The following is a 72089-nucleotide window of genomic DNA, read 5'->3' as shown; positions in this document are numbered from 1 at the left end:
GTGTTTCCTGCGTTCACAGTGTAGCGTACCGTGTTACCTGCCATTCGAGTGTAACGTATCGTGTTTCCTGCGTTCATAGTGTCACGGTCCGCGTTTCCAGCATTCACATTGTAACGAACTGTATTTCCTGTGTTCGCAGTGTAACGAACCGTGTTTCCTTCGTTCACAGTGTAACGAACCGTGTTTCCTACGTTCACAGCATAACGGATCGTCTTCCCTGCGTTTATAGCCTAACACACCATGTTTCCTGTGTTTACAGTTTAACGAACCACGTACCAACGTTCAAAGTGGAACGTACCGTGTTTCCTGACTTCAGAGTGGAACGTAAAGTGTTACCCGACTTCAGAGTGGAACATACCTTTTTTGCTGTGTTCAAAGTGGAACATGTCATGTTTCCTGAGTTCAAATAAACATATCATGTTTCCTGCGTTCAGAGTGGAACGTATCGCGTATCCTGAGTTCAGAGTGGAACCTATTGTGTTTCCTGAATTCTCAGTGTAATGAACCGTGGTTCCAGCGTTCAGAGTGGAACTATTGTGTTTACTGAGTTCAGAGTAGAACGAACCGTGTTTTCTGAGTTCAGAGGAACCTATCGTGCTTCCCGAGTTCAGAGTGGAACGTACCGTGTTTTCTGAGTTCAGACAGGAACCTATCGGGTTTCCTGAGTTCAGAGTGGAACATACCATGTTTTCTGATTTCAGAGTGGAACGTACCGTGTTTCCCGAGTTCAGAGTGGAACCTATCGTGTTTCCTGAGTTCAGAGTGGAACGTTTCGTGTTTTCTGAGTTCAGAGTGAAACATACCGTGTTTTCTGAGTTCAGAGTGGAACGTACCGTGTTTCCTGAGTTCAAAGTAGAACGTACCGTGTTTCCTGAGTTCAGAGTGGAACGTATCGTTTTTTCTGCATGTGATACGAATTTTTGTATTATCCCTCATTAGGAATATTCATAAATAAAAGAGAGGCGAAAGATACCAAAGGGACACTCAAATTCATAAGTCGAAAATAAACTGACTACGCCATGGCTAAAAAAGAAAAGACAAACAAAAGTACACAAAACACAACATAGAAAACTAAAGACTGAGCAACACGAACCCCACCAAAAACTGGGGGTGATCTCAGGTGCTCCGGAAGGGTAAGCAGATCCTGCTCCACATGTGGCAAACGTCGTCTTGCTCATGTTAGTACAAACAAGATAATAAATCTTATTCGGTAGGTCACATTCGGGAAAAGAGGACGGGATTGTAGTTACGACATTAGGAACATATCTGCTATCATCTGTGAAACGGATATTCCGTTACGGTAAACCAACTCGTGATGGCGTCCGTAAATTTTACGAAGGGATGATTTCAATTCACCACTTGGAACTCTTCGTTTGATAGCTTCCTTGTGAGCAGCAACCCTCTATCAAGGAAATCAAGATAGGAAATACAAGCCCTGGAGTATCGTATCAACTGGGAGATATATACTCCGTATGCAGGTTTGCTGGAATGTTGCTACATAAAAATGGAAAGTTCACAATTGGGAAGCTGAAATCATCTCTTTGGTCATAAAGTTTTGTTTTCAACCGACCCTCATTGTCAATATCTAGATGTAAGTCAAGATATGAGGCAGACTTAACTGTATCAGCTGAATCTTTTATCTCAAGTTCGATGGGATAGATGCGTTCAATATAGTCACCAAATTTTGAATTATTTAGTGAGAGAACATCATCTATGTAGCGGAAAGTAAAGTTAACGGATACTGCTAACTTCTTTTCTTTCTTCCTAAGAAGTTCCTGTATGATGTCAGCCTCATATGAATAAAGGAACAAGTCGGCAAGAAAAGTAATAGTTGGGAACATAGGGAACAAACATATGTAAATTAAACGTGTTGCTTAGGGAGTTGCACTCTTAATGATTATTTTTTTTTAATTTATCAGCCCAAAATTTACCTAATAAATACCTACTAAAGAACATAGTTCTAATATTTGATTATGAAAATCAAAGATAGTTAATTTTTAAAATGTTTGATTTAAGGGCCTGAAATCTCACCTTTTTGCGAATACGCTACAAAAACACCGAACTCTCATACGATATTTGAAATTTTGTTTTTAACGGGACATTTTTACATTTAAAGTATTGAACTTTAACTTTTAAAACCAGTGAGAAATTTGTCTCATTGATATCAAACAGATATCTTTTCGTACATATTTAAAACTGACCTTTTATGTGTAAACCCGTGCAGCAAGTGACTGTCAACCACAGCCGAAAAATAACCTTCATTGTTAGAAACATCTTAGTATTAAATCAGTGCATTTGATAATATTGAAAAGCCTCACTTTTATTCTTAAAATTTAGAACAATTGTCTGATATGTTTATCTTGTAAGCCGTCACATGAAGTTGTTAAAATTGACATCTACGGATGTATGTACCTGTAGAAATCACACCTTAGGTTTTAGGTTACATTACATGCTAAAAATCTTGGGATTGGACGTAGTACTTGAGTGTCCGATTATATCAGTTATTTATATAAATAAGAGGAGACATCAGGAACATGTTAATGGAACAGCAACCCAACGATACTAATAACTTTTTTAAGGTATAATTATTTTGGTTGATGGCGGAGCCTTTTATAGCTGACTATCATGCCTGTGCGGTATGAGTTTTACTCGTTGCTGAAGGCCGTTCTGTAACCCATAGTTGCTATAAATCAGCTTCAGTCTCTTTATTTTAATATTAACGCAGAAACAATTGAGGATTAAACAGAAAAAAATGTGCCTAAAATATTACTGTTACTTGTGTCCAATCTTTTAAATTAAAATCTAAAAAAAAAAAACACAAAACAAAGCAAAGAATAAACATTTTTTTTAAAGTATAAGAACAATTTTGAATTTTAAAGAAAATAAGTTTTCTTTATACATTTTCCGAAAAAAAATTATTTATAAATGTCTTTCCATCAATTGAGATATATCGAGTTATTATTACCAGTTCTATGTATGAGAAACACCGTGACGTGCACACTCCTTATTTCCATCAGTATCTCTATGATATAAACTAAGCAAAATATTACAATTTTGTAGTCCTAGATCCTCCACTCTGCTTCCTATGTTTACTATGCAAATTGTTAATAGTTTTAAATTCAACATACAACGCTTACATCAGTACCTTAAACATAAACTGGGTGGGCTAACAGAAAAGAGAATAATGGACAAAAGAAAATAAAGAATAGAGAAAATGAGGTGCTTAAAAAAAATATAGAAAATAATGGACAAACACATAAAGAAAAGAGAAAAATGGCCGAAAAATACAGAAAAATAGACCACTCACTTTACTACTAGCTATCCAGAATTTCATTAAGTTTTTTCCTGGTTGACTGTATTCAACGGAGACTGGTTCGCGATTGACACTTCTGAGATTGTACCCACAAGGTAAATACTAAGCCTTGAATACAACTGTTACAGTTTTAGGCATTTACCCGCAAAAAGTAACAATGAGAAATAATTATTGTTACTTCCGAGACTAATTGACGAAATGTATTTCCGGACAGGGACCCTATTTCATACAGAAATTGCAGGTTACAATAATATCTTTTATTGTTACCTGCAAAATTTTACATTTGCAAATTATGTCCTTTTTGTATGTAGCATCGGGATAATTTTTACTGTCTTCGTGTCATTGTCCCGTGAAGTTATGTTGTTTTAAATATTTGAACAAATTTATACGACAAAAAAAAAAATTTATTGAACATAGCAATGATTATACATATGTATGTGTTGTGTTGACAAAGCGAAATATTGATTATTATCAATGGTGGAATACGGTAATTTTAACAAGAAATTTTATAGAACTGCACAAAATTTGTTTCTTGGAACCATTGAAGTATATCATTAAAATCTTGAAAGGATATAAGGATATAAACTTTTCACCGTCCACACATTAGACATCTTGCTCATTTTGTACATCATAGATTTATTTCATATTGTTCGCAATACTAGGACACTATAAATAGCCACGACACCTAGCAAACTTACAACACATAATTGCTCAAGACGACTTATGGTCGGGTTTAATCTAGCAGTTATACAGGACCTTCGAAACTTCATTCCTGTCACAGGTAGTTTCAGACAGGAAGACGATGTATTGGTGTTTAACGTCCAGTTGCCAATATTACAGGACGAGAACATGTTTAAGATATATTAAGGCATGCCATATTTTAATAATATGAACTGTGCTTAATTTGTACAAATCTGACACGATAAACCAGATTTTTATAATGCTAGTTCATAAGGTAACAATCCAAAGGAAGACATGTCACCATAATAGGACAAACTATTTTAGCTCTTGGTCCAACCAGTCTTTGCTTTTTCTCCTAAATGCTGCGCTATTGGCAAGGAAACAGCAAACAACTATTGTCAAATCTTTGGTTTAATCTGGACGGGTATCTTACCTACGATGCACGCTACCACGATCGAGACTATCGAGGTTGTTCAGACAACAAGATGCAAATGTGGTTATCCTAATATAAAGTTGGCACTGGCTACGGTTACATTGAAATGTAACAATAATAAAAAGTTATTGTTACATTTGAGACTAATAGCCGGAATGCAGGGTTGGGTAAGGAACTGATAAATTACGAATGAAACAATAATATTCGTGTCTAGTCCGGCAGATTGGTGAACAAATTATTGGTTTGATGATAAAAGCAGCAAGTTTGGCATGGTAGTAGTTCTGGGTGTTTCAGACAATATTAACTATAGACCCACCTTGAAATTTCAATACGGCGGCTTTTTTCAAGATGGCCGCCATAAAATATCAACATCAACATATATCACTTTTATAAGGTCAAAATCAATGCCAAATTTGGCATGATAGTAGTGCTCGGTGTTTTGAAAAATATAAGCTATGGACCCACCTTGAAATTTCAATATGGCGGCTTTTATTCAAGATGACCGTCTCAAAATTTCAAAATCAACAAATATCACTTAATAATAATATACAAGTTCAAATTTGGAATGTTAGACGTTTTGGATGCTTCCAATAATAATTCCTATGGACCCCAGTTGAAATTTCAAAATGGCAGCTTTTTACAAGATGGCCGCAATAAGATTTCAAAATCAACAAATATCCCTTATATAAGGTTACAAAGTGTTTTGTTTTGACGTATCTTAAGTAGAACCAAGTGACTTTGATACCAAGTGTATGCCACATTTTTAAACTAAAGCCAAACATCAAAATATTTGTGAAAAAAGTATAGAAAATCGTAACTATAGTACTATTCTTGCAGAAATGTAGTCTACAACGATGGATTACGTATGAATACTGGCGCTATTCCAATATTTAAGCTAGACTTAACAAGAAGGAAAACAGTTTTCTTTATGATCAGGTGGAACAGAACATAGTAATGATCTAAACAAAATTGCAGTAATCTTAAGCTTGACATGTCATTAACAAGGCAGTTGCTGACTTATTCTGATTATAATTATGATCATAATGATTATGTTGGTGTTGCAATTAAACAGGCAACCGCAACAATCTGCTTGTACGACAACGATACGTGATCAAGCTGCACATACAGGTAGTTCAAAAGGACAAGATGTAGGCAAAACTCTTTTCCACAGTCATAAAAAACATTAGTTGATTATCGTTTTTGGCAAATATTCAGATGTAGTCGTATTATTCCATTGAGGCAAATACGACGCTATCCATTTCGAAGTTACTTCTGTTTTGTTTTTCTTTAATGGTACTTTCAACTCAACTAGAACCATTTATTAATGCATATAGACCGTCTACTGGATGCTAGGACCAGTTAAGGAGGTACTTAATGACAAAATGTACAGTTTATATTGGTCGTTTATGTATGATCCAATTATCCATTTATCTATAGTACTAGAAGATTCCATCTATGAAACATTCAGTATTGAATATGTGGACCCTTCCACGAATCCTGGTGCTTTTACAACTGCAGCCGTGGACAATATTGACAACAACAGGAGTTCAACTACGGCTAAAGAATCGTCATATTGCACGAACATTTCCATATTTCTGCATTTTTTAGTATAACTTGGCTTTTTCTTCATAACCTAATGCTTTGAAATATATGCATTTCTCTCATTTTCTCTGATACTATTATGAATATTATTCCAATATATTACACGCCAGCATAACTGTTCGTATTATTGCTATAACTTAGTAACTAATAATATTAGTATAGAAGAAGATATATCCTAGCACTAATCAAATTTAACCATGCTTTTCATACTAACATCTAGTAATAACCGTATTGTGGACATGCACTCTGTCAATTGTCTAACTAAAAATACATGTATGCCAATCTAGTATAATTAGTCAATTGTGCAACTCTATCCTTACATAGTATACACAAATTAACAAAATGATAACTCAGATGGCTTGAAGGGAATGACAATGAAAACATTACGTATATCTGGACATCATTCCACGCATGTAGAGCCAAGACAAATGGTCATCCACCTTTATATATCAGTCCGCATTGAACAATGTTTCATTTTGATCTCAAATATGTCACTACGATTCGACATTCCATGAATACAATTCAGCAATGTGTTAACTGTTTTCCGAGACATGTATCAATTATCACCTGTGATCACTCGATTTTCTTTTTTCTGTTGGCAAATCGGATCAGTTAAAATAGGCAAACATATTTTTGCACAACATTGAGTATTTTTGCTTTAGGTATTCATATAGCAATGTCATCATTGAGACACCTTATAGTGATTGGTTAGAAAATAGTAATTGAACAAGTGTTCAATCAAGGAAACATAGTACTTCATGAACAGCAGATTCTTTAGGGGATCTCATGCATCATGAACATGACATTTCCATGAGGTTACAGTAGGTGTACTTCTGATTCTTAAACAAATATACTAACATATTTTTTACTGAGAACGAGACCCTAGTGAGAACTATATAACATTCAAAGAATGGAGTAATGAGGGAAAATTGAGTCCACTTAACTGGTCTGTAATATTAAAGATTGAACTTAACATTTTGGTGTGAGATCATTAAGAGGATGTTCATTTTGGTGTGTATACAGGTGTCATTATACTGCTTATTCAGTTGTTGTTTGCATTTTTCCACCCTAATTATGGCTCCTAGTACCCATGTGCGGCGATATTATGCGATTAAACTATACAGTTGAAGTGTTGCAAACGTAATTTGAAACTGGTAAATGTAGATCAAACTATGAGTAGAATTGCACACTTGTAAAAGGAAAAGGTTGGGCAATCGGATTGACCGTTATTATGGCACAAATACAGCACATTAATATGGGGTCTTGTCGAGAAATGGTTACAGTAATTAACAATCAACCTTATAAGCATATGAAAGCTTTAGGTTGGGAAAAGTTTCGACCTTCTACCCGGAGTGCTACTTCAAGTGAATGCGGATGGCATAAACCATACTGGACATTTATCACAAAGGTAGCATCATTTTGGAATGAGCTAATAAAATGTGGTTGAAAGATATTAAGATGGTAGATAAAAATGCGAGGACAATGATGTTATGTAGTGCTGTTTAAAATGTGGTGAGAAGTTGTGCACAGACTACAATGGCTGTTCTTAATATACATTTTGAAAACTGCCGTGAAAATATGTTGTTGTTTAGATGATACAAAAAGATTAAGAAGAACTTAGGCACTCAAAAACTTAAGAAAAACAAAACCAGATAATAGCATGGATAAAAAAAGCAAAAGACTAGCATCAGTCAAGACATCTCTTTACAAAAATATAAACATTGAGCAACACAATCCCCTCATAAAACAAGGGAAGATCGCAGGTGCTCAAGAAGGGCAAGCTGCCTATGTGCTATTGTTAGAACAGCTTGATGACTCATATCCAGTATCACCAAATTTTAAACATGTTGGTATATGTAAAGTATCTAACGTTTGACCAAATATGAAAGTTTGAAATGAAATAAGGTTTTCCATGCCTGTACGGTGGATAAACACGACTTTCACTGGTTGACAACACAGACATTGAAAAATAAAGAACAAATAACATAAAAATTACAGTATAAACAACACAAGTCCTTTTTCATCAAAACTAGGGGTCAACCTTACCTTACCTTACCTTACCTCTGTATCTTTACCCCCTTCAAAGGAAAACCACACAGGTTCTGTGTGTTGAACAGGTGCTTTGGGTGGCGGTGCTCATTATTTACAATGGTGCTGTGAATGTGGATCCCATCACCACAATTTATTCATGAATTTTTGGATCATCCTTCCACCATTATGTACATTATTTACATATATGAGTATCGTTAAAGATAGTATTTGCAATCCGCAACGACACCTCCCGACATTTAAAAAAGTTATATATGTTATAATTAAAAGTTAAAACAAGTCTTTCCACACGGGATTTTGCGTTAATATATAAAAGCGACGCCTTATTAATCGTTTAAAATCTAAAATCCCCTCACTTTCACATACAGAATATATACAGAGCGGCTTTGCCTGGTTAAAACGTATCATAGTTAAAGTTCAATGTTCTAAAAATGTTTGCTCTTTAAAATCTAAAAGTTCAGTGTTCACACGGGATTACTATATCGTGATAAAAGTATATGTACGGTAAAGTCTAAAAGTATGTTCACTAGGAATCTGTAGGCAAGCCGATGCTTTATGACCCAGAGTCAATGGTCTCCCTACCCCTCCCCCTCTCCATGCTAGTTTATCTTCTACGCTGTGCCTCTAATTCCTTTCGTCCAACAGTACATTTCTCTTTATATGCAGCTTGAAGAAAAGGTTTCTGGAATGGTTTTCCAAACGGGCTGCGCTGGCTGAGTTATATTTATTTAGGTTGATGAGTTTTGCCCTGTCAAGGAGCAATTGCATTTGTGTTGTGATGTTCAAGTCATGGAATCTTTTGGTGTTATTCATTTCATTTTGCCATATGTCATTCACCTCTTTAAGTATCACTGGTCTAACGGACTGCAGCTTCTCGCATTGCATTACAAAATGTCAACGCAGTTTTACAGAAAGGTGTGTAGTTTCTTGCTAACTGGTAGTACGAGTGGTGCTTCTCATTGCAAGTAGAAAATCGGTGATGAATCGTATTTATTGAACATCTTGATCAACAGTCGAAGAAAAAGAAACGATTGTGGCAAGGAGAAGTGGAACATATAAATTATCATTTGTGTCTCAGATGGTACATAGTCAAACAAATCCTGAAGGCGTTGTAAAATCGTTCGAATGTTTCCATTTATGGGATCTTTGATTAAATTGTCTTTTAAGCAGTATCGACGTATCATGGAAACACAATCCCTAGAATATCGTATGACCTGCAAAGTGCAATTCGATGAAAGAAATGTTTAGTTCATTTTCACTTTTTGTCTGTCATTTTTTAACTTTTCCGCAAAAAAAATAAATTTTTAAAGTCCAATCGACCGCCATAATTTACCAGAATTGCAAGTTTACATATATATGCTTTTAAAAAATTTGATTTGAATATCATTTGCTTTAATTTATACATAGTGGTGAAATTTTGACTGATTGGCAGCCATCTTGAAAATTGCCGCCATATTGGTTTTTTCAGAGTGGATCCATAGCTTATATTGACTACCATATATAGATCTACAATTGTGCAAGTTTTCATGCTTTTATCATCAAACCCACAATTCTTCTAAAAATATGCACGAATCGCCTGGACTAGTCTACGGTTACGTTGTGTTATTGTTACGTTAGATTTATTAACTTTAGCCTTCTATAGTTTTGTTGCTTGATAATAATAGTAATAATAATAATAATAATGATATTTTAATTATTATTATTATTATTATTATTATTTTTATTATTATTATTATTATTATTATTATTATTCAACAAATAGTGTTTAAATAGTTTTAAGTATTGATTGTTTTAATGTTCTTCAAGATACTACTACAGTTTAGTAGTGCCAAAGGCGAAAAATATAGTGCAATGGTTCCATGTTAAGAAGAAAAGTGTTCATTTCTATGTATTTAACTGCACCAGAGACATATATACATATTAGACCGTTGGTTTTTCCCGTTTGAATGGTATTACACTAGTAATTTTTGGGGCCCTTTATAGCTTACTGATCGGTGTGAGCCAAGGCTCCGTGTTGAAGACCGTACTTTGACCTATAATGGTTTACTTTTATAAATTTTGACTTGGATGGAGAGTTGTCTCATTGGCACTCATACCACATCTTCTTATATCTATATATGTCTCTGACTGCACACCTATCCGTGTTACTGTCATTATACTTTGAACAATGGATGAATTGATTCCTATTACCAAATTTGTTTTGGGTGAAAAATTTAAAACTTGGGATGTGTTTGAATCGAAACTAAAATAATATCAAGACTCAAATTTTCTACAGTTATACAAACGCAGTTCTAGAAAAATTGATACATCAAAGTTTGCTAGCTGTGAACTAAAATACTGCGGACTTCTGTATACATGTATCCATGGAGGACGTATTTTGTTTCAAAATCATATGGAGCACGTCCAAACCAAAAGTAAGTTTTTTTCCTAGATAAATATCAGTGGATCATAATATCCATGCGAATTTTAAATAATTTAATTCGTGTTACAAAATTGAAGTTTAAAGTGACACAGACTTCAAGTTTCCCAGCGTTTTTTTCCAACGATATATTTGCTATTTTGCCTTGCTAGTTTAATGAATATAATATATCTGCGAATCTAACTTTTCGAACTCTCTTGTCTCGTTTTTGTTAAGAAATTGTGAAATAATTCTTAAAACCTGATGTACCTGATCTAAAGCATTGTGATATTAAAAGACAACATGAAACAACCTCACATGTTTCCAATAAAAATATTAGACGAAAATATAAACATCGCAAGAGTGAAAAAATAATTTTCACCTGAAGCATAGCAGACATGGAACGTTTCTATAACTTCAAAAAGGGATATTGAAGAGTGGAATTGTAAAGTCTGCAAAACCGACGTGCACATTGCTGCATCACACGTTTGTGATGGCTGCCTAGAGTGGTTTCACCAAACATGCTCCCAAAACAACATACTGGAGGTGTAGAAACTGCCATTGTAAATAAAAATTAAAAAAGTTGTATGCAATATTGTAAAATTCAAATAAAAGTTTTCAAGTTTTATTTGATTACATATTACTAGTTCCAGCATACATTAAAGTGCATTAACGTAACAATAACACAACGTAACCGTAGCCACAAATATTATTGTTACATTTCGTAATTAATCGGTTCCTTACCCAATCCTGCATTCCGGCAATTAATCTCCAATGTAACAATAACTTTTTTATTATTGTTACATTTCAATGTAACCGTAGCCAGTACCTATAAAGTTTCAATGAGACTTTGTGCCACCAATAGAACCATGTCAGTTACCAACTGGTTCACTTTAGATGATGAAAATTAAAAGAGGTTCTTCCAAAAGTTTTAAAACATCTAGCAGTAGCCCTGTAGGTTTAGACGAAATTCGTTTTTGAAAATTGCCGTTTCTGCCTTAGCTTTAAAGATTGCCTCGGCAAAATACGCTTTTAAATAAGATATGACGTAAGAGGAAAGATCTTCCAAAAGTATACTACATACACGAAAATGAGTAAAAAATCGTCATTTAAGGGCAATATCATTAAGGAGGTGTCATACTTTTTTTGGCGTTTTTTCTTCTTCGTAGATCTTACATTACTGATCATTTTGCTGTTTACAGTTTAATCTATTCTAGTTTTTGAGATAAAAGTAAATACATTAAAATTAATCAAAACTCTTCATTTTAAGGAGTTATCCAATGATTAAAGTCATAATGGCATTTTTGTAGATCTTGTAACACTGATCATGCTTGTCATTAACAGTTTCTACCTATCTAATATTGTTTATTTTAGATAAAAGGCAAAAACATGAAAATTAGCCAAAAATCCGTCATTTAAGGACAATAACTCCTTAAGGAATCATCTGATAGTTTTGATGGAAATAAATGGTAAGCAGATCTTGAAATTATGATAATTTTGTCCTCGTCAGGTTTTTTCTTTCTTTTATGTCTTTGTTAAGATATAAAGACAATTAATGTATTTTTACCCCTATGTTCTATTGTTTGTAATGGTTGCCATGTTTGTTGACTGACTGGAATTAAAAAGGATCATTCAAGCCAAGTTTGTTTGAAATAGGTTCAGTTGCTTCAGGGGAGTAAATCTTTGAAAAAGTTTATATCGGAACAACAGACACTGGATGATGGACGCTGAATGACAGACGAAGATGGACCCGGCCCCAAGCGATGATAAAAGCTCACATGGCCTTTCAGGCAAGGTGATCTAAAAAATAACTTACATGTAGTTCTTAAGTTCAGAAAAATAAGAAAAAAACTCCAAACAATGCCATTATGGCAGGTGCACAACTTCAACATGTGTGCAATATAATTATATCCTTGAAGTTTCAGGGTTGAAAACTGCAGTTGATAACACAAATCTGGTACCATCTTTTGTTAATTCTTGATGAAAAATGACAAGTTCCCAAGTCTGAAACTAAAGGCTCTCAAGAGCCTGTGTCGCTCACCTGTATTTACTGATGCTTTGGAAATCATGTAAAATAAGGTTAAATCATAATTAATAGTATTGGATATTAGATATTATAATGATATCTAAGATAATAACAAAAAACTGCAAAATTTTTGTAAAATTACTAACTCAGGGGCAGCAACCCAACAACGGGTTGTAGGATTCGTCTGAAAATTTTAGGGCAGATAAATCTAAATCTGATGACCATTTTTGCCACCAGTCAGATTTGCTCTAAATGCTTTAGTTTCAGAGATATAAACCCTGTCAGATTTGCTCTAAATGCTTTAGTTTCAGAGATATAAACCAAAAACTGCATTTTACCCCTATGTTCTATTTTTAACCAAGTCGGCCATGATGGTTGGAAGGCAGGGTCATCGGACAAATATTTGAAACTAGATACCCTAATAATGATTATAGCCAAGTATGGTTAAATTTGTCTCTGTAGTTTCAGAGAAGAAGATTTTTTTAAAAGATTACAAAAATTTACAAAAAATTGTTAAAAATTGACTATTAAGGGCAATAACTCCTAAAGGGGTCGACTGACAATTTTGGTCATGACAACTTATTTGTAGATCTTACTTTGCTGAACATAATTGCTGTTTACAGTTTATCTCTATTTATAATAATATTCAAGATAATAACCAAAAACTGCAAAATTTCCTTAAAATTACCAATTCAAGGGCAGCAACCCAACAACAGGTTGTCAGATTTGTCTGAAAATTTCAGGGCAGATAGATCTTGACCTGATAATCAGTTTTACCCCATATCAGATTTACTCTAAATGCTTTGGTTTCAGAGATATAAGCCAAAATCTACATTTTACCCCTATGTTCTATTTTTAGCCATGGCGGCCATCTTGGTTGTTTGGCGGTGTCATCGGACACATTTTTTAAACTAGATACCCTAATGATGATTGTGGCCAAGTTTGGTTAAATTTGGCCCAGTGGTTTCAGAGGAGAAGATTTTTGTAAAAAGCTAACGACAACAGACGACAAGTGATGAGAAAAGCTCACTTGGCCCTTCGGGCCAGGTGAGCTAAAAATGAGAAAAAATTCCTTGAACAATTCTATATTAACACGTGCACAACATCAACATGTGTGCAATCTTCCTGTGAAGTTTCAGGGATCATGTGTAGGTAACTGTTTGTGGTGTTGATTACACAAATTAGGTACTCACTTTTCCCCACCTGCCCAACATCATTCATACTTAGTCCAACACCAGGCAAAAATGAAAAGGAACGATGAATAATAGCATACTGAGGATTCAGTTATTTTCGTGAATTAAGGAAAACTTACATGTTCATGAATATTTAATTTGGTGGTTTTGCCTAAGTCTGCATACAAGCCTATAGGAAATTTGTTATTCGTTAAACAATTAATTTCGTGGTTAACCTGTACCCACGAAATCCACGAATTTGGTATCCAATGAATAATAACGAATCTTTTAAAAAGAATCTTTTTGATTAGTTTCTGTCGATGATAAAAAACAAACAAATTATTTTTTAAGTTTAATTCCAATTTTAATCAACAACACAACTGCAATGGTGACTCCATTGTTATCACATTAACCATAGGTAAATATTGATATAATACAACAATTTGAGACAATATCAAAGGAGAAGATTCAGGACAGGTTCTTGTCAGTCCTAAAATTCCATGAATTTAACTTCAGTAATAGTTTATATTTGATGAAAAAATATCTGACAATTAAAAGATCGATTTGATAAAAACCTAATTTTGAATTCCTGGCTAAATCTTGGATTTTTACTTCAGGCAACATTGGCAACTTGCAAGGACCATCATAATATTTTTAAGGATGTGTACATGTATCTCACCAATATAAATTATTTTATGACAATTTATTTTATTCCAAATATGTAGAAGGAAATAGAGCATTAAATCAGGAAATATGGCAAAAAAACTAATAATCTAAATATCCTGTTTTTGAAGCTGTCAACATTGCTGAAAACAAAAAGTAGACTGCAAAAATGTCTTAGTCTATCATTTTTTTCTAATTTTATATACATGTAAATAAAGATTTTTAGATGCGGTATAAAAAATTCTAATTTTAGGGATAAACTTCAAACCTTCCTTGCCCTACTCCTTTCTATTGATATAAAACAAAATTTTTAGACAATATCAAATTTAACATGGTCTCATTGCGCAGATTGTTAAAATGGAATAGTATTGTTATCCCTAATATTGTCACCATCTCTGTTTCTTGGGAAGCAATACTTTGGAGGAAAATGCATTATTATCTAATATCCAAGAAAAAAATCAGTACTCTGTGTATTAAATTCAAATTTCCCTTAATTTCCTCCATTTTGAATGGTTGAAAAGCTGTTGGAACAACTTAAGATATTTGTAGGAATAATTACATGAATGAAAGTACAGCTGCCAAATTTCCAAAATCAGGAAATTTTATCATATTTCATAAAGTTATATATAGGGCAGAAAATATCAAAATCTTGAAAACTTTCCTGTATGTAACTATAAAGTATAATCTACTTATAAATCATTATTTAAATATTAAATAAATAATAAGAAAAAAAGATCATACTATGATCATTGATTCTACTGACAAAATCAGAAAAAAAATGATAAAAAAAAGTGATTTCCCTTTATTACGTAAATTAAGGGAGATAATTTACATTTACTGTCTGTTCCTTGTGGATATAGATAAGTTATATCAAGGATTTGTATAGTAAGAATCGTCCTATACAAATCTTTGGTTATATGTTGTCTACTTTTGTTTATAAAGAAAACAGCAGAGTAAAGTCTATGTATTTAACGTGAGGGTATCCAAATTGCACCTATTTTGGCAGTTTTTTCACCTACATTTTTTTATGATCCAGACAAAAGTTTCCATTCTGTGTTTATTTTGTATACGTATCCTTATTTACTATACAGTTACACCAAATCAATTTTGAATCCATATTGAATCATAGAAAAATGGGTAAGAACTGTCCTCCAAACGATCCATGATTCTGTCATGAGGAGTACCCAAATTGCATCCATGCTTAAATTCAAATCCTTAAAAATCGTATAACAGATGTTTTGTTTTATTTTTTCAAATATTTAGAACAGTTTGATATTAGTCCATGCTTACTATTAATTTTTTAAGAAATGGATGCTTATAAAATATTCTATTTGCTCATTTTTAATAGATGACTTTTTGCGAACGTTTGCGACGTTTCCGTAGATTTTTTCCAGTAAATGCTTCATCTGTTGATATATACAAATGCTTCATCTGTTAATATATACTGTGAACGCTTTGTATATATTTAAACATATTTACCTATGTTAAAAGACGTGTTTAATGTAAAATCATAAAACTACAAATTGTTTTGTCTCAAAGAAAACTTGTAAGATTTCCGCAGCTATTTTTGTTGAATAGGTGCAATTTGGGTACTGTGACATTAATACTTATAATTACTTTTTAAGAGTCAAAATAAATTATTTTATAAGCTCCACCCTAAAAAAAAATAATTCTGTGGTGATCCTTGATTTACTCAATTATAAAATCACTCTCTAAATTTTCAAAACCCTAATCATTAATGTTATCGTTGCCCTCATGTTCTTATCTTCTAAACCAAAAAAAAAAAAATGTCACCAATATTTAATAACAAATGACATAAATATATTTCAATAGACTATTTTCATGATCCAAACTTTTGACTCTGGATTTTATAACTTTTCGACAGGTTACCTCATCTGTGGTAGGACATCCTGGTACCCGGTCAAGGTCAAGTAGGAGTAACCAAAAGAAGTAAAATAAAACATATAATCAGTGTATTTTCGAGGGAATGCTTACTGTTTTCCGATGACTTTGCCGTATAGAAAACATTAAAGTTAATTTTCCCCCGAAATTGTACAGACCGTAAGCTTGATTTTACTGCTTTAAGTTGCTCTTACTTGACTGAGTACCAGGATGTCCTACCACAGAATAGGTAACCTGTTGAAAAATTATAAAAGCTGGAGTCAAAAGTTGGTATTATGAAAATAGTCTATCATATCAATGACAACATACTGAACTTTTTCACTACATGTACCAGTAAGTCTTTTCATACCATTTAATACACAATATCTAACAATTAATAACAGAAATATTGCACCTATAGCACTAAAAAAAAATATTAAACATTTATGAAACTGGCCACATTTAAACAAATGAACATTTTTTTTTTTATAAAGATTCTTTCCACTACAATCTCACAGGTTTTTTACAATTACTGTCATTGGTAAACAAAAGAAAAAAAAAAACTGTTTTGACTTGAAAAGGTTACACAAAGCATAACACTTGACATACCATGTAGACATTTGTCTATTACACCATTGAAAACTATATGCTAACCTCTAGATGTCTTTTAGATTTTTGATGTGTTGGGTTGCTGCCTTATATGTATTCCCCTAATCTCTTTTTATTCATATGAAAGGAGATTGTATGATAAGGCCACTTTTTGGCTAAGTGATTGTAATATAGCTCCAAATTCTAGAATGGGTGTAAAATATGAACACATTTTTAACAACCAAAATTCCTTGTATTTAAAAAAAAAAACAAAACCAGTACATGTATTGAAAATCTTTCCATCTAATGAGGTCTTTACTTATTGAATGTCAAGGTTATTCATGGAAGATCATGTGGTTTTTCATAGCAATATGACCTTTGTAACCCTATTTCCCAAATAGGTAATGACCTTGACCTACAAATTAAATGACTGAAAGTTATAAATAAACAATAAGTTTGTGCTGTTTACTCAGATCTGTTTATATTGTTTACAACAGTAAACATACTTATAAAATTTTTACAATATGAAAATATAGGTAAAAAAAAAAGGAAGCTGCATTTCAGCACCAAAAATATCAGGGCTGTTCCAAAAAAAAATACATGGGACCCAGGAAGGGCACTTCAAAATCTCATCTATGGGTGGGTGTTTTTCTGCAGTGAAAGTGTAAGAGAATTCTAAAATTCACTCTATAAATGGTTACTTGGTTTTCAAAGCGAATCTCTGAGTACCACGGATGTTTTAATGGAACAGCCCTCAGTTACTGAACTGTCCTTGTCATAAATTACAAGAGCATCACCAAATCTAAAGTAAATATCAACAGAAAATTGATATGGGATTTCTTCCTTTTGAAAATATTCCCTAGATTAAATATTCTAGTATTACAATGCCCTCTGGAATTCTGATAGCTTAATTCCTAAAACAGCATATAGGAATCTTGCATTTTTAATGTTGTTTTGAATCTAATGTAATAAATATGTACAATTATAAATTCAATTTCCAGTCTCCAGCAAAAATGAAAAAATTATGTTGCTTGAAGAGAGTTAAAAGAAATATATCACAAAAAGCACCCTAGAATCATCTTGAAGAAAATGTATTCATAATATATTTGTTTCAATCCTTTGGTTCATGGGGGTACATGTAACGGTTTTTCAAACCTCTGCATACAATGTACAAGCACAGATAAACACAATCTTCCCTGACAGCACAACAATGAACAATATAACAATGATAAACTCTGATCCAAAAAAACACAACACAACATTGGCATATATTTTCAATATAAAATATACCTTTTATAAGAAATCACATATCAACATATTTACTGACCATGCAAGACCTTCGTGGGTCAACACCCATTTTCTCTCTCTCTCCATAAATGATTCTAATATTAATCACAATTTTATACATAAAAGTGGATGACAATAAAAAATGAACAAGGATTTAAAGCATTTTGAAGTAAATCAGCATTGTTTTTAAATCAATCTTTGGTTTCAAGACATAAAATCACAGTGCATAGCTCAATGTAGCAACATGTTTCATATTGATAAAGGTTGTTCTATGACTTTAGTAACCTCTCTGTATTTTTCCTATGCAATGCATTAAATTTCTTTTCTGGCAACTTTATATTTGACAAACTTTAAAAATCATACATATGCAATATAATTCTGACAAAACATTTCCCAATTTTTGTTATTTCTTTTACAATATTCATTTCTCAAAGAAGTCTCATACAAAATATTGTTTCCCTCTATAATTCTGTTTTTTTTATGTGTGTATCTATTACAAGGTCTTGTTCACACTTACCATGTGAAACATGTTTTGTGTACACAAGTTTTAATGCTTACATCTTTGAAAAAACCTAATCAATTGTTTGACATGCATTCACTTCTATATTCAAAAGTTAATTAACAGCTTCAAGTGTACTTTATAATTAATGTTCAAACATTCAATTAAACTTGTTTCAAATTTGTTTAAGCCTCACTTTGAACATAACCTAAAATAGCATTAAATGTTTTTCTTTATTTATGGAAAAGATTTCATCTATCAAATATTATTATGAAAATAGTACTATCAGAATTGAAACGAACATACTTAATACTGAATACCTGTCCCAAGTCAGTAGCCTGTAATTCAGTGGTTGTTGTTTGTTGCTGTATATGATATTTGTTTTTTGTTTATTATTTTATACATAATTTGGTCTCTTTTGGAGAGTTGTCTCATTGGCAATCATACCATATCTTCCTATTTCTATATAAATCAGGCTGTTAGTTTTCTCATTTGAATTGTTTAACATTTGTCATTTCGGGGCCTTTTATAGCTGACTATGCGGTATGGGTTTTGCTCATTGTTGAAGGCCATACGTTGACCTATAGTTGTAAATTTGTATGTCATTTGGCCTCTGATGGAGAGTTGTCTCATTCGCAATCACACACAATCTTCTTATTTTTATATCAAAATGAGACCAGGGACCAGTATGATTTCCTTTGATCATGCATGTATATAGAATAGGTACAAGTAATAAAGTAGATAATGCACAATATCAGGATTTCTTTTGGAATGGATCAAAAGTATTGATAGGTACATATATTTACAACTTCTCTCATTATTTAACATCATTTTTCTTCTACAAAACAACATATCATAAAATTTACAATAAACTTAAATGTATATGACAAAAAAATAGAATAAGTCAGTGAAAAGAAAGCCAAAAAGTATTCAAATACTATCAATGGAAAAGTAAGTGTAAAATATTGCATTAGAAACTACACATGGGACTTTGAAGTCAGTCCAATGTGAATCCTAATTGGAATTAGGTCCACTCTTTGGACCTTTAACTATATGGCAAAATATTTTATGGATGGATGGCGGGACTTCTGAAATATTGCCTTCAGAGATTCCTTCACTATTTATTTTTTTTGCCAAAAGCCTTAAGTTTTGAGGACATTTCAGCCCAAATATCATGAGCGAGACTTTTCAATCTGAAGATTTACAACATATTTACTCTATTCGAATCAGTATATAAAGAAGATGGACAAAAATACTTATTATTGCACAACATAACCCTGTAGAAGCAAATCTTAAAAAAAATCACTCTAATGAACATTTCTTATCCCAAGGAAATAAATGTGTGGTCTAGAACAAATGGTTAATATTAAACAATAATGTTAGAATTTTTTGAAAGGAACATATATAACTATAATATATGTTAGTTTTACCCAATAAATATAAGTATATTTGGCACATTTTTCATTTTAATATTTGATAATAATTTCGATGAATTACACAAGCATTGTAATAAATTAAGCATCTGCTCTTCATCCAAAATGTGATGGTCACTTGCTTTCATTTCGTATAAATTTTAAAAGAACAGCATTCCATTATATATAAAATTTTGGCAGATATGCCTTTTTACCACTCCGCAATTTATTCTTGAACAGCCCTAAGCAAAATGTTAGCAAATCAAAAACTACTTTCAAATTTAAAAAAAAAAATTATATACGATTTTACTTAAATGTTTGTCAATAGTAATTTAAGTAGAGAAATAAATATTTACAGTGGAAATGTGCATTATATGCAAGTGTGGGTTATACATTTACTAACTATAATAAAAAATTTTTCTTTTCCCCTATTTCTGACACAATTCATCTTTTCTTCAATAGCCAACAAAGTAAACAAATGAAATTATGAACAAATTGATGTAAGGGCTATTCCAGGTAAAAAAATGAATGGAAGGGTTGGACACCAGATGATTTTTTTTCTGTGGATGCTAGGTAATGTTTCTACAGTTAGATGTTGCAAATGAAAACAAAAGTAATGGCGGTGGGGTATAAAGCAAATTTTTGCCCCCCTCCCCCCTTACATTTTTACCTGAAATATCCCCAAATAAATAAAATCATTTCCTGAAATCTAAGTAAGTAAACTCAAAGTTGCAAATTAAAGTTTAAATTAATTATTGGTGATTCTGTCAGGTTCTGTATATCTCCAGTTTGGGTTCGATCTAGATCTGGCAATATAACTCAATTGAGCTTTAAAAAATTATCTCCCTTTGAAAAATTTCCATGAAATTTCTATTTCTCATTTATTATTTGGAATTGCAATCTAAATCTTTACAGATATTTGAAAAGAAACAGAGTTGAATATTTCTGTGTAAAAATTTCAACCATTATCCATTGTTTTGAGGAATATTTTTTTCACAGTAAAATTTATAAAAAACTAGAGGCTCTCGAGAGCCTGTGTCGCTCACCTGACTCTACTTTGGTTTTAGAAATCATGTAAAGATAGATAAAAATCATAACAGATACCCAAATAATGATTGAGGCCAAATTTTAATTAATATTGGTCTCGTTATTTAATAAAATATCCTGGTGGCCATCTTGAACAGTAAATCAGCAACAAAGTAGCAACACTTGGTCAGCACTTCATAAGGAACATTCATGCCATGTTTGGTTTCATTCCATTCAGTGGTACTCTAAAAGAAGACATTTGTATGTATTTCCCGTAGGGTCCTATGTTAAACTAAGCCCCCCGCTGGCGGCCATCTTGGATGATGGATCGGCTACAAAGTAACAACACTTGGTCAGCATCTCATAAGGAACATTCATGCCATGTTTGGTTTCATTCCATTCAGTGGTTCTCTAAAAGAAGACATTTGTATGTATTTCCCATAGGTCCTTTGTTAAACTAAGTCCCCTGCTGTCGGCCATCTTGGATGATGGACCGACTGCAAAGTAACAACACTTGGTCAGCACCTCATAAGGAACATTCATGCCATGTTTGGTTTCATTCCATTCAGTGGTTCTCTAAAAGAAGACATTTGTATGTATTTCCCATAGGGTCCTATGTTAAACTAAGTCCCCCGCTGGCGGCCATCTTGGATGATGGATCGGCTACAAAGTAACAAGACTTGGTCAGAACCTCATAAGGAACATTCATGCCATGTTTGGTTTCATTCCATTCAGTGGTTCTCTAAAAGAAGACATTTGTATGTATTTCCCATAGGGTCCTATGTTAAACTAAGTCCCCCGCTGGCGGCCATCTTGGATGATGGACCGCCTGCAAAGTAACAACACTTGGTCAGCATCTCATAAGGAACATTCATGCCATGTTTGGTTCCATTCCATTCAGTGGTTCTCTAAAAGAAGACATTTTTATGTATTTCCCATAGGGTCCTATGTTAAACTAAGTCCCCCGCTGGCGGCCATCTTGGATGATGGATCGGCTACAAAGTAACAACACTTGGTCAGCACCACATAAGGAACATTCATGCCATGTTTGGTTTCATTCCATTCAGTGGTTCTCTAAAAGAAGTCATTTGTATGCATTTCCCATAGGGTCCTATGTTAAACTAAGTCCCCGGCTGGCGGCCATCTTGGATGATGGACCAACTGCAAAGTAACAACACTTGGTCAGCATCTCATAAGAAACATTCATGCCATGTTTGGTTCCATTCCATTCAGTGGTTCTCTAAAAGAAGACATTTTTATGTATTTCCCATAGGGTCCTATGTTAAACTAAGTCCCCCGCTGGCGGCCATCTTGGATGATGGATCGGCTACAAAGTAACAACACTTGGTCAGCACCACATAAGGAACATTCATGCCATGTTTGGTTTCATTCCATTCAGTGGTTCTCTAAAAGAAGACATTTGTATGTATTTCCCACAGGGTCCTATGTTAAACTAAGTCCCCCGATGGCGGCCATCTTGGATGATGGACCAACTGCAAAGTAACAACACTTGGTCAGCATCTCATAAGAAACATTCATGCCATGTTTGGTTCCATTCCATTCAGTGGTTCTCTAAAAGAAGACATTTTTATGTATTTCCCATAGGGTCCTATGTTAAACTTAGTCCCCCGCTGGCGGCCATCTTGGATGATGGATCGGCTACAAAGTAACAACACTTGGTCAGCACCTCATAAGGAACATTCATGCCATGTTTGGTTTCATTCCATTCAGTGGTTCTCTAAAAGAAGTCATTTGTATGCATTTCCCATAAGGTCCTATGTTAAACTAAGTCCCCGGCTGGCAGCCATCTTGGATGATGGATCGGCTACAAAGTAACAACACTTGGTGAGCACCTCATAAGGAACATTCATGCCATGTTTGGTTTCATTCCATTCAGTGGTTCTCTCAAAGAAGACATTTGTATGTATTTCCCATAGGGTCCTATGTTAAACTAAGTCCCCCGCTGGCGGCCATCTTGGATGATGGACCGACTGCAAAGTAACAACACTTGGTCAGCATCTCTTAAGAAACATTCATGCCATGTTTGGTTCCATTCCATTCAGTGGTTCTCTAAAAGAAGACATTTGTATGTATTTCCCATAGGGTCCTATGTTAAACTCAGTCCCCCGCTGGCGGCCATCTTGGATGATGGATCGGCTACAAAGTAACAACACTTGGTCAGCACCTCATAAGGAAAATTCATGCCATGTTTGGTTTTATTCCATTCAGTGGTTCTCTAAAAGAAGTCATTTGTATGCATTTCCCATAGGGTCCTATGTTAAACTAAGTCCCCCGCTGGCGGCCATCTTGGATGATGGATCGGCTACAAAGTAACAACACTTGGTGAGCACCTCATAAGGAACATTCATGCCATGTTTGGTTTCATTCCATTCAGTGGTTCTCTAAAAGAAGACATTTGTATGTATTTCCCATAGGGTCCTATGTTAAACTAAGTCCCCCGCTGGCGGCCATCTTGGATGATGGACCGACTGCAAAGTAACAACACTTGGTCAGCATCTCATAAGGAACATTCATGCCATGTTTGGTTTCATTCCATTCAGTGGTTCTCTAAAAGAAGACATTTTTATGTATTTCCCATAGGGTCCTATGTTAAACTAAGTCCCCCGCTGGCGGCCATCTTGGATGATGGATCGGCTACAAAGTAACAACACTTGGTCAGCACCTCATAAGGAACATTCATGCCATGTTTGGTTTCATTCCATTCAGTGGTTCTCTAAAAGAAGTCATTTGTATGCATTTCCCATAGGGTCCTATGTTAAACTAAGTCCCCCGCTGGCGGCCATCTTGGATGATGGATCGGCTACAAAGTAACAACACTTGGTCAGCACCTCATAAGGAACATTCATACCATGTTTGGTTTCATTCCATTCAGTGGTTCTCTAGAAGAAGTTCAAAATGTAAAAAGTTAACGCCGACGACGGACGACGCCGGACGACGGACGACGGACGCCAAGTGATGAGAAAAGCTCACTTGGCCCTTCGGGCCAGGTGAGCTAAAAATGCAAAATTATATTCAGCAGTACTTCTTAGTTATGTCTACAAAGTTTTAGATTGCACTTCCAAATAATAAGTGAGACACTGATATTTTTTTACTTATAATCTATGTAGAGAAAAAAATATTCAAAGTGGAAATGTGCATTTTATGCATGTGCAGGTTATATATTAATTAACTTAACTAATTTATCATAAAATTTCAAAGGGAGATAATTTTGTATAGGCTGATTGAACCTATATAGCAAGATCGAGCTATATTAGCTCAAACTGCAATTCAACAGAACATGTTAGATTTGATTATCTAAAAATAAAGATCAATATCATTTTCTTCATAAAGTGCAGATAAATGACAAACTGCAGATATACAGAACCTGTTTGACAGTTGTCGGCTATTGAAATAATTTTTTTTACATAAATTAAATGCAAGAAATTTTTACTACCATGAACACATTGTCTTAAGACGATTAATGATTTCACAATAGAACTATCACAATGCAAACTATGTATGTATGACCTTTGAGATCTTTACAGAAATCAGAAAGTGTGTATTATATACAATGTTTAGTATGTATTATACAAATGTTCAAATATAAAACTATTACTCATTCAAGTCTAACAGTCATTGTTGTATTTCAAGCATATATTCTTGAGTATGAACAAAGATTAATGAAGTTTAATTTGCTCGTTTACTACATGGAGCATAAAAAAGTGGAGGAAGATACGAGGAGGACATTCAAAACTCACTTATAAGTCAAAAGAAACTGTATGGCAAAAAACAAAAAAAAAGACAGAAAGACCAACAAGTCCACATAACTCTACATAAAAAACATTAAGACTAAGTAATATGAATCCCACTTAAAACCAAGGTGATCAAAGGTGCCCCTTAAGGGTTAAAATACATATGACTTTTATTTAATAACCAATGAAAGAATAATACTATGACATTTATACTGGCCAAACAAATCATTGGGCATATAACAAAAGAATGACTGATTAACAGGTTGACTAGTTTGATTATATATACTGTGGATTCATTTTTTTTCATAATTATCAATTTTCATGGACTGAGAAAAAAATGTGTTTTAGAGGATATTGGGCCAAAATAAAGATATGGTTTGTTTTCCCTCGCCCAACCGACTCATAGAAAGTCCCACCGACCCAAAAGTTTTTATTCTGTTTTTTTTGCGATATTTTTTTTTTATTTCTGGAAAAATTTCGGGGTCGTTTCAGGTATCGATTGTCATTTTCTGTTGACTGGAAGTTTCTAATTTTCCATCGGATTCTATCAAAAGTCAAGAAACGATACAGTCATGGAAATTTACAATATATATATTGAATACTGCTGGAGAAAACAAAAAACTTTTGACTAACCTTCCTACCCTCCTGTGAAATCCAGGGTCGGGAGAGGGGAAACAAACATATTTTTAAATGTGGCCTTGCATTTGGTGGTTTTGGCAAAGTCTGCATATGAGCTTATAAAAATTTGTACTTCACAGAACACTAAAATTTGAGGTCTCATATACCTATGAAATCAATTAAAATTGGTATCCCACCTTTAATAATGAACTCACAGTAATATAAAATCGTGGTTCACAAATAATTAAATGCGCAAAGTTCATACTCAAATGGTTTGGCCCTAATAGACAGAAAAAAAGTTATATAGAGATATAGATTGACAGTAAACTATGTATGCTACCTGATTAAGATGATAGTAACTATAATTATAATGAGCCCTTCAACAATGAGGGTGAAAGTAAAATTTATATCAACTAAATGTTCTGTTTTGACTCAATATTCGTTTAAATTGAGTCAACAAAAAACATTATAATGGAAATACTACAACCTTTATAAGGAACACATCTTCATTTTATAGAAATTAGAGCTTAATACCAGGTTTCTGAAAACTGCCTACCGGTAATTCTTTTCCATTAATGTAAGTCTCGATATCGATCTGTTGAGCTTTGTGGCTGCCTTTTCTTGCGTATGACTGAAGTTTAACTCTGTTAAGCTTGATCATGTAGAACTTGATCTGGACTTTCTATGAGGGACTGTTAGGTGAAACATGTGTCTTCATTAAGCCTTAAGTTTGATTTTATAGAGCTTGAGCTTGAATCCAAGAAGTTCTGTGAGGACAGCAGAAAATGCTGACAATACAACAACTCTGGTTATATTGTATATGACTGGGTTTGCTGTAATCCCTGACACTTTAAATGGACTCTCAAGTTCCTGAAAATGGATCAATATCATTACATGTATTTCTAAAAGTCATATAGAAAAATAACTTCACTCTTCAAAATATTTTTTCAAAAAACAGCATGGGCAATGTTTAATAACTTTTTATCTTGTAATTACGTGTCATATAAATTTCCAGAATTAAAACAAGGAACCAAAATCTTTCTATCTGATCATATTGACAGGACCAAGTGTCTGTATATCCATGATCATTTTAAAAATTATAAGCAGAAATGAAAAAAAAAAAAAAAAAATTAAAATTGTGACTTATCATGAATTTTCAGTAAAAAATACAAAACAATGGACTTGTTGTTTTTCAAGGGCCAAAACTCCTATAAGGAGTCAGTTGACTATTTCCATCATGCTGATCGATTTGTAAATATTATTTTGCTGATAATTTTTCAGCCTCAAAGAGCCAACATTACTATAAAGAATCAATAAATGATTTCAGCCAATAAGACTAATTTAAAGATCTAATTGTGCTGAAATTTTTTGCTACTTACAGTTTCTCTCTATCTCTTTTAGTTTCTGAAACCCTCCCCCCCCCCCCCCCCCCAAAAAAAAAGGTTTTTTTCCAAAACAATCTTTGGCAGGGTCAATTATGAATTCCGCATGATGATTTATCTGTAGATCTAGCCATGTTGATATATTTATAGATCTAATTGTGCTGAACTCTTTTGCTGATTACAATCTCTATCATAATTTCTGCCAGAAATGTAGAAATGAGTAAAATGGTTTTTCAAGGGCAATAACTCTAATAAGAAATTGATTGAATATTTCGGCAATGTTCGACCAATATGTACATCTTATTGTGCTGAACATTTTTGCTGTCTTATCATTTCTCTTAATCTATCATAATTTCTTTAAAAAATGCAAAAATAAATAAAAATTGTCTTTCTAGAGCAATAACTCCTATAAGAGGACAGGTGGACTGATAAATTGGCAGTCTTGATCTTATTGTTCTGGTCCTTTTTACAATTTAAAGTATTTATTACATTGGTAGCAATGAATTACATTGATTTCCCAGTCAAATAAAAACCGATAATTTCACATGTGAAATAAACGTGGTTATTTCACTCTCTGACGTCATACAACAATAGGCGTTGTCAAGACGTTGATAACGTCGGATCAAAACAAATTGTGAATGCGTAGAAAAAAGATATAGTTCCTTACATTTTCTACATTAATTTCATTAAAAAAAGCCATTTGCTAATGTAATAAAAAGAATAACTAATCAAAGAATTCAAATATCGAAAAATATTCAACTCGTGACCGAACAACACTGATAATTAACTCATGCGCTATGGGCATTCGTGAATTAATGTGTTGTTCGGTCACTCGTTGAATATTTTTCTCTATTTGAATTCTTTGATTAGTTATTCTATAATTATCTACCTATAACAGTTTTCAAGATAATAACCAAAATTTGTGAAATTTCCTAAAAAATATTGACCTTTCAGGATCATTAACACAAAATTATGTACCGTAAGTCAGATTTTCTGAAAATTTCTGAACAGACAGTAATTTTGCCTGCTGATCATTTTTAGCCAAGCTGTGATCCAAGGCCTTAGGCTTTCATTTCATACCCAAATATTTTATTCATTTTGAAAGTTACAGCTATGCATCAGAACTATTTTGTTTGAAATATGTACTTCTTGAAAAACTGTTCTTGATTACAGGGCCAAAATTAATGATTCTATACCTACAACAAACCAAACTGCCTTCTTTAACTTACAAAGGTCTCAACCCATATAGAGTTACTGTGGATTCATTATTATTCGTTGGATACCAATTTTCGTGGATTTCGTGGGTACAGGTGAACCACGAATTTAAATGTTCAACGAATTACAAATTTTCCATAGACTTTTATGCAGACATTAGCAAAACCATGAAATTAAATATCCACGAAAGTGTAAGTTTTCCTCAATCCACGAAAATTGGTACCCACGAAAATAAATGAATCCACAGTATACTAAACTATCCATTACCCTAAACCTATATATAACCCTAACCCTAACAATAATTTATAACAACACATCTTACCTTACCATAACCATAGATTAACTCTTACACTAGAGTATAGGGACCCCAAAAGAAAAATAAAAGAAGAATGTGTCTGAGGACACGAATGGTCCCCCTCAAGCTTGCAAACAAAAATGGGATGGATGGAAAGACGGAAGGACAGAGGGTCAAGGATAACACTTAATGACCCCTTCACCTTGCAGCGGGGCATAAAAATGCCAACAATACAAAACCAACCTTCAATAGATCCTCCGCTAGTTTTAGTACATTGTTAGCTACCATCAGTTCCTCTTTTTTGTGAGGCTTCTGTTCCATCTGAAGATACAAGTTAATCTGTTCCGTGATGAGTACAGATAGGTTACGATACTTTTTGTTAATTTTTAGACCAAGCGTAAGAAATCGGAAGAGATAGACACCAAGTGTCATACTCCAGAACAGTAACTCCCAGTTACACAGGAAATCTAAATATGTGTCTGCATCTTTTAATAACTGAAAAATAATTTTAAAAATAAATGCTTTAATTAATATCATAATATGTCAACAATATTTTAATATCATGCTAAAAATTGCGGGTTTTCATAATTTTCTCAGTGGTAAAATTTAATAAAAAACTAGACAAAGTGATGCCCCTGCACTCCACTCTGAAGTAACTGTATTATAACAAAGTCAATGCAGGACTTTTTAAAAAATATTATTGTGTCTGGGAGACACAAATGATGCCCCTGCAGATGCAAAATGTTATTTTGAAATACACAAAGTTGAGCATGGGAGCACATAGGTCTATGGTTCACTGTAGGAGGAGTTATCTGGAAACGCTATGCACCTCTTATGCAAGTATATACAAAAATGACAAAATTCAACTATCTCCCAAAAGAGCAAATATCAATAAAAATCAAAACCCTGACCACATGCACACCTTCAATATATGTACAAACAGCCAGCAAAGTGAAAACTTCTTAGCATTCAAACTATAGGAGGAGTTATCTGGAATTACTTTATACCCATAATGGGACGGACGGACGGACAGGGGTAAAACAATATGACCCCCCAGTTGCGGGGGCATAAAAATTGTAAATGGTTCCACTGTGTCATTCCTGCAATTGCTGCTGTCAGTTTAAAATTGTAATGTTGACTGCCAAAAACAAGTCCATCAATCAGAAAAATAACAAAAAATAAAAAAAATATTATCAAAATTTTGCTTTAGATGTCAAACTTTCATAAAATTCTATGATGGTTTGACAAAGTTTTAATTGCAAAATAAAAGTCCATTTATCAGTAAACAAAAAATTCTTTTTTTTAAATGTTGCTCTGTATATATCATACATAAGCTTCTGTCCAAGTTTCCAAAAGTTGCAGGAAGATTTGAAAAATTTATTGATAGTCTGCAAAACTCAACCTTAGATTTTAATTTATGATAACTGCAAAAAAAAATATTAATCAATGAATTAGGAAAATATCAAGAAAAGGAAAATATTATAAAAAAAAATTGCTGTGGAAACTGTCTTTTGATCACATAAATGCTTCTGTCCAAGTTTCATACACTTCCATGGATTTGACAAGGATATTGTCTTTTGAGAACCTACATGTTGAATGCATTACAGTAATGTGAACCTGTATTGCTATGAATCACAGTTTTTGGCTAAACTCAGTAAAGACACTTCATTGTTACATTTGGTTGACACATTCAACAATACCTACCGTTATCTAGATGATATTTTTTCATTAAATAATCCAGAGTTCTCTAAATATACTACCAAAATTTACCCAAAAGGAACTTACTTTAATAAATCTAACATAAACAGCAGTAGTGTCCTTTTCTAGATTTAGACATTTCAATTTCCAAAGGGAAACTCCTATTAAAATTTACGACAAAAGAGACGATTTTTCATTCCCCATTGTTAATTTTCCTTTTTTAGACGGCGATGTTCCTTTAGCCCCATCATACAGTGTTTATATATCCCAACTCGTTCGTTATGCCCGTGTGTGTAGTGATGTCATAGATTTTAAGGAACATAATCAATGCATCACTGGTAAATTATTTAGTCAGGGATTTCCTTACCATAAATTACTTCAAACATTTACTAAATTCCTTCATAGATACAAAGATTTGATTAGTAAATTTGGCTGTACCTATAGAAAACTTATTAAAAACGGTATTTCACATCCTAAATGTTAAGGTAATATTGTACTAAAAGCGTGGAAAGCACTATGTGATCCGAGTAAACTCATTGAACCTTTTAACAAACTTATTAGTAAAGGTTATCTTATTAATGTTTTAATAAGATCTTTGAATATTGTTTACATTGGCACTAACATCGATTTTTGTCATCAACAAATTAAAACATAACTAACTTTGTATTCTTTCAAATGTTTTTTGGAATGTATAAATACACATCCACGTTTATTTTCTATTAAAAGATTGCTTTATCTATATATAACATGATACATATTTATTATAAGGTTAAATCGTAACTATCCTACTGCCTGTAGATACTTTTATTTTGGCATTGCACAAGTCATGTCTTTTTTGAATGTCCATGGCATTAAAACACTAAATCCCTGGGAGGTGTTTTAATTGATTTTAGTCTCTGATTCATGATTTTTTATTATTAAATGTTTTTGGCTTTTAACTAGCTTTCAGTAACTATGAGTACTCTCAAATCGTACTTTCTTGTTAATTTGACCTGTTGACACAATTTGTAATGCATTTCTGTTATTCAATGTTTAATTATTTTGTGTTATATCTCATCTCACTATTTTTAACATGTACCACCTTTGATAAGTATTTAGTATGATGATAAATTTTCACTTCTGTACTCGTACTGTGAACAACAAATTTATTTATTTTGTAAAAAACGTTTCCGTACTCCTAACAACAAAATTATTTTATTGAAATTTACCTGTGTATGTTATATTATTTAACACCATTTTGTCCCAGGTTAGAGTTGTCTTTTTGAGATTGTTCCTACATCTTTTTTATTAATATTATATCTTCATTGTGTCATAGATCAAACTTATTCGTTCAGTGTATGTTTACTTGTTTTTGTTTATATGTCTTTTTGATCGAGTTAAGCCATTTCAATTGATATTTTATAGTATGTCTTTTTATGTGGTAATGTTACACTACTGTTTCAGGTTAGGGTGAAGGTTGGCGCCTGTTAAAACGTTTAAACCCTCTGCACTTGTATGCACCTGTCCTAAGTCAGGAGCCTATTGTTCACTGGTTGTTGTTTGTTGGTGTGGTTTATAAGTGTTTCTCATTTTTTATATAGATTAGACCGTTGGTTTTCCTGTTTGAATTGTTTACACTAGTCATTTTGGGGCGCTTTATAGCTTGCTGTTCAGTGTGAGCCAAGGCTCTGTGTTGAAGGCTGTACTTTGACCTATAGTTGTTTACTTTTTATACATTGTGACTTGGATGGAGAGTTGTCTCATTTGCACTCATACCACTTCTTCTTATTTATACTATCTGTAAACATGATAATGAGCACCTACCTGTAAACACATTAATGTTATAAAAACCTACCTGTAAACACATTAATGTTATAAAAACCTACCTGTAAACACATTAATGTTATAAGAACCTACCTGTAAACACATTAATGTTATAAAAACCTACCTGTAAACACATTAATGTTATAAGAACCTACCTGTAAACACATTAATGTTATAAGAACCTACCTGTAAACACATTAATGTTATAAGAAACTACCTGTAAACACATTAATATTATAAGAACATACCTGTAAACACATTAATGTTATAACCTACCTGCAAACACATTAATGTTATGAGCACTATGGTGATAAGGAATGATGCTGAAACAATGACATCTACAGATCTCTGGGGACCTCGTTTCTGAAAAAAAAAAAAATTAAATTTTATTCTCAAAGCAATGATTAAAAGATTTTTTGATTTGATCTTTTTTTTATATCAACAAAGCATGTCTTAGAGTACAACAAGCTAGTTTATCACTTTTAATGTATAAATTGCTGTTAAAATAAATAAACTGTTTTCACAGAGATATGTCTCGCCTTTTTGTAATTTTGATAATGCAAATGTTGAAATTAAAATAGCAATACTTTAACATGTAAGTTATGCAAATATTCAAAGTCGATGAACCATGACTGAAGGTAAATGGCTTAACAATCTCCATGGAATGAGATGTGCCAATGCAACTGCATACCAAATACCATTGACCTATTATAAGTCTTTCCCTTTAAACAAACCTAAACACAGACATTAACTTGTAAACTATATATATGTAAAAGTTTCAAAGTCAATGAACCATGATCAGGGATGGGGATATATAATCTCCATGGAAACCATACTTGCAAATGCCAATAAATTTGCATACCAAATATCATTGACTTAACATTAGCAGTTCATCTTAAACTGACCTAATCACAAACTAATACATGTAAACTAAGCAAAAGTTTCAAATTAATTAGACCATGACTGAGGGGGCAGGGTCAAATATTCTCCATGAAAATGAGATGTGCTAATGCTTGTACAACTGAACACCAATTAACATTGGCCTACCACTAATGGTTCCCCATAAATTGACCTAATCACAAACTAATACATGTAAACTATGAAACATTTCAAAGTCAATAGACCTTGACTGAGGGGGCGGGGCTAAATAACCTCCATGGTAATGAGATGTGCCAATGCTAATACAACTGCATACCAAATATCATTGACCTACCACTAGTGGTTCACCATGAACTAGACCTAATCACAAACAAATACATTGTTGATGCCGCCACCGCCGTCGACTACGGAAACGGCATACCTATGTCTCGCTTTTTGACTCCGTCAAGGCGAGACAAAAACCCAAACTTTTGATCTTTCCTCTGTACCGTATGAGTCTGACTAATAATTATAATTCAATATCATTTATATTCATATAGGATTTAACATAAATTCTCAAGGATGGAAGATCAAAATTTCTCTTATTTTCATGCTTTTTTCACATTTCTCTATCGGTGTGAGAAAAATATTTCTCATCTCTGTAAACGATTGGTCGAAATTTAAATTATAACGTCAAATTTTCTTGGTTTCTTCTGAATTTCCTATTGCGACGTCATGAAAAAAGGTGACCATGCCTGGTGACGTCACATGTAAATAGCATAACTTTCTGCAAATCTTTGAAAAGAAAGGATAAACTTTGTTTAGATATCGTCTAATAAAATGCTCCGCAGGGCGCAGCTTGATACGACCGCAGAGGTCGAACCCTGAACAGTTGGGGCAAGTATGGACACAACATTCAAGCTTGATACAGCTCTGAATTTGGATTGTGATTAAATATTTGACACAGCATAGGTTACTGACACAGAATGAATGTGGTCTAAGAACTTAAAAATTTTAAATTGGACATTCACCTATTATGGTCCAATATCCAAAATCTAAATACATGGTTAGATTCAGCATATCAAAGAACCCAAAGAATTCAATTTTTGATGAAATCAAACAAAGGTCAATTTTGGACCCTTTTGACCTCAATGTGGACAAAGTTAATAACGGGGCCCAAAAATCAAAAATCTAAATACATGGTTAGATTCAGCATATCAAAGAACCCCATATATTCAATTTTTGTTGAAATCAAACAAAGTTTAATTTTAGACCAACTTGAAAACTGGGCCCAAAATCAAAAATCTAAATACATGTTTAGATTCGGCATATCAAAGAACCCCAATAATTCAATTTTTGATGAAATCAAACAAAGTTTATTTTTTGACCCTTTGGACCTCAATGTGGACCAATTTAAAAACATGGCCCAAAATCCAAAAACTTAATACACGGTTAGATTCAGCATATTAAAGAACCCCAAGAATTCAAGAATAAAACCCCATTGAAATTGGTCAAGAAATAAGCCATTTATACGAAGTATCTTCTTTTGCACAATACTGTGCAATTGAATATTTCTTGCTATTGCGCAATACTAGTACTGTATAATTGACAATTTCTTGCTATTGTGCAATATTGTGCTATTGGATATTTCTTGCTATTGCGCAATACTGTGCAATTGAAGATTTCTTGCTATTGCGCAATACTGTGCAATTGAAGATTTCTTGCTATTGTGCAATTGAAAATTTCTTGCTATTGCACAATACTTATTATATAATAATTTACACATACTGTTTGGTGTGTATCTCTTACCATATCATTATTATTTGCTTTTAAATATAAATCAGAAATAACCAACTTAAAATGGAAAATTTTAAAAGAAAAAAAAAAGGAAAAAAACAAAAATCCCCCCCCCCAAATATTTTGAACCCCCTTATGATTCATCACCCCCAAACTCAATCCCAGCCTTCCCTTTGTGGTATGGTACCTTGCAGTACAATTTCAGAGAGATCCATACACTTGAACACAAGTTATTGTCTGGAAACTAGAAAAATGCTTGTTTTTAGGCCCCTTTTTGGCCCCAAATTCCTAAACGTTTAGGGCAATTAACCCCAAACTCAAACCCAGTTTTCCTCTTGTGATATGGAACCTTGTAGTACAATATCATAAAGATCCATACACTTACACACAAGTTATTGTCCTGAAACTAGAAAAATGCTTGTTTTTTTCCCCTTTTTGGCCCCTTATTCCTAAAATTTTGAGGCAATTACCCCCAAAATCAATCCCAGCCTTCCCTTTGTGGTATGGTACCTTGCAGTACAATTTCAGAGAGATCCATACACTTGAACACAAGTAATTGTCTGGAAACTAGAAAAATGCTATTTTTGGCCCCTTATTCCTAAACGTTTTGGGCAATTACCCCCAAACTCAATTCCAGCTTTCCCTTTGTGATATGGAACCTTGTAGTTAAATTTCAGAAAGATCCATACACTTACACACAAGTTATTATCATGAAACTAGAAAAATGCTTGTTTTTTGCCCCTTTTTTGACCCCTAATTCCTAAAATTTTGAGGTAATTACCCCCAAAATCAATCCCAGCATTCCCTTTGTGATATGGAACCTTGTGGTACAATGTCAGAGAGGTCCATACACTAACACACAAGTTATGTCTGGCCCCTAATTCCTTAACTGTTGGTACCATAACCCCCAATCAATCCCAATCTTCCTTTTGTGGTATTGAACCTTATGGTAAAATTTCATGGAGATCCATTCACTTAAACTAAAGTTAGAGTGCGAAAACCAATGTGTCTTCGGACGACGATGACGACGACAACGACGCCAACGTCATACCAATATACGACCAAAACATTTTTGTGGTCGTATAAAAATCATTAAAGAAACAGATTCCACCACTATACCTCATGTATTCTGATATTCTACACTCTCAACAGTTAAATTTTAATTATTTAAAAAGCTTGGCTAGCGTCGTGCTGTAAACATTTAAATTTAACTGTCTGGAGTGGAGAAATATCGTAACACACTTGATGCAGTGGTGGAATCTATATACTATTATATCTATTAAACAAAGGAGAAGGTCCAGTAAGACTCCTTTTTGGCCCCAAAATATAGCTGTTTTACAAAATTGTTAAAATGTAACTTTTTAGCTATTTATTGGAAAGTAGAATACTTCTGCTACATAAATATGGGCTGTTTTTGACAATATAATGCACATATATCGGGTACTAGCATCATTTAGTCATGCTAAATTACTGAAATCTTCACAATTTTTGCATTTGAGTTATATTTTAGAAGGTTTCCATCTTAAATGGAAGTGGTCGCATTTGTGTTCATTCTTAATATTTAAATGTAAGTTGTATTTGATGATAATACATAACATATATAAAGATTGAGAGTGAACACGGATGCGGCCACTTTCATTTTTGACAACAAGAGTGCACACGCTGAAATGTCTCACCTTCTTTACTAACCATTGATTTTATGTTGATAGTCCTAAATACAAGGCTTTACTACAAGTAACACATAAACTTAACATGATCCAAGAAAATGAGGTCAAGGTCAGATAAACCAAACGAGAAATACATGTACACCTTACAATCATTCAATAAACCAAACATAGTTGACCTATTGCTTATTGTTTCTAAGAAATAGTCTTAAACAAGAAAACTTAACATTGACCAATGAACCATGAAAATGAGGTCAAGGTCAGATGAACCATGCCAGACAGATATGTACACCTTACAATCAATTTAGGCATTAAATATAGTTGACCTACAGCTTAAAGTATGTAAGAAACAAACTTAACCATGAAAACTTAACATTGACCAATGAACCATGAAAATGAGGTCAAGGTCAGATGATACCTGCAAGACAGACATATACACCTTACAATCCTTCCATACATCAAATATAGTTGATCTATTGCTTATAGTTGAAGAAAAACAGACCAAAAAACAAAAACTTAACACTGAGAAATGAACCGTGAAAATGAGGTCAAGGTCAAATAAAACCTGTGAGACTGACATGTACATCATAAAATATTTCCATACACCATTTATAGTTGACCTATTGCATATAGTATTAGAAAAAAAGACCAAAACTCAAAAACTTATCTTTGACCACTGAACCATGAAAATGAGGTCAAGGTCAGATGACACATACCAGTTGGACATGTACACCTTACAATCATTCCATATACCAAATATAGTAGACCTACTGCTTATAGTATCTGATATATGGACTTGACCACGAAAACTTAACCTTGCTTACTGATCCATGAAATGAGGTTGAGGTCAAATGAAAATTGTCTGACGGGCATGAGGACCTTGCAAGGTACATACATACTAAATATAGTTATCCTATTACTGATAATAAGAAAGAAATTTTTTCAAGTAGTCACTGAACCATGAAAATGAGGTCAAGGACAATGGACATATGACAGATGGAAACTTTGTAACATATTAAAGGCATCTATATACAAAGTATGAAGCATCCAGGTCTTCTAGCTTCTAAAATATAAAGCTTTTAAGAAGTTAGCTGATGCCGCCGCCGCATCACTATCCCTATGTCGAGCTTTCTGCGACAAAAGTCGCAGGCTCCACAAAAACCATCTGAAAATGTACATATTATGGCATATTTGATAGATTTTTCATATTTAAGCTTGAATTTGAGCGACTGAAATGACTAAATCAGTTCAAATCTTTCACATAAAGTAATTGAATCGACTGAAGTAGACACTTAAGTGTTTAAAAAGTGTCCAAAATCTATCTATCAGATGAACCTGAAATTTGAGGCCAAAATCAGCCCTTACCGGACCTACTCCTTTATAAAGTTATTACAATTTCTGCATTTTCTGGTAGACATTCATGATCAGATAAACTAATAATTTTGTGTTTTATTATTATACATAGAACACACTTTGGAAAAAGACCTAACAGACAACCACGTTTTGATATTGACCATTTGGGGTTAATCCCTACCAATTAATCCATCAATCTTTTCACCAATAATATAACATCTTTCACTACAATATTATTTTACATACCTTTAAATAAGACCTGATAGACAACCACGTTTTAATATTTCGGACTTTATTTAACCTGAAGTGTGGCATATCAAATTTCTTTGCCCTCCTAGATGATGTTAAGTAACAGAAATGTTTTGCATACAGTAATCTCTGGAAAAGAACAAGATATTTATTTTTATTTTATATGGATTCATTTATATTTTAGGATATCAATTTCTTCCTGGATTCAGGAAATATGTATTTTATGCATATTTGATTTTGTGGTTATGCAAAAACATGCATACAAGCCTGTAGAAATTTTTACTTTATTGTACATTTAAATATGTGGTTTATCTTTACCCTTGAATGCACTAAAATTGGTAACAAATACACAGCATTGAGAGTTTTTGCAGCCACACTCTATACACTCATACTGCTTGGTGGTGTCATGGTAGCATACAAGCCTTGTGTGCAGGAGATATGGGTTCAATCCATGGTCAGGTCATATTTAAGACTTTAAAATTGGTATTTGCTGCTCTCTTCTAAGACATACCTCACAGCTTGAGCTGAGGCAGCTTACAACAAATTTCAAGCAATAAATCTAAGACATCATATAGAGTTTAGGATTAAAAGCAAAGACTATTCATCTTCAAGTCTGATTTATGGTTCCAGTTATACGGAACAGGATAGACAGGAGACCTTAAATAACTAAAAGTCTAGAACCTGATTCAGTCTGTTGTCTTGTACAATTTAGAGTTCATATTCATATGACATTAACATGTTCTCATCCAGATAATGAACAAAATATATGTCACTGGACATTATAAAACTGCCTTTCATTTCAACAGTAAGTTCACATAGTAAGCAACTAATTTTTGACAAGTACCAGTAGCTAAAAAATTTCGGACTCCACACTAGTAGGTAAAGGAACAACACAGTCATTTCATCTTTACAGAACCCCTTCTATAGCGGTATTTGGATTTTGATTTGATTTGATTTTTGGTGTTTTAACGCCACTTTTAAGCACTGCTTTTGGGCTATTTCGTGGCGGCCAGTTTTTATTGGTGGAGGAAGCCAGAGTGCCCGGAGAAAACCACCGACCTTCGGTAGGAAAACTGACAATCCTAGTCAATTAAGATTGGAGTCGAGTGCACCTGCATGAGCGGGGTTCGAACTCACAACCTCAGCGTTGACTGGCTAGTGATTACAGTAGTAACTACTTAGACCACTCGGCCACCGAGGCCCCTATTTGGATTTTGATCAGTGAATTATAAATATCAGTGAATCAGTGAATTATAAATATAGACTGCTTTGTCGCCCAGGCTCAAATTTCAATTTATGCAAAGATAATCATTTGCCAAGTTCATTACTGTCAACCAACCACAAAATGAAAAGATTTCAAGTAATAATTTACTAAGCTGCTTCTGAAATTCAATTTGTTTTTATAGCTGAAACTGAATCTCTTCTACTATACTATCTGAAATCCTTAGATGATGTTGTGTTTGACAAGAACGAAGCTAAAGTATATTTAAAATCAAATTCTTTAACTTCCTGTAAAGATTATTTTCATAGCCTAGTTTACCTGTTTAAATGTTCTGTCAGCCACAGACAGAAGGAAAAAGAAGACAGAACTCAGCCAGAATCTCTGTATAATACCATTCATCATGATTAGATTCAACCTACAAAAATACACACATATTTTAATAAGATATCCTCCTAAAAAAAAAACACATCTCCTTTAATTCATACTGAGATTTCTTGAATAAATATTGATAAGTTATACATAATCAAAGCACGAAAGCGCTGTAAAGGCAGTTAATTACAGGTTGTGTGTATTTTAAGTCCAGTTATATCATTATCTTGCATAGTACAGTGTACTTATCAGAGGTGGCTTTCAGTATTTAACATTTAGAGTTCTCTAATGATATTGAATAAGTTTTATGAATGTCATATTCTGAGCACTATATGAAGGCGATTGTTCTCACTTGTTTATGAACTAGTGCATTATGTCCAGTTTGTACCTTTTTTATCTATGTTTAGAGTCAAATTAGTTATCAAAGGTACCAGGATTATAATTTAATACGCCAGACGTGTGTTTCGTCTACATAAGACTCATCAGTGACGTTCAGATCAAAATAGTAACAAAGCCAAACAAGTACAAAGTTGAAGAGCATTGAGGACCCAAAATTCCAAAAAGTTGTGCCAAATACGGCTAAGGAAATCTATTCCTTGGATAAGAAAATCCTTAGTTTTTTCATTGGCAATCATAACACATCTCCTTATTTATATAATGATCTATATTCAACGACCTCAGGTACAAAAAAAAATGTATGTAACTAAACTATGATGGGAAACCTTTGACTTCTTTCTTTATATAAACTTTTGATTTGGTACCATAGAACTATGTAGAGTAAATGTACATTGCAACATGTCAACTCTTTCAACTCCAAGCAAAATTATATTTCCAAGCATAAAGTAATTTATGAATGAAATAAAATGCTCCGCTGGGGCGCAGCTTGATACGACCGCAGAGGTCGAACCCTGAACAGTTGGGGCAAGTATGAACACAACATTCAAGCTTGATTCAGCACTGAATTTGGATTGTAATTAAATATTTGACACAGCATAGGTTTCTGACACAGAATGAAAGTGGTCAAAGATACTTAAAAAAATTTAATTTACCTATTCAAACCATATCATTATTATTTGCTTTTATATATAAATCAGAAATAACCAATTTAAAATGGAAAATTTTAAAGAAAAAAAAGGAAAAAGAATCCCCCCCAAATTTTTTGAACCCCCTTATGATTCATCACCCCAAAACTCAATCCCAGCCTTCCCTTTGTGGTATGGTACCTTGCAGTACAATTTCAGAGAGATCCATACACTTGAACACATGTTATTGTCTGGAAACTAGAAAAATGCTTGTTTTTTGGCCCCTTTTTGGTCCCAAATTCCTAAACGTTTAGGGCAATTACCCACAAACTCAAACCCAGCTTTCCCTTTGTGATATGGAACCTTGTAGTACAATTTCATAAAGATCCATACACTTACACACAAGTTATTGCCATGAAACTAGAAAAATGCTTGTTTTTTGCCCCTTTTTGGCCCCTAATTCCTAAAATTTGGAGGCAATTACCCCCAAAAATCAATCCCAGCATTCCCTTTGTGATATGGAACCTTGTGAGATCCATACACTTACACACAAGTTATGTCTGGAAGTTACAAAAATGCTTATTTTTGGCCCCTAATTCCTTAACTGTTGGTACCATAACCCCCAAAATCAATCCCCACTTTCCTTTTGTGGTATTGAACCTTATTTTAAAATTTCATTGAGATCCATTCACTTAAACTAAAGTTAGAGTGCGAAAACTAATGTGTCTTCGGATGACGACGCCGACGACGCCAACGTCATACCAATATACGACCACAAAATTTTTTTGTGGTCGTATGAAAAGGAGTTCTTAATTAAGAAATAAACTGATTCGCTGCTGGATACACCCGCAGAGGTACTACCCTGAACAGCTGGGGCAAAAATGGACACAATATTCAAGCTTGATACAGGTCTGAATTTGGATTGTAATTAAATATTTGACATATTATAGTTTCTGAATAAATGTAGTCAATGAACTTGAAATCGGTTATATGAATTGAATTTATATTCAATTAAAGATTTCTTGCTGTTGTGCAATACACTGTGCTGTTGTGCAATACTTAATAAATCTGTTGCCAGACTATAAACAAATAAAGTTCAATTTCTTCTCAATGTCATATTTGAAATTTATGAAAATCAATAGGGAGATTACATCAATAGCTATAAATAATTCACCAAAGTTTCATGTGAACTGCTTAAAGCTTTTTTGAGTTGTTGTCCAAAAACTGGAAAATCCCCCCTTTTTTAATGAATAAAACCCCATAACTCAGAAATGTAAAATCTAAAATTTATAAAATTCTAAAGGGAGCTTACGGATTGATAATTTAGTCTTAGATGCAAGATTTTTTTATCAGTTGTTAGTGGCTTTGAACTAGCTGTCAGTAACTGCGAGTACTCTCAGATTTGTACTTAGTGTCTTTTTGTTGTTTGGATGTACAACTACCCGACCACGTCCACTTGTATTTGTATTTATCCATCTGATGAGTTTAGCCTCTTTCAACTGATTTTTATAGTTCTTTCTTATATTGTACTGTTACACCACTGTCCCAGGTTAGGGGGAGGGTTGGGATCCCGCTAACATGTTTAAGCCCGCCACATTCTGTATGTACATGTTTGTGCCTGTCCCAAGTCAGGAGCCTATAAAAGTGTAATTCAGTGGTTGTCGTTTGTTTATGTGTTGTATATTTGTTATATTTGTTCATTTTTTTTACATAAAATAGGCCGTTAGTTTTCTTGTTTGAATTGTTTTACATTGTCATTTCTGGGCCTTTTATAGCTGACTGTGCGGTATGGGCTTTGCTCATTGTTGAAGGCCGTACTGTGACCTATAGCTGTTAATTTCTGTGTCATTTGGTCTCTTGTGCATGTGTGGAGAGTTGTCTCATTGGCAATCATACCACATCTTCTTTTTTATATTTACATCAACAGATATAAAAAATTCACCAAAGTCAAGGTGAGACAACAAAACTTAGTTGTAAGATCTCTGAAATTTTTTACAGGGTACGAGTTTTTCTCATTGTTGGAGATTGTACGGTGACAGTAACACCTGTAACTGCTTAAACCCATTTCTTATGCACTTTAGTTTGATAAACTCACTGAATATCATACCACATCTCCTTATTTTTATATGCATTACAATTTACATGTGCATGTAATTGTAAATATATATATATCAGAACAAAATTCATTGCGTCACTTTTATTTATGCATCGCGTATATTGTGCCAAAGGATATATATATATATATCCTTTGGCACAATACAAGTTCTAAAATTACACAACATACAACAACTAAATGTTATTTCAGATGAAAGTTTTGTTTCAGTTTCATTCATAGGATTTATTAGAATTTTGTATGTTTTGCCAAGTCCAATAATTCGCTCTATGTGACATAGAGACATAGTTGACTAAACCACCAGGTGTCGAACATTCAAGAATTTTCAGTGTTTCTGTTTTTATTTGATGAAAAGGTTGCCTGAGCTCTAGGAGCTTTAGGTTTTATCACGGGATATTCTGTGCTGTCAATAATAATCCAAGTCGTAGGAAACTTTAATTTGAAGTTGGATGGTGAAAAATACCTGACTAAACCACTAGATGGCCAAGTGTTAGCCTCACACCACTGTTTAGACATAAAAATAATCCATGTATACACAATATTCTTAACACTAGATTCAATCTAGAATCTAGACAGTTCAAAGTTGGTTGTATGATGCCTCAATTTCATCAAAGTCATAAAAAAACTGATTTTCAACTGACACCCTATCAATTTGAAAATATATGTATCTCAAACAATGTGCTGCTGGACCAAGTGTGGTCAAAACAAATAAAAATTTAGTATACAACTCTAAACTGGTATAAAAATGCATGGCTGTGTCACGTGTCTTCATTTCAAAATTCTCTGCTGAAAACATAGGCATTGATGGTGTTTGCGTAATTCCATCTGTGAAGCTCAACATTAGCTCGGCAGTTGGTGGTGGACAGTCATAAATCCTTTCTGCAGTATGAATGACTTCTTCAGGAAAACCAACTTTACAATCAAAACTTTCCTCTAGATTTCTACTTCAATATTCATAACGTTTAGTTCTTTTGTTTTCACAGGAAACTGCCCTGATTTTTTCTTTTTGCGGACGATTCAGTCTCTTGCTTGGTCCAGGAAAATAGGCTGGGAATTGCAGTAGACTTAAGTCTCTGTATGGTGGGTTTGCGCACTGAAAAAGGTTATAAAACATTAGATTTTTTATAATTAAATAAACTTCCATTAGCAATGTATACTTTGTACTACCTGGCGAAATATTAACTAGATTTATTCATTACAATCTGGATAAAACTATGTTTGCCTGATTCAATGTATGTTATGTAAATCCAAAGGACAAACAATGAGAGACTTATGCAACAAACGTACATTGTTTGTACCTAAATAACTATAATATAGATGAGAGCATGTCATTGTTTTGTTCCTGTTAACATTGTCATTGATATTTTTCAAGAAAGTCTATGAGGCATAGCTTATGCATTCCTGTCATTACTACATTAGCATAATTACTGCTAAAATAATTCTCAGTATGATATACCTCTTGTAAGAAATCATTATAATTGTAGCAATCACCAAAAAATCTCAAACAGATCACATTGAATCGTAATCCAAAAAATTATGACGTCTTGAATTACCCACCCCCTTTTATTCTAAAACGATAATTGCGGTTGTAAACAGACTTTGGTTTATTCGCATGGAGTTTACATATATAACTATATATTTCACAAAGAAAATAGAGTTTTACCATGAATAGTCTTTTTCAGTAAAACGTACCTTGCAAACAACAGCTGATTGAGATGGACTCCACGATATCATCGTGTTCTCGTCCAATCTGCGTATGGGCCATGGCGTTGATCCAACTTTTCCTTCTTTTTAAGTTATTTGGAAATGCATGTCCTCCTCTTAAATGACATCCAGGTACACAACAACAAGTACTTGGCATCGTTAATTAAAAATATAACTGAAATAGTTGCACAGTGCAGAAACCGGAAGAAGAGGAACAGGATCCGCTACCACGGCGCCACCTATTCAGGAACGATAATTTGCTACTTCATATAACTGCGAAAATAACGTTAGACGGGTTCACGTGCATAAACAGAAATGCGCTTTAAATTGTATAATATAATTCATGTTCAGTCGACCTTTAATTATTATATCAACGACTGAAATGATTTATAAACATCTAGATTGCAGATAACACTCGAAATTAACCCGAGCTCTTTCCACACGGAATTCAAATAATTCTAGTTTGTCAATCGGTTGACTGCTTATAATGCAAAATACTAATATATCAAAAGTTTTTAAAACTAACAAAACACAATGATCGTTTCTCTATTTCCCAATGTAAATGAAATGAAACAAAAAACATTTTATATCGCAATAAGAAGAGGAGAGAATTCAACATTTCCGGATCTACTTGGAGTCTAATGACCCCCCACGTAGAAAAGTTGGATATCGCGGAAGGAAGGATTAACCCGGCAACTAGAAAGGCATTAAAGCACTGCCTTTAAAAATTCCTTCTGCTGAAAGTAAGTTAAAATTTTTCTCCTTTTGAGAAAGTTTTTGACTTTGAACATTTCCTGCATTATTTGACTTTGGGATATTTACCAGTAACAGTATATCCTGGGAATGTTAACTAACAAGAGTAGAAAACTTTCTGACTCTGTAACAAGATCGTTTCTCCCATATGTTTTTCTGTCTTTTAATAAAAATCTTGTGACAGTTAGATCAACAACCAAGCTACATAAATTTTGATATGAAATCACAATATATGCTGCTATCTAAAGTATGTGATATTACTTATTTAGGAATCTTTATTTTAATATTTTTCTGATATATCTTGTGTTGCATCTATCATTTGTTTGCATTTTTGTCAATATTTTAGTGCAAACATAACTAAATAGTGACAATTTTTCAATATCCAACATGAAAAAAAAGGAAATACACATGGAAAGAAAAGAACTTATATTAAATGATTTTGGCTACGTCAGATCTTATACGAAAATATTAACTAACCTCCATGAATTATGCATCAAACAGCACCAAACTTTGGATAAAAAACTAATGATTTCCAGGCTCATTAAGCTAGGAAATTCTTTGACATGATAAAGACGGAATACTAGCGGTACCAAACACAATAAGACAGAAAATGTAAAGCCTATGAGTATGTAGTCTGAACTTTCTGGAATATCGTCCACTTTCTCTATAATTGTCCAGCCTAACTCCAGGGCAGTTAAATCCACTTTCTGACATTCGCCCTTTTCCCAGATGACACAGCTTACTAAAAAAAAATAACATGAGTCTAATTTAAACAAAATGGTTTCTACTACACAAAAGTTGTTATCTTATCTGATTAAATGAAAAATTTCAATCAACAGAGCAATATCATGTAAAGACTTCGCCAGAATGCATGTGTTTTCATGCTAAACAAATGAAAGTATCCGAAAACAGGAAGTAGGTGTTCAACAGATCCAAAAGACAGACACCGGTTACAACTCATCACTGCTAAGCTACTGACAAAATTCAAAATTATTCTCTTCAGTAATACTTCAGAAAAGTGCAATGAGAATTTTTAAGTTGATTCAACATATTGAAAAATTCAAAGTACAGAAAAAAGTATTTGCAAATAGAAAGTTGGTGTCCAAGTTCCAAAATGTGTGCGTACAATACTACTCATCAATGTCCAGCTGCTGACCAAATATAAAGTCATTCGGTTCTATTGTACCTGATAAAAGTGATGGAAATATTTGTTCAACATAAGAACGTTCTGAAGAACAGAGAGACGATAAATGTGATATAGCCCCACTTTTACAATTGGGGTATAATATTAAAAGGATGCGGTTGATATATCATATAATTATCTTAACCCTAACATATGTTTCTCATCAGCTGATATATGCAAATGTGAAAAAATTTCAACAAACTGTAGAAAATGTAAAGTGTTTTATCTCCCCTACTGCTAGTAATACATGTAATAATACAGTACATACTACCACAAATTCATATATATCTGTCTTGTTTGTAAGTTTCCTTGTGAGTGTTGGGGTAAGGAATGTTTCTACTATGATTTCACAAACTGACCACGACTTTTAAAAATACTTATATTTTATCCATCATGTCCATATAACTGACCTTTGTCTGGTGGTACATAATGATGACCTAAAGTTGAACTACTGGTGGGCTGTAACATAAAATATCAATACTCATTTAATAAGATATCTTGTCATATGATTATACACCTTGTTGTTATTTATTCCAATCCGTATAAGTTCTGAAATTTCACAACTTTTTCATGGCGTCACAGTCCACTCACTTTGAAGCTATATGGGGTCCTGTTTCAACAATGTATTGTGCATAAAGCTTTTTAAAGATACATGTTTTAACTATCATAAACATTTCAAACTAAGCATTTTTATGACTTTATTTAATGTTTCAAAATATCTGATCATAATCTATCAAAATTTCAAAACATTCACTAATTCTAAACTTTTTCCTCCCTCAGCTCATTACTAATGACCTTTGGTTTTGCGACATTTGACCAAAACAGGAAGTGAAATCATACTTTAATATATCTTTAAATAATGAATCAACAGTAAGCGAATGAAGCTATTAACATTGTAGTAGAGATCTGCTTATTTTAGCATGACAATAAAATATTTCAATGTGTCTTTAGCGTTTTTGTAACTTGATTTGTATCTATCTGATGAGTCAAGCCCTTGTCATCTGATTTTTATAGTTTGTTCTTATGTTGTAATGTTACACAACTGTCCCAGATTAAGAGGGAGAGCTTGACACCCACAAACATGTTTAACCCTGCCACATTCTATATGTGCCAGTTCCAAGTCAGGAGCCTGTAATTTAGAGGTTGTCACTTGTTGCTGTATACCACATTTGTTTTTCTTATGCTGTTTTGTTCATAAATCAGGACGTTGGTTTTCTCATTTGAATTATTTTACGTTTTGTTACACTATGGGTATGGGGTTTTCTCATTTGAATTATTTTACGTTTTGTTACACTATGGGTATGGGGTTTTCTCATTTGAATTATTTTACGTTTTGTTACACTATGGGTATGCGGTTTTCTCATTTGAATTATTTTACGTTTTGTTACACTATGGGTATGGGGTTTTCTCATTTGAATTATTTTACGTTTTGTTACACTATGGGTATGGGGTTTTCTCATTTGAATTATTTTACGTTTTGTTACACTATGGGTATGGGGTTTTCTCATTTGAATTATTTTACGTTTTGTTACACTATGGGTATGGGGTTTTCTCATTTGAATTATTTTACGTTTTGTTACACTATGGGTATGGGGTTTCCTCATTTGAATTATTTTACGTTTTGTTACACTATGGGTATGGGGTTTTTTCATTTGAATTATTTTACGTTTTGTTACACTATGGGTATGGGGTTTTCTCATTTTTGAAAGCCATAAGGTGACCTGTACTTCCTGACATTTACATCACTTGGTCTCTGGTGGATAGTAGTCTCATTGGCCAGCATAACATCTCATTATTTTGTATAATCATTATATAGTTCATAAACTTCTTTAAATACTATTTGAAAGATAGTATAATATGTAGAACACATAAATTGCAAATGGAAATACAGATTGTAAGAAATGTAGATGTAACGTGAGGGTACCCAAATTGCACCTATTTTGACAGTTTTTTCACCTACGTTTATTTATGATCCAGACAAAAGTTTCCATTTTGTGTTTATTTTGTAGATGTGTGTGTCCTTATTTACCATGTTTACTATATAGTTCCACCAATTTAATTTTGACTCCATATTAAAAATGGGTTTGAACCGACCTCTAAACGATCCATGATTCTGTAATGAGGAGTACGTAAATTGCAACCATGCTTAAATTCACATCCTTAAAAATCGTATAACAGATGTTTTGTTTTATTTCTTCAAATATTTAGAACAATTTGACATTAGTCCATGCTTACTATTCATTTTTTAAGAAATGGGTGCTCGTAACATATTTTATTTGGTCATTTTTAAAAGATGACTTTTTGTGGCGACGTTTCTGTAGATTTGACTTTTCCAGTGAATACTTCATCTGTTGACATATACTGTGAATGTTTTGTGAATATTTAAATATATTTACCTATTTGAAAGATGTGCATAATGTCAAATAATAAAAAAATACAAATTGTTTAGTCCCTTATAAAACTTGTAAGATTTTCGCTGCTAGTTTTGCTAACTAGGTGCAATTTGGGTACTGTGACGTTACAGTAAATATTTGAATAATCATTCATTTCTCCAACTGAAATACAGGATCATTTCATAAACAGCCTTTATCTTTGATCTATATATTGTCAAGTCGACAACTTAAATATACAATATTAGGTCAATGTCAGAAAAATATAAACTTTTTTGTATGAGGCTGAGAAACTGGTAAAGGGCGAGGTTTTACAGAGCCCTTTCCCAGTTTTGTGCCGAATACAAAAAAGTTTATATTTTTCTGACATTGACCTATAATATTGTTTTTATACTGCAACTTAAATTAATAAATTGAAAGCTTTTAAATTATTACACAAATTACATACTTATTTTCATCTCTAAACATTCTAAATGAACCCCTGATTGTGGAAAAAGTGATCCATGATGAAATTGACATTGCACAAAATATAGCTTTGTTACTATATTTAGGAAATAAACACAACTAGTTGCAGTATAAATGTATGTTCAATGTACAAATCAACTACTTTAACCTGAATATAAGCAAAGCAATACTTCATTATCACTCATAAAATTGTTTAGTGAACATATTAAAAATGTTTTCAAACTGTGTATTTATGCATGAGCACACTGCATGAGCACACAACATTTTGTTAAGCCTGCCTCAAAGTAAAACTATTAAGCAACAAACTGCTGTATCAAATGCTCAATCATAAATGACAAAATGTTGGATGATGTAAAGTTCACAACTTAAAACAAATGAGCATAAAACTATGATAACTATGAGTAACTATCTTAGACATGTTAAAAATTCTCGATCTTGAAATTAATCAAGCCAAAATCTTTGATTTTGTAGAGCTCTCACCAGTTATCCCAATCCTTAGCCAAAGATGGATCAGAATCCCTATGAGCAATTAATGAAAAGTTTGTAACGGTGGGTAGATAAAATCTGGTTCCAATTCCAACGTAGAAATTATGTTCCATGGGAATCAGATCCAGATTTTACATATCCACGGTTACAAATTTTTCAATAATTGCTCCTCAGAATTCGGATGGAGATACATGGTGTAGGGCTGATGGACCAATACTGATTTTCTAGTCTGGATCTTTTCATGCTTTTTTTTTAAATTTAGGTTTTTTATAACACCATACTATATTCTAAACTTTCATTTAAAATTAAACCTGAGTATCTTATCTTTTTTTTACATGTTTAGAATTTAATTTTGTATATTTTTTTCTATGACTCAAAATTTTTTTTAACACCAGTAACATGGTAACAATAAAATTTCCTAATTTTTACAGTTTACTTCTGTGCAAATAATACAATTCATTCTCAGTTTTAAAATCAGTACAAAAAATGATTTTCCTGGTTCTGAGGAGAAGTCATTTACGCAATATCTAACGATCTTTTATGCAAATCGCTCAATGTTAAAACAAATTAATCAATCTATATGACAACAGTGAATTTGACAAACAGGAACAGATTGGTTGATATGAATGAATGTTAGGACAATTGAAACTAACACCCTAAATACAAATGAAATATGACTATTCTCATATTTGATTTTATAGGCAGAATTTTTTAAATGTCTACAGATCGACAACAATGATAAACTATGAAGTTATTGAAAACGATGAGAAATTTTGCTATGAGAAACCCTTAAAAAACCAAATCTGACAAAAAATAAAATATGGAGGTTCAAAAACTGCAAATGGTGCAAGACTATTGGAGTGTAAAAAAACATACATTTTTCCCCTTGACTGCATTATATAACTCCCCAAAAAATAAATGTTATGTTTCATGCCTCCCTACCATCCCTTTATATAAACTAGCTTTGATCTCTACCCTAACACATTTTTTGGTTAAGGACTATTCAGGGTCCAAAACATCCCCCTTTATCATGTATATAATCATAATATTAATCTATGTCAAATATTAAAAAAGATAAAATCAGTTTACCTACCTACAATATTATTTCTGTCTGGATTCAGGAAACAATGGGACTTTTATAGCTTGCTATGAGGTATGGGTTTTGCTCGTCATTGAAGACTGTATGGTGATTTATAGTTGCTAACATATCTATGTAATTTGGACTCTGGTGGTTAGAGGTCTCATTGGCAATCATTCTACATCTCATTATTTTATATATTTTTGTTTTGCCTAATTACATACATGACAAAAGGATAATCAGTTTATGCTTTAAAACAATCCATTTACATATATATAGACAATAACAACAAGCTTATGTCTAAATATAAACATTAGTCTTCTCTTTTTTGTTTTGTTGGGTTGCTGACTCATTAGCATAAATCTCCCACGTCACATTTTATTATCTTTTTTATACAAAGCTTTTTTTAATCATGCATAATCTAAAGCACACATTAAATGACTTGTAATACTAGTTATAAATAGTCACTAGGTCTAATTTTAAACATTTTGATTAGTATTTCAAGAAAGATTTTTAGAAGAGCAAAAGACGTCTTGGTTAAATATTCTTTTACAGAGTAAGGCCAAATGAAAAATATTTTGTTGTTCCAGTTAAATGCTTATGTACTGTCAATCATGACTGTACAACAATAAAAAAATGATGAAATGAAAAATGAGATCTTAATTAATGATAGTGTAATAAAACATAATTTATTGGAATAGGGGTAAACTGAAATTACATATTTGAAAAATATATCTTATATTTGAAATCATAACATTTTTTCAGTTAACCACAAGTGTCAAACAAACTTAATGAAAGATAGCTCTATGCAGACAGAATATCAAAAGGATTTTTCAAATAAATAAAAATTGCTCCAAAAAATGTATCAAACATTCAAGTAAAATTTTTTAAACAGCTAAAATTTCTATAACAGGAATATAAAAATTCTGAAAAATTTTAGTCAAAATTTCTTTAGTGTCGTAAATCAAATTTAAACCCAAAATTGATTTTTCCATCCAAGTACAGATTATTGTGCTCTGAAAAACTGTAACAAAGTATATTTTTTGCTTGGCCAATATAGATACATTGCCCTATGCCAGATGCTAATTTCTGATAATCATCTCTTACCTCTGCGCTTCCCTAAGGAAAACGATAATGAAATAAAGTATCGAAGAAGAAATATTACTCTAAAGACTAGCAGCTATAAATAGATCATACCCATAAAGCCATGCAAGCCTTTCATTGGATGATATTTTTTCTTTTCTATATACATAAAATGTCAGTTTGCTGTTTCCCTAGTTCAGTCAGGGGTACTACTTGTACAAGTAATTTTTATTTACTTGAAGAAGTAATTATAATATACTTATATAAGTAAATTTGTAGGATACTTATACAAGTGTATTTTATTTACTTGCTTGTATAAGTAAATTATTTTTTTGGCCTAGTTATGTCCCTTAGACATTCAGATTTTTTTACTTATACAAGTAAAAAAGTCATCCTATCTTCTTTTCTTGAATTCTTAGAACTTCTTTGCTCTAACAGAATTTTGAATTGTCTGTCCCATGATTTTACATCCCAAAACTTGAGAATTTTTGTGGGATTGTAAAAAAAATTTACTTATACAAGTAAATTTTTTAGAAAATTAAGGGGAGATTATTCAAACAATATAATTAACTTGTATAAGTATATTTTATTTACTTCTTCAAGTAAATAAAGATTACTTGTACAAGTAGTACCCCTGACTGTAGTTAACATTTATCAAAAAGTTACAAATTTACAGAGTATTCTTAATAAAATGATTCATCCATTTCAAATTTATAGAACTTTCTTCTACTTACAAAGCTCGTAATTTTTCCACAGGATTTTTTCCATACAAAGAAAGATACACATGTACAAATAATGTACATGTGTACAAATGATATACATGTGTACAAATAATGTACATGTAGCTGGATTTGGTTATTTTTTTCCAATTAGACTATCAGGATATTTTTTAAAAGTTTTTTCTTGTAAATGTACAATAATCAGGGTTCTCACTAAGGCCAGTCCATGAGTCCTTGATCCATCATTTTAAAAACTGATGAACCAAAGATGCAACAAGTTATAAAATGTTGTCAACTGAACCAAAATTTCCTCATTTTATACATGTTATAGCAAAAGTTAAAAAATTAATCTTAACATGCTTAATTTGATGTAATTTCCTTGTTCTATTTTCATGATTTTGAAAAAGGAGACTTCAATAATAAATTGTATACAATTTTGTTTCATCTTCCCGCTGTTGGACTTGCCACGGCCACAAATGGTGACTCCCTGGACTCTCCTACAAGAATCCTTAGATAGAACCCTGTTATGATTGAACACATTATTCCACATAATTCAAAAATGATGTGATGTAACAATAAATGTCAAGGGGGGAGGGGGAAGTCTTATATTGTTACCATGCTAGAAAAGGCCAGATAAGATAATTTCTTAGATTCTCATTCCTATCTCAATCATTACCCATCCACAAACACACAAAGAATTTTGATAATTCTATATTTTGGCCTTATATAAAAACATACATGTAGATCGTTTCAACTGTGACTATCATTCATTGCTATCTTCAATTTGTTTTTTAAAAATTTACCCTACCTTCCAAATTCCTACAAAAATTAAATGAAAATCTAGGAATTATCTTTTATGGCCTAAAAGATAGAGCTGGCTATACATACAGGTTGAAGGAGATTTATTACATGTATGTTGTTCTCTCCTGCCGTTTGATTGGCTGATGAAGAGTTCAACACTGTGGTTGATGTTTCTTGCCCTGCCTCATTTCCAAGTTCAACATCTGACCCACAACTACTGGAATATGTGGAAGTTGTGTCATCAGATTGTACCCTATCTTCCCAATCAGAGCTGGTCAGCTAGAATAAATAAAATATCAACATTTATGCAAAATATATTGTCATGATTGTGGACAAATATTATGATTCTTCATCACTGAAAAACCTTATATTTCACTTTTTAACCAAAATCTATAGGAAACATGCAAAAAATTCAAATTATCAAGCATGGAGAATTATCATAGCTCACAAGTAAATAGAAGTGGGAAATTATTCCTTATTCGTTTCTTGATCTTGCTTTCAAGCTCATATCTATTAATGTTAATCCACTGTGCCCATCAATAAATTAAACAAAGTCAATAAAACGTATATTTGCGACAGTCAAATCCCAATTGACGGCTGCAACTAGTGAATTACAGAACTGTTATTTGTATTCTAATGCATCAAAAAAAGAAATTGTACATTATAGCCTGTAAAAAATTAATAAATTTACCTTATGACCACTTGTATGACTAGCTTGACTTGTTTCACCATCAGAGGAGCTGAGATCTTTCTTTAAACTTTCCTTATTCCTAGCTATTGTTCTCTTCGTTCTATAAAATGGTCCAGACTCACTGCTTTCATCTCCAACAGTATGGCTGCGTCGTCTCAAGCCCTGAAGAAGGGCTGTTTTAGCCTTTAGTTGAGTTTCTTTGTCAGATTCAGACCCAGAGTTATTCCTTTCCTGATCAGTATCTGACATCACTTCCTTTTTAGGTTTTGAATGTAATGAAGGCAAGGGGACAGATTCTGACCTAAATAATAGAGTTTTGTTGGTAAAATCAATTCCACTGTCTTCACTTAAGTTTTCTCCATGTCTTATAATATTCAACTGTTCCCTTGGATTTCTATAAGAACTGGATCCAGGTTTGTTGTCTTTTGCTTGCAATTTGTCTGTTTGTTTATAATCTACTACTCCACTGCCTCCTACAGCAAGGTTATCTAAATCACTGGTACCCTCATACTCTAATGTATTGGACTCTGGAGCAGAACTGGAGCTGGTGATAGAACTCAAACTATCGATAGAAGGGTTCATAAATTCCACAGCTTCCTCTGCAGTTAAATTTTCCACTTTAAGAATTGTCCCATCAGTAAAGTTTGGGATTTTCAGACCTTCAATAATATTATTTTCACATTTTTCTGCCAAATGCATATCACTGGTCAACAAGTCTACACCAGTGTTGCTATGGCAATTGTTATGTTTATGTTTTGTAGCACCATTCTCTTGATGTGGAAAACCACCTTGAGAAAGTTTTAATTTTAATTGACATTTCTCTTTTTTATTGTCATCATTTTTACAATTTCCACTGTTTTCTTCTGGTTTCCCTGAAAGGGAAAGATTCAAGTTTTCTAGATTATCACTAGTTATCTCCTTTTTTGAATCGTTTATATTTTTGTCTATTTCTGAATCAAAGCTCTCTGCTCTTTTCAGAGAACCATTATTCTCCTCATCTGTTGTGATTTCACTATCCTGACTTTCCTGTTTTTTAATTCTATCATCCGGAACAATTCTCAATGCTTCTTCCTGATAAGCATCACTCCAGCTAACGGACTTACTCTCAATTCCACCATTTTTCTTTGGATTCACAACAAACTCCTTATTTTTCACAACTCTCTTTGGACGTCGATCGACACTAGGAGGAGACTTTCTGTCAACATCCTGTAGCAGTGTTGAGGAATTTCTTGATGGTTTTTCACAACTATGATTCGGTGATGAAGATGATAAATTCCTTTTCCTCCTAATCTGATATTCTCTACAAAAAAATTAAAGAAAGGCTAATTACATTTATGGTATTACCTTCTCATTTTGTAAATCATGATGTATCAATATTGATACAAATGGTTTGGTTCTTTCTTTGGTTGTATTAATCTAATTATACTACAAAAATACTCATTAAAACAATCTTTATGACAGAAGTATTTTCAGAAACATTTTTTTCATTCAAAGGGTAGGTAATATAAAGGGTCATTGTTAGGACACAAATATATGAAAAAGGGGGGCGAAAGATACCAGAGGGACAGTCAAACTCATAGAAAAGAACAGCAAGATTTTTATAGAAATATTTCATTGAGATCAGATATTCCTTTTAGATCCTACTTTTACCTCACTGATTAGATAATCTATTGAGATTTAATATTTTACTTAAAGATTTGATATCCCTTTGAGATCTTTGTACTCTATTGAGATTTGATATCTCTTTGAGACCTGTGAGAAGTGAGACTGGGATACAACTGATGTATTCTATTGAGATATATTTTACCTTATAGATTTTTGCTTTCCCTTTGAGATCTTTGTACTCTATTGAGATTTGATATCTCTTTGAGATCTGTGAGACGTGAGACTGGGATACAACTGACGTATTCTATTGAGATATATTTTACCTTATAGATTTGATATCCCTTTGAGATCTGTGTGAGACATGAGACTGGGATACAACTGTCGTTGAGTGAATGTAACCAAGAAGTAACATCAATACTATAGGGAAAAATACTTCACTTAATGTCAGCTCCTACAAAAGATAAAATATAAAAATATGTCAAACGTCAATTAAATGAATTTGTAGTTAAAAATTACTTTTTTATTGCATGGCCACACAATGTTCATGCATGATGTTTGCTTTAAACCAGATGTGTTAGATGTGTTGAATGGCCATGTCTGCAGTCTTGATGAAAAAAGTAAAAAAACTCATACAAAATGTGAACTTGACCAAATTTTTATGACCGCAAGGCCAGATCTGCAGGCATTACCAAAAAAAATAAATATCTTAATAGAAATTTTTATGAACTGTTTTTTTTTTAATTCCAAGGGCTGAAATTTTACCAAAAGTCATTCAACCACATTGAAACCTATACTAGGTCTGTAAGTAATCATAATACACCTATGTACCCAAAAATAGACTCCAGACCTGCAGGCATTACAATAACAAATTTCGGACAAATGCTGTGATCTAGACATACTTGGTCAACTGGAAAGAAATGCAAACTTAATATGTTTGTCTGGAATAAATGAAGATGAACTCTGAAATACTAAAGCATAAAGCTCCCTTGTTTGTATCAGGAAAAAAAAGTTGGAACTGGTTGTCTATTCAATATATAGTATTTTTTTTAAGTCACATAATAGTTACTTACGAAGAGGACATTGTCCTAATATATGAACTGCCCAAGGGACAGTAGTATTAACTGCATCATTGATAATGCTTTATCCTGAGGAGAGGGCATTATCAATGTTGTAGTCAATACTACTGTCTAGAGAATACAGTCTATCTATAATGATAATACCCTTTCATTGGGAGCTATTTTGTTTATTCATTGAAGAAAGTAAATATCTAAAGACAAAAAGGGAAGTAACTCAAAACTGAAATCACTAGTTTTCATGATACTGCCTGATGACTTTTTATAAAATGACAAATGACTATGCCTACACCATTTTGTACACCAATAATAAGTTGAATTAAAAAAAAAGTCTAATAAGATTTTTTTTTAAATGAAATAAACCATACTATTGTCTTATGAAGATCCGTCTTGTATTATAACTGAATCAATCTGATTAAATACAGAACCTGTGTCCAAGCTTTGCTAACAATGCAAGGATCTGTTAACACTCCATTTTACTTTCTATTCTGGTAATTATTACATCAGCCAATGGAATTAAACCTTCAATTTTTGAAGGTGCATATTACTCAGACAAAACCAGAGGATCTCGAAAGGCCTTGTAAGCAGAGCTTAAGACACATAATCTGTATTCTAATCAGATTGATAACTGAATAAAGACTTACATCTTGAGCTAACTTAGCACCCACATTCTGACAAAACACAACAGTTGTCAATAATTGTAATGTATACAGGATCAACAGGAAGGCAAAAAACCTTTTGGATGTCTGCTGTAACCACCTAAAGGAAGAAAAAACTCAATAGTTGTCATTGCTTTCAGTATAAAAGAACAAAAAATATCTTAAGGTTGGTGCTCACATCTATTATGAAAAGCTGCCAGAAGTTTACCAGTATATCAAGAATTTTTACAATTCTTGATTAATTGCCTTTTCCACATGCTAAATGATAATAAATAACAGATTTATGACACAATAAGATTTTCAAATTCAAGGAGCCAAACAAATGCCCATATCATACCTCCACCTTTGCTTTCAATTACTGTAAACCATCAACTTTTAGCAACTGATTTATACTCTTTGGCACGTAGAAATTAACTTTAATATAAGTTGTCATGAATATGGCAAACTTTAATCTTTTCTTATACGAATGAAGTTAAAGACTTGCAAAAGATAAATCACTGCAAAATTGGCAAGAATAAATTAAGGGTGAAAAAGTATCTGCAAAAAATAATTTGGTTAGCAGTATACAATAATCTTATTGGGGATTCTTTATTTGCTTACCATTTATAATGAAAGGGAAAGAACAATACACGACTTATAGCTTTGTGTGCTATGTACGTCCATGATACCTGTGGCTTGGCTCTCGTAAATGTGGAACCTAAAATATAAATTTATTTTATGTATCTATCGTAAAGGCATCTTATCCATCCTGAAGCTAATTTATAATGTAAAATGAACAGTGTTATATATAGATATAGGAAGATGTGGTACGAGTGCCAATGAGACAACTCTCCATCCAAGTTACAATTTATAAAAGTAAACCATTATAGGTCAAGGTACAGCCTTCAACACGGAGCCTTGGCTCACACCGAACAGCAAGCTATAAAGGGCCCCAAAAAATGACTAGTGTAAAACCATTCAAACGGGAAAACCAACGGTCTAATCTATATAAAAAACCGAGAAACGAGAAACACTTATGAACCACATCAACAAACGACAACTACTGTATGTTAGATAGTCCATTCAAGTGCCATGTTCCATAAAAAGCCCATCTGACAGAAACAAATTCACTACATGTAATGCAATATTCCATTTTACCAAAATAAAAAAAACATGTGCTTTTTACACTTGAGGATCTCCCTTGTTTTCATGTGCTCACTTGATACTTGCAATGGTATTAATATGAATGTATCAGAATGCAAATCACTTATTGTGAACATGTATTAGGTGACATCTCCTTATACACTGGAATTAGTATAGGTTTACTATTTTAAGAATAAATTTCTATTACAACAGTAACAGTCATTACAGAGATACATTAATTTTTTACTTTTACCTTATCCTGTTCTTTAAAGATATTTAACAGAAAAATAGCTTTATAACAAGAATGTGTCCATAGTACACGGATGCCCTACTCGCACTATCATTTTCTATGTTCAGTGGACTGTGAAATTGGGGTCAAAACTCTTAATTTGGCATTAAAATTAGAAAGATCATATCATAGGGAACATGTGTACTAAGTTTCAAGTTGATTGGACTTCAACTTCATCAAAAACTTTAACCATAAGCTGGACAGATGGACGGACGAATGGACGCACAGACCGAAAAACATAATGCCCCTCTACTATCGTAAGTGGGGCATAAAAATTAACAATGATATGTTCGATAAAGATAAAAATAGAAACGTATGAAAGAATGACTGAATTACCAAATAAATAGAAGTGATGGAAAATTAATATCGAAATAGCATATTTTCTACCATTTCTACAAATTATTTTCATTTACTCCCTCTCAAAATTATTTGAATAATTGATGTAACTATAAACTTTTTAAAGTCATATGAAACCAGTTTTTGGTAATTATAATGGTTGAGGAAATTATTGAAAAAAATGGATGAATACTGGTATTTACTAAAGTAAGTCCTCTGCGCACGCTTTTTACATTTATTAGGAATCCATATCGAATAATGGACAAACAGATTTCATTCCTTGATCATGTTGATGTTTGTTCAAAAACATTGGCTGTTTATTGACTTTTTGTTTTTGTTTTGTGAAAGTTTAGTGATCGTGACCTTGATTAACAATGGTGAGCACATGTATAAGTGATACGATCGAGCAATGCTTATATTTTTTTATATTTTCCATGCATTCCCATTAGTAACTGTACTCAACCAGTATATTACCTCTAATTAAATCAACATCTATGAACTCAGTTTTGGCTCTTACTGATCTTCTTGGAGCATTTCTGATACCCTGAGAAGAAAAAACGCATACAATAAAAATCATGTGACGACTGTAAGAAAACAGTTTGGAATATTTGTTCTTGTTGCTGTTGTCTTTTTGTCAATATTTTCAAGATCAAAGATAGAATTGCAATGCGTTTTTTTTTTCTGTCATGTATTTTAGCTTAAGGTTAAAGAGAGACAGCACAGATCTTCACTGTACGTAAATATCTTCTTGCATTGTCTTGTGTCTATTTCTTTTCACTAAATATGTACATGTGATGAATGAATGATAAGTTTCCAACAGGTATACTGAACTAGTGTCATTAGGTCATGAGGCAACTGATTAGTGGTACATGCATTAAAATTCACAAGGGAATCCATTATTGCATGATTTTTTTTTAAAATAAAATTAACCCAAAGGCATGCTCCTTAAAAATCATTTGAAATTATTTCCTTTTTTTAATCTACTGGTTTGAACAGGGAATTTCTATATTTATATTCTGACATGTCATGAAAGCTACATGTGCATAAATTTATCTATCTCCTGGTCAATTAACTGACAATTCACAGATAAAGCATGTTTAAATTTGTCATTTAATGTTATGGATCATAGTTTGACTCTAAAATTATATTTTGACACGTTACTAATTACTTTACTTAAATTAAACAGCTGCTACCTTGTTATGCAGAGCTGGCCACTATATTACGTTATAATTGTAAATAACGGTCCTGGTGTTTTGTAGTGATATATCAACAACAAGTCAAACTGTGAGCTACTGCTCACTGATGATACCCCCGCCCGAATACTCATGATACTTGACGGTAAACATGAAGTTGTTGAGTGATGAATCTGAAAATGCATCACACGGTATAGCTGACTTATATAAACCCTGAAACCAAATTTCAGAAATCCTTGTAATGTACATGTAGTTCCTGTGAAAGATGCGATGAAAAATATTCATGGGACAGACTGACTGACGGATGGACGCACAGACAGACAGAGGTTAAACAGTATACCACCACTTTTTTAAAGCGGGGGTATAAATATAGTTTTTTTCACAAGAAAGAGTACACTACCACTATATATCATGAACACTAGTACTTTAGTTATCAAGTCAATACAAAAACCACACTCTGCCACTGTGACATATAAGACCAAGAATAACAGAATCATTAAGACTTGCAAATGACTTGCCACTGCAACAAATGTATTGCCAAACTAAGTTGACCTTCCCTAGCTAAGCAATAAACATTTCATTTGTCTAAAAAGCAGAATAATTCCCAAACACGAGACACCGAGTCAAACTCTCCTCCATATGTATAACCTGTCTGTATTTAATACATTCAATATTTTATACTTACCCTTAAAACTTTACGATCTACACTCTGTTCCCACAATTGTTTATCATGAAGACCAATCTAAAATGAAAACAGTATATACCAATTACATGTGTACTATATCTAAACTCAATCAATGTAATTATCATTTATTTCCAATCTTTTTAAACTACAAAATGTATTATTGAGGATAAAAATGCCTGTGCTTCATTTCCTCTCTCTATCAATCTGGTATGACTGTACGACAAATCAGTGTTCTCCCTAGATATTTCATATAGCATCCTGGTAAACAGGGAAATTTGAAATTCCATCTTGTTTCTAAAAATATAGCATCACATTACCATGATGCTAAAAGGCCCTGGGGAGAACACTGCAAATACAAAGTTTTAAACCGTTAAAGTTGTATTTTCTTTGCACATTCAAATCAACAACTTGTTATTCTTATTTTACCAAACTTATCCTTACAATTTTGAAAAAAATACAGACTGTGGTACAGATATTGATGATGAATGAAAACAGTTGCAAGGGCCTCTCTAGTGCTAATCTACTTAGAAAATAAGAGAATAAGTAGAAGATTGTATGTCAAACACTTCACCGATACCCTCAATAAGTTTTCTTTCAACTTATTGTTTTTAGTACTACTTTTCTTTTTCCTTATAAATTGTGGTTCAAAGTTAATAATACAAGTTCCTAAATAAATCAAAAGTGATACATGAAAACAATTTATCTCACCAGGTGTAGTTTTGTTGTATGGTCCTAATGTGCAAAGAAATCGTAAGAAGTAAATTTGTCAACATTGAACATTGCAGTATCATGCACGTAACTCGTATGAGTGCTTTGAGACAGGGTGTCTTTTTTTAATAGCATGTATAACAAATCTTTCATTACCTATTGTAAGCTTAACAGAATACTGTTAGCAATGATTAGAATATTGTAGTTTTTCTTTTTTTAGCAATTTCCTACAATATGCTTTCTTTAAGTTTGGTTATTAATGCATCTTTGATTGTCATTTTGCATAATGAGGTTTAAAATTCATGAAGTTATTGAATCAGAACAAATCTTACTACATGGCTGATCATTTCAGTGATTCAGTTGGACTTTAGGAGTTTTGGGTCAATTTCAATTAAAAAAAAAATCAGGACAAACTTGAAGCAGTTAAATAAATTTTCAAATTCCTTCCAAGCATTTAGAGAGATACATGAGATATAGGTAGGGAAATGTCATGTGACCTGTGTATAGCTGAATCACTGCAATGTATCAAAAATAAGGCTGGAATAATACATGCATTTGAACCACATCCACAAATAACAATGAATAATATATTGATCTGAACATGTCAAGTCTTTTGTTTTTTTTTTTTGAACATAACTCAGGTGGTAAGTTTTTACACTTGAATTGTTTTACATTTGTCATTTCAGGTCTTTTTACAGATTACTATGTCGTATGGGTTTCGCTCATTGTTGAAGGACGTATGGTGACCTATAGTTGTTTAGTTAACTTCTATGTCATTTAGTCTGTGGTTGAGAGTTGTCTCATTGGCAATCAAACCACATCTTCTTTTTTTTATATTATATACCTTTTTCTGATACCATGCTACAGAGTCATGAATTTGGTCCATTCCTTGATGGACCCCTTTTTTAGAAAGTCTTCATCTATCTGAACATGTCAGGTTTTTTTGTTTATTGTTTTGAACATAAATCAGGCTGTTAGTTTTTATGCTTGAATTGTTTTACATTTGTCATTTAGGGGCTTTTTATAGCTTACTCTATGGTATGGGTTTTGCTCATTTTTGAAGTCCCTATAGTTGTTAACTGCTATGTCATTTAGTCTCTGGTGGAGAGTTGTCTCATTGGCAATCAAACTACATCTTTTTTTATTTATTATATACCTTTTTCTGATACCATGCTACAGAGTCATGAATTTGGTCCATTCCTTGATGGACCCCTTTTTAGAAAGTCTTGCTTCAAGTTGTCTTGTCTAGATGGTCTCCAAATATGATGCTATGTATCTTCCTTTATTTCAAATAAAATTACACGTGAAACAATATACAGGTTACATGATTTATATAGTTGTTCTCTTAATTGTCTGATAGGACGTCCATTAAGTCATCCTGAATCTGAAATGTAATAAAAATAATTATCAACAATATTTTCTCACCAGTATTAGAAGAGAGGCAAAAGATACCAAAGGGACATCTAAACTCATGATCACTAAGTCGAAAAACAAACCGACAACGCCATTGCCAAAAAAAAAGAAACAGACAAACAACAGCACACAAAACACAACATAGAAAACTGGAGACTGAGCAACATGAACCCCACCAAAAACTGGGGTGATCTCAGGTGCTCAGGAATGGTATTACTAAGCAGATTGTCAATAGACATATCTAAGAGGTTTAACAAAATATGTCCATTGACAATTGTTTATCATGAAAACAGTTTTTTATGGGTTGGACAGGTTAGACACATTTACTCCCCAAATAGGAAACAATTTTTATCATGCTTATTAATAATTATTTTGAAGTTAAAAAGCCTTTTCATCTTTTGGAATAGTTGCTGCCATTTTCATGAAAGACCTCATTTCAACAAACATGACAAAGTTCAAATATAAAACAGTGTAAACTGTGGATTCAAAATAAAAAAAAAATTAACACTGGAAAAATATCCCTCACTGGAGCAGTTGAGGAAAAGTTACTATTATGGAAGCTATATCCCCCCATGTCCAACAAGCTTTGACGTAGAAAACTTCTAAATTTTTATAATAAAAAAATAACATGTCACATGGTGTGAATTGGAAATTGTCATCAAAAAAATATTACCACATCTTCTTACTTTTATCATGTTTATAATGAATGCAACATGAATTTTAGTCAGACGATGCTGGCTGGTAATTTCATTTGTTGATTCATTTAATATTCTGTTTACAAAATTATTAAGAGGGCAGACAAATCATAAACAAATAGGCTAAGGGACAAATTTGGCATTGTGAATTACATACAAGTTTTTAGCCAAACATATACCATGTCTTGTGCGAACAGAAAGGTTTATGAGGTCTTTTTAAGTGACCAATTCATTCACATGCAGGGATGATTCCACTATATAGTTTAGGGCCGCTTAGCAGCCCTAAATTCGGCCAGCGGTCCAAAAAAAATATTTGTAAATATAAATTCCCAATTCAAGAAAATAAAATAAAAATCGATATTTCCGGAAAAGTTTCCGTCTCCGATTTAGGCAACCATAATTTTTCATAGTTCGTCGTCAAAATGTTTTAAAATCCGGATAAGAATGCTGACTATGATCGCATTTTGTTAACAACGATTTAATTATGTCAACATGTGGTAAACAATTTTAGCAGTCGGATTCAATTGATTAAAATCTTATGGGAGTATTTGATCTGGTAAAAGCAGATCGCCATGCAGGTTTGTCAAAATGGGTGTCAAAGCAGACCTCGGCAGAGAGAAAAGTCAAATTTTTATATAACATTGATGACTAAATTGTAATGGGCACCGATCTCGCAAAAGCAGATCGCCCAGCAGAGCGGGTTATATAATTTGATGAAAAGTTGTTTTGTAAAAGAAATTATTTTAAAAGACAAAAGTTTGAGTGTTTTTGAAAATAATGTTGATGATAGACCATTCATGAAATACGATGTCATTATGGAACTGTTTCAAAAGTTATGAAAATGATCCAAATAATTTTTAAGTTCACTGGTTCAATGGCTTTAAATATCTTATCAATTAAGTATAAAAACTTTTGTAATTGCTTTTCTGAATTCGACAATTGGCCAGTTCAATTTTAAATCAATTTGAATCAAGGTAATTTATAAAGATGACCTGTCATGCCTGTTGAAAAAATACCCAATGGTCGATTTTTTTCAGTGGTTTATGTTAGCTGATATATATGTTTTTGTAATAGGCCTAGGTTACCATAGCTAAGATGATAGTGCATCATGTGCAATGATATTCATGTATTACAACTTTCCTGGTCTCAATCCAATAACTATCAAGCGGTCTGGTAATCATATCTCTGAGAATCATATATACCATAGCCCATCCAGAATTATTCAAAATGTTACAACTTCTTAAAACAGTCATGACAGTGTACAGGGGAAACTTAATATACATTTCCGTCTTAAATTTTATGCATAAAAAATTCCCAATTCTGATAAAAATTCCCAATTTGATGTTCAAGGGACCCATTTGAAAACGCCTAGAATCATCCCTGACATGATTAAGCAACTGTATACATTTGTACATAATACAGTCAGGGATATAACTCTATAGGGTTATTAGAGAAAAATAACATACATTTGTTATTGTGGACTAAAAAATCAAAGAACGGTGATCAGATATGTATGTTACATGTTTTAAATGGGGCACTATACATCCTTTGTTTTGTTAAAATGTATACAAGTTCTATTGATATTATTATTGTCTTTATGTATACTAAACATGCTAAACTATAGAAAGATATAACTCTTCATAGTTTGCCAATCATGCTTAGTACACCTATGTTATTACAGAAAAAATATGCCTGTAATACATGTAACTAAAGGGTGTTATTACAGCTTCTCTACATCACTTCAAAGCCTTTGCTCAGACATACATCATGCTTAATCACAATGTATTTTAATTTATTGTAAGAAATACTGATCAGAGCATGTAACGAGGTTCTGCACAAGCTTCCCAGTAATTCCCAAGTGTCTCATATAATAAGTTACATGCCTTTAATAACTAAGCCTTGTTATTACAGCTAAGTTTATCCCTTAAAAGCCTTGTCTCATTGATTTACCATTGTTGATGAAAAATGTATTAATTCGAAAATTAATTATCAATGCTATGTATTTAGTTTCTGTGCAAAGCTTTCAAGAATTCCCATGTGCCCACTAAAAATGAAAATATTTATGATTTATTCAACAAATAACAAACATGTGTAACACTACAGATTTAGAAAATTTAAGGAATAAAGAGTAGACAACTCATGAAAGTATCTGTAATAACACATGCAAGATATTTTCTCTAATAACCCTATAGAGTTATATCCCTGACTGGTATTGAGAAAAAACAAGGTGCTGATTTGCAATGCAAAACATTTTGGCCATGTTTAAGGATGTTAAAACCAATTAAACCATACTCGGTAAAGTCATTTCAGCCAAGAATTTTTATTATAAATATTATAATTCAGTGAGTCCAAGCCATTCATTAGGAGGCGGTACACGGTACTTTTACCCTCCTATGCTATTGATAAGTACCGCCTGAATTCAGAAATTTTTATATAAGATGTTCATTGAATATATAGAAAAGTACCACCTTCAAATAGGAATGTACCAGTCAATATGAACATAATGAAACCCCTTACATGCATTGTACAGTATAATTGTGTCTAGGAACAGACATGAACCATAGATATAATAGCCATAGATAAAGTACTCAGAATATATCACACTGAGCCCCATGTAGTTTCCTTTGAAATATCAAACGCACGGCACGGCGCGAAGTGGCCTGTGATGTAGATGATATCTGCCGACATCCTCCCAATAGACTAATTTCTTATCATAATTATATTTAAATTATCGGGCACGTGTCCTATCAGCTGATAATTAATATGCGTTACCTGTCTCAAGTAAAAATATGCCGTGAGGCGGTAGCAATGAAAAGCGTCTGGTTGTAAAAATTGTTCGGATTGTAATTTATTTGGAGAAAATCGGTCAACAAATAAAAAGGTTATGCTGTTGTTGAAATAATAAAATAGAGAAATTATGGAAAATGGACTTAACAGGCACGTAAAATTAAATTGCCATAGCACTTGCATCGGTTGCACTCGGGAAATAAGACCTGTATGATTGACAAGAGGAGACATATCAACTACTGATGGTATACGTGGTTAAGAGGTCGAACCTGGTCGAATTTTTCTATGGCGAGTTAAAGACAATTCTTTTTTATCGAGATTCAAAACAGTATAATCACATTTTAGACCAGAAAAACGAAATTATTATATAGAACACAAAAAAAGTGTTGAAACTTTCTGTCGTAACGGTAACACGAAGTTTTTGAAAAATAAAGAGAAAAATAAATGAATACATTATAAATTTTAAAACGCCGTTTGGTGAAGAAAACGTAAGTGGTAGACATACTGAATACATTAAATAATTGGGAAATAGCACAATTATCATGTCTCTGATTTTTTTTCTTTTATATATATATTACTTTTCCGCTTACATTTTTGTTGTTGCTTGTTTTGCAATTAAATAGCGGATGGTTTAATCTGATTGTCGATTTCATTTTTGAAGTAAACAATATATATCCTTCTTAGAATTGTGTTAGCGGTGTTATTCGTACTATAAATACGGCTATATAACCCTCCGTAAGTCTGCCCGTTTAGTTGTCAACGTACTTTTTGTGTACTTTATTTTTATAACTTCTTTGGTTTGGTATGAAACTAGTTGTGTATTTTCTATTACTGTGATTTATTATATGATCGTTGATTTCACAACGTTTGGTGGAAAATATTTGATGAATATTCAGGACTTATAAGAACAATGTAATTATACATCTATCACCTTGACTTGTATTTTAAGCACGTAATATAAACATTCCAAAAAAAATGATGTACCGGAAGATAACGATAACTACCGAACTTGTCCGAAGAATGACATATTACTCTCCCGATTCACAATTTATTAGATATCGATAGACGGCAATTGCCAATGAAGGCTAATTAACACCAAGCGTGACATGTATATAATAAGAGGGTGATAAAATTTCGGCAAATATCATCTGCTTTTGATGTGGGTTCAGTACTTTATCTATGGCTATTATATCTATGCATGAACAAATGTAAAAACACATAATTCATTAATCATGCAATTATATTTACGATCAAGAATTACTTATAAATAAAATCACATTATTTGAAAATAAATCTAGGAAATCTTAGAATATCACCAACTTACTTTTAATAATATCAAAACAACACTTCTTCAGCAACATTTGATAGTCACAATGCTTATGTTAATATGTCACAGTAAGAACTGATTGTTCGATGACATTGTTTACTGATTGACCTCGGGTCAACAGGTGTAATTCATTCATATGATAAAAATTAACTCAGATACATTTTGGTGTACTGTCTACTGAGAATAACAAAAACGAAATGCAGATAATTTTAACTCCATCAGCCATGTTAAAGAGTTATGTTATATATTTGAATACGGTCTAACTGGAGAGCTTTTTTAATACATCTTTTTACTGTTAAGATAATGTGTATGCTTTATTTCATATAGCTTTGAGAAGTCATACAATTGCATGTGTGTGTGGACAAAACAATCAAATCAGCAGCTGATTTTATGTACCGTTGTACGTGTTGCAGACACTTCATAAAATTAACAGTAATTTCTTATCTCAAGATTTTAGTTATACATATGTGCAAGTTACCTCTTTGAACAATACTTTCAATTAAAATTGTAAAGAAATATTCATATAATCATCTTATAAGACAACAACAGAGTCCTCAAATGAAGAAATGAACTTGACATTTTTGTTTGACTATGTGTACCTCTTTCACAGAAGAACTCCGAAAACAATTTTGGCGGGAGTTTTAAAATGCTATCAGAAACTCAAAAAACGCACTTAGGAGGGTGGTAATGGGGGTACCTTCATGACGAATAACGGTAAAAAATCTTGCCAAATGACGTTAACGGTAATTTTTGGTGCATGACGATAAAATGAAGACTTTCTTCAAGACGATAAAAAAATCGACAGATTTTGACGAATCACGTTAATTTTTCCCCAAAAATAACGGTAACGATAATTATTTGAGACCTCTGACGAATCACGATAAGGATATGTTGACGAATCACGGTAAAATGTTAACCAATTTGACGCTAACGGTAGCCGAAAATGTCCATTTGACGCCTGACGCATGATACCCTCACTTAGGGAACACCATTTGATTTCCGAAGGGGTTTAATAACAAGAAGGGAAATAATAGGATATTTTAAATAAAAATGACAGCAAATAACTATTTTCATTGTTTGATGTGCTTTTTTGCTAAACTGATAAAAATCTGATATATATAAACGATATGAAGATGTGGTATGATTGCCAATGAGACAACTCTCCGCAGGAGACCAAATGACACAGAAATCAACAACTATAGGTCACCATACACGGCCTTCAACAATGAGTAAAACCTATACCACAAAGTCAGCTATAAAAGGCCCCGAAATGACAAATGTTAAACAATTCCAACGAGAACACTAACGGCCTGATTTATGTACAAAATAATGAACGAAAAAAAATTAGGATATATGTATATATATATGTTATCAAAGACATATTATATGTGTTGACTTATTGTGGCTTTTCTGAAATAAAAACCTTATTCCAGGACACGTGTTCCGTATATCTAAGGAAAATCAGTAAACGGCAACGTCTGCAAGACCTGTTTATTCAGTTAAAAATGGTTATCTTGACAACTTGTGGACAGGGGTACTAGTTTAAACAGAGACATATCTACATATACATTGTACGTTGAACTGTCAATCTTGACCAATACTCAACGCTTTCGGTGGGCGCAAGAAAAAGAGTAATTTTATAAGATAAAACCAAAAATATATAAAGCAAGTACTAGTATAAAGTATGCAGCCAGGGTTTTCGATATCATAAACTAGTCAAAACATTTACTAAATTTTATCATCGGTATATAAGGACATCATTCGTAAATATAACTCAACATGCAGACATCTTATACGTTCGGGTATTTTACATCCAATCTTTTATGGTAATATTCTTTACAAAGCACAAAAATGTCAGTATTCACCTCAAAAGCTAACAAAACCTTTAAACAGACTTATTAAAAAGGGATATAGTTACGATACCGTTGTGCGGTCATTAAAGATTGCATATTTTGGCTTTAATATTGATTCACTTATATGGTCTTTGCATCGGAATTAACACATTTATTCTAAAACCAGTTGGCATGACACGGGTTAATTATGTTCTTTTCATATATTTCATGACAGTATAATACTAAACCCTTAACAGGAGGGATTGTGCCTAATATTCATATGATGAAAACATAATCTTTCAATCAGTTTAATTGAGGTCTGGAGCTGTCATATCAGTAACTGCTAGTAGTCTGTTGTTATTTATGTATTAATGTCATTTTGTTTATTCTCTTTTGTTTCCTATTCTGACATCGGACTCGGACTCCTCTTATACTGAGTTTTACTGTGCATACTGTTGTGCGTTTGTTTTTTTCTACATTGGCTAGAGGTATAGGGGAGGGATGAGATCTCAAAAAAACATGTTTAACCCCGCCGCATTTTTGCGCCTGTCCCAAGTCAGGAGCCTCTGGCCTTTGTTAGTCTTGTATTAATTTTAATTTTAGTTTCCTGTGTATAATTTGGAGTTTAGTATGACGTCCATTATCACTGAACTAGTATACTTATTTGTTTAGGGGCCAGCTGAAGGACTCCTCCGGGTGCGGGAGTTTCTCGCTGCATTGAAGACCCATTGGTGGCCTTCGGCTTTTGTCTGCTCTATGGTCGGGTTGTTGTCTCTTTGACACATTCCCCATTTCCATTCTCAATTTTAGGTATGATAGGAAAAAAATAAAATAAAGTAAAATAATAAAGAAAGGGTGTACCCATTTGCTTTTCGTTCATCTTGCCTGAACCAATCCGGCTTCCGTGACGGTACCAGGGAAATAATCCCCGCCGGCACAGCTCCAGTCCATCATTTGACTTACTTGGCAAGTGGGGGACTGAACAGACTAGAACGAGAGTGTTGAAAGCTCCCTCTCGAAGGATACCAAGGAGGGATCCTCAGCTACTGTTGCTGGTAAAACGTTCAAGACGGTCACTTTTCTTGGGAAAAAAACTGTGTTTGAAGCCATTACTTAGTTGAATATTGCCGGAACTTCTTGGTATGTGATGATCTTGTTCTTGATGACATTGGTGTTAGGTAAGTGTCGCATGGTATATCCACAAGATCATTAACCACTTTGTAGAGTAATGTTAGTTGTAATTTCACCCAGAGGCGGATTTAGAGGGTTTTCCAGGGGGCCGGGCCCCCCCTTTGTTGGAAAAATTTGGTTGATTATATAGGGAATCACTGAAGCATGACTTGAGCGGGCCCCCTCTTAGGCAGTCAGTGCCCCCACCCCCTCCTTATGAAAATTTCTGGATCCGCCACTGTCACCCTTCTGTTTTCCAATGATTCCCAGTCAAGTTCTTCCAACATGTTGCCCTCACTACTGGTGTTCCTATAGCGATTGGTGGCATAACGGGCTGCACGACGGTGGACCATTTCAACCTTTTTCACCTGCTCTTTTTGGTATGGGTTCCATAATGTTGCACAGTAGTCTAAGTTGGATCTGACCATTGCAACATAGGCATTTGTCTTAGTTTCACTGTTAGATGTTCTTAGGTTGCGTTTTAGAAATCCTAGCATGATGTTTGCTTTTTTGGTCACTCTATCGATGTGTTATTTCCAGGACAGGTCTGTTTCAATGTCAACTCTAAGGTACTTGGTACGTCTTGATCTTTCCAGCACTTGTCCCTTAAGCGTGTATGAGTGTTTTATTGGTGAGCGTTATCTGGTGGTAGTTTGTACACTGTACTTCTGTGGGTGAAAGTCCATGCCCAGGTTTTTTCCCATTCTGCAAGTTTGTAGAGATCTTCGTGTAGTATTTTTGTAGCAGCAGATGTTATTGTTCTGTATACTATACAATCGTCTTCAAATAGTCGTGTGTTGGATGTTATGTTGTCAGGTAAGTCGTTAATAAATAGGAGGAATAGTAACAGTCCAAGTACAGTCCCTTAGGGGACTCCTCTAACAACAGGAGATTTCTCCGAGGATTCTCCCTCAACGATGACTTGTTGGGTACGTTTAGCTAGGAATGATTGAATCCACTTGTGTGTTTGTCCTGTAACTCCATAATGCTGTAGTTTGTTTAGCAGGCGTCTATGTGGGACACGATCAAGGGCCGTAGAAAAGTCAAGGATAAACCATATCAATCTGCTCTCCTCTGTCTAGAGCTGATGCAAGCTCATGACAAAACGTGATGAGTTGAGTTTCACAGCTTCGTCTTTCTCTGAAACCATGCTGGCAGTTGGTACGTTTTTTGTGATTGTCTAGACGTTTCAAGGTGTTGCTGACAATGATGTGTTCCAGGAATTTAAAGCATAGACAGGTGAGTGACACAGGTCTATGGTTGCTGGCATCATATCTGCTTCCTTTCTTAAATATTGCAGTTACGTTTGCTTGTTTCCAGTCTTCTAGTACTTTGCCAGATCTAAGACTAGCATTAAATACAATGCATAAAAGGGTTGCTAGGTCGTCAGCACATTCCCTTA

At 33.1% G+C, this 72089-nt stretch overlaps 2 protein-coding genes across 2 annotated transcripts in view; one reads left to right on the top strand and one right to left on the bottom strand.

Moving 5' to 3' along the window:
• Positions 1–24377: 24377 nt before the first annotated feature.
• On the bottom strand, positions 24378–68265 carry LOC127723468 (protein PHTF2-like). Its single transcript, XM_052230120.1, has 16 exons — positions 68164–68265; positions 62620–62847; positions 60756–60812; positions 59352–59421; positions 57731–57827; positions 57116–57230; positions 55722–55849; positions 53794–55093; positions 53190–53381; positions 46491–46539; positions 45375–45639; positions 39255–39351; positions 37712–37843; positions 32070–32156; positions 28536–28787; positions 24378–26270 (listed from the first exon to the last, which is right to left on the bottom strand). The coding sequence occupies exons 2-16, from the start codon at positions 62659–62661 to the stop codon at positions 26118–26120; spliced, it is 3036 nt and encodes a 1011-aa protein (XP_052086080.1). The 5' UTR covers positions 62662–62847; positions 68164–68265; the 3' UTR covers positions 24378–26117.
• A 3228-nt stretch (positions 68266–71493) lies between these two features.
• Positions 71494–72089, top strand: part of LOC127723916 (trans-1,2-dihydrobenzene-1,2-diol dehydrogenase-like) — a 9713-nt gene continuing 9117 nt past the window's right edge. The window contains 1 exon segment of the mRNA XM_052230633.1: positions 71494–71503. Coding sequence (XP_052086593.1) covers positions 71494–71503 — 10 coding nt within the window.

Source organism: Mytilus californianus, unplaced genomic scaffold (assembly GCF_021869535.1).
Source record: "Mytilus californianus isolate M0D057914Y unplaced genomic scaffold, xbMytCali1.0.p SCAF_13, whole genome shotgun sequence".
Taxonomy (NCBI): domain Eukaryota; kingdom Metazoa; phylum Mollusca; class Bivalvia; order Mytilida; family Mytilidae; genus Mytilus; species Mytilus californianus.
Note: the sequence above shows the minus strand (reverse complement) of the source record. Positions and strands in the feature narration are given on the sequence as shown.

Excerpts from the sequence above, each read along its gene's own strand:
- LOC127723468 (XM_052230120.1), bottom strand. The coding sequence starts at position 62,661 with ATGGACCAAATTCATGACTCTGTAGCATGGTATCAGAAAAAG. Across the intron at positions 57,828-59,351 it reads AGATGTTGATTTAATTAGAG|GTTCCACATTTACGAGAGCC; the intron begins GTAATATACTGG and ends TTTATATTTTAG. Across the intron at positions 28,788-32,069 it reads TAACATTAATGTGTTTGCAG|TTATTAAAAGATGCAGACAC; the intron begins GTAGGTTATAAC and ends ATTATTTTTCAG.